At 38.8% G+C, this 72,089-nt stretch overlaps 1 protein-coding gene across 8 annotated transcripts; it reads left to right on the top strand.

The window, feature by feature from the left end:
- The first annotated feature begins 18,475 nt into the window (after window positions 1-18,475).
- On the top strand, window positions 18,476-58,160 carry ZNF782 (zinc finger protein 782). 8 transcript variants are annotated; one of them, XR_008668214.2, is made up of 6 exons: window positions 18,485-18,906; window positions 20,989-21,047; window positions 27,993-28,119; window positions 47,451-47,552; window positions 54,859-57,272; window positions 57,484-58,160. XR_008668214.2 is itself a non-coding variant. In XM_063696595.1 (6 exons), exons 3-6 carry the CDS (start codon window positions 21,033-21,035, stop codon window positions 56,712-56,714), a joined length of 2,100 nt encoding a protein of 699 aa, XP_063552665.1. In that variant the 5' UTR covers window positions 18,776-18,906; window positions 19,927-20,143; window positions 20,989-21,032; the 3' UTR covers window positions 56,715-58,160. The 8 variants fall into 8 exon arrangements, 6 of the variants coding, with proteins under 6 accessions (XP_018889571.1, XP_018889572.1, XP_063552664.1 ...); XM_063696595.1 differs by adding an exon at window positions 19,927-20,143 and having other exon boundaries at window positions 18,776-18,906; window positions 54,859-58,160; XM_019034027.4 differs by having other exon boundaries at window positions 18,482-18,906; window positions 54,859-58,160.
- The last annotated feature ends 13,929 nt before the right edge of the window (window positions 58,161-72,089 follow it).

Genomic DNA, 72,089 nt, shown 5'->3' with positions numbered 1-72,089 from the left:
TAATTCTACTTTCTGTACTTCCATTTTTTTTCTGTGTAACTGTTTGAAAACCTCAAACACCCTTGTTCTAATTCTACACCATTCCTGGGAATCCTTTCTCTTTGGTGTATTGACCTAATTTTATATTCTAACGTGCTTTTTCCTCTCAGACACAATAACCAACTATTCAAAGATGCCATCTAATACACTATGCCACTAAGTATTGTGGCCAGAGAGAGATTTTAAGTGTAATAAATTATCTTAAAATTGAAAAGCACTTACGCCAGAAAAAACAAATATTATGTCTTACATAGAGGCATGGATTAAACCAATTTGTGAATAGTCCAGGCAACTTATAAAAATGCTTTAAGACATATCAAGACTGACTTGAATCATTTACGTTACGCAGAGATGTAACACTATGTGAATAGAAGAGTTAAAAACACACTAGTCACAATTTTTTTTTTTTTTTTTTTTTGAGACGGAGTCTCACTCTGTCACCCAGGCTGGAGTGCAGTGGCACGATCTTGGCTCACTGCAACCTCCGCCGACCAGGTTCTAGCTATTCTCCTGCCTCAGCCTCCAAAGTAGCTGGGATTACAGGTGCGTGCCACCACACCCAGCTAATTTCTGTATTTTTAGTAGAGATGAGGTTTCGCCATGTTGACCAGGCTGGTCTTGAACTCCCGACCTTCTGATCTACCTGCCTTGGCCTCCCAAAGTGCTAGGATTACAGGTGTGAGCCACTGTGCCCGGCCCACTAGTCACATTTTAATTAAAAGTTTATTAGGTTTTCTTTTAATGTAAACATGAGAAATAAAAACCACATAAATTGTAGCATTTACCTTTTGAAAATAAAACTGCAGTCAATACTTCAATCTCTAAGCTCTGCACTCCATAAATGATAATTTTTTTAGGAGGTAAGGTTCCTAAGGTTTATGGACATAAAATATGATACCTGCCTCCAGGTTAACATGCGGGATAATAAAATGTATTAGATCATCTACTACTATTAAGGTCCAATTCCTTCAAATTTGTTACATGTGCATTAAAACTGATCCTATTCTGTATCACATCTAGAGAAAATAATTTTGGGTGATCAATGCAGATGAAAGCCCTGCAAAGAACTACTTTAAAAGAGAAAAGGGCACTTTATAAAAATACAACAATTCCAAAAGGCTTAGTGTAATTTTAAGCTTTGATACTTGTAGAAGTATCAATGCTACAAACATTTACAAAGCATCACTGAAAGGTTTGTTATATTTCTTTCACATTTATTTAGTTTTGCCATTTTTTAGAATGACAGGGTCTCAGTATGTTGCCAAGGCTGGAGTGCAATGGCTATTTCCAGGCACAATCACAGCACACTGCAGCCTCCAATGCTAGGCCTCAAGTGATCCTGCCATTTAAGCCTTATGAGTAGCTGGGACTACAGGCATGCCTAGCTCCTGAATATTAACCTTTTTTCTTTTCAGTCTTTCTTGAAGATAGCAGATATTGATGAGACAAAAAGTTAAATGCTTAATATTCAAATTCTGCAAAATGAAGCCAGAGGTGGTGGTACACACCTATAGTCCCAGCTGCTTGGTAGGCTGACATGGGAGGATTGCTTGAGGCCAGGATTTCCAGGCTGTGGTATGCTATGACTGTGCCTCTGAATAATCATTGCACTGTACATTGGGTAACATACTGAGACAACAGCTATTTAAAAAAAAAAGAAGAAATACAATTAAAATTTCTAATGATATTTTGTAAAGGTTTATACCCTGCATATGTATGCTGCAGTGCTCTGGAGGGCACAAGCGTACTATGTTAAAGCTAAAAACTGTCCTGAAACTTTCAGGACACCTCATGTTTTATCATTTTTTATTACCACTGGATCACCATGTTGCTTGGCACTATGAAAACATCTTTTAATACCTTTATTTAAAAAATAAGAAAATTTATCAGTAAATGAGAACCATTATAGTTCACAAGAAATACACCACAGACCCTAATAAAAGTAGATAACCAATAACCAATATTTTCTCTTTTTATGACCCCAAACATGCTAACTGCTAATAAGAAGTGCTTACAGAGGATATGAATGGCAAATGTTATCCAGAAGCTTTTGCTTAAAATGATTGCCGGTAACTAGTAGCTTCGATTCTAAGAGTAGGAAGGAAGAGCCCCTTCAGTACCTGACAATGCTGCATCTGCTCCTAGTGGCTTTATGAGTTGTTAAGAGTCCTATGTTTTAATGGTAATATGATGCTAAATGCATATGCAGCAATATTGGGGGAAAGAAAAATATAAAAGAAACAGAAAAGTTATCTTTAAAATCTAAAAATTTAAACCATTGTTTTAAAACCCTTACATAGTTCACTGCTATCAGCTCACATAGGAGCCTTCACTTTGGAGTGGTTTTTATAACTCTCTTTACATTAAAAGGGACAGAAAAGTGTAAGAGTGTGTTGTTGTATTGACAAGGTCCCATTCTTTTTTATGAAGTGCAATCCTAGTTGTCCTTGAGTTAACTTGAATTGTAGGTGTTTCTTCTTTTGAAAGTACTTTTCTAGTTCTTCAGCAGGAAAGGTGATATTTTCCTGTCTTTTTTGATGAGGGGTTCAGATGTTACATAACCCCTCACTTCTTCTTTCAGGAGAGGATGGCCTTAAGGCACTGAAGATCAATTAAATCATCAGAACTCAAAGACCTTTTCCTTTTGTTGGCAGTACCATAGAAGTCTTTGCCTTCCAACCTTGAAACAACCTAAGAAAGACAATCAAATAGAAAAGGGGTACAATTTCAAAAAGGGTTCCAACCTGTAACAATCACCATTGATGATAAGCCACACGTGCAGACTCCCTTAGATAGTTCAGTAACAGCTACTTTGGCTGAGGTTTACAATGCCAAGTTCTGTCAACTCTCTAATGTAGTCTCCTTTAAGGGCTATAATTAGATTGCTGGAGCAAAGGGGGAACTTGTTTTATTAAGTTATTTAAAAATTGGGCTCCCAAAGATGTCACAGTATTGTGACAGGCTTCTAACAGCAGTATCATCTGTTACCTGTGCACTTGTTCCTTAAACATAATGAATGCACACTTTTGCAAAAGTTAGTTTATGAATGTATTCAAATTCTACTCAATCTGTAGTAGTTATTATATACTCAAAGCAAATTTTAATGAAGCAGGTATGTGCTGGACTGCATTGGAATGTCAAATAAGTCTAATGACTAAAGCATCAAAAGGTGTTCACTTGGACATTAATTATGGTAGAAAATGTATTATTTCAAAATACTTCCCAGGTACTACCAAAAATGCGCATTTTAAATGTTCATCCATGTCAGTTGTGAGTAATTTTGCTGTGTACTTACCGAAAGTCACAAACCATAAATATTACTTTGCCCCATAAAAGTTATCATTTCCGGTAGAATCCCATGTACTTCCTGCATCCAGTACTTGAGACACACATACCTTATACAGTCTAAGTGCAGGTCTCTTGGCTTAGGCACTAATGCTTTGTCTAACAAACTCATGGGACTCACTGCACTGTGGTATATACAGTAGAAAATGATATAAATTTGCAAACTAAATGATAAAAAATAGTCAAGAATGTTAAGTGCATTATATATGTAGATATTAGGAATACAACTGCAAGAAATCACTTATGTATGATTATAGGGTAGCAGTTCAAAAGGAAAACCATTAAGGATGACTTAAACTTGATTAAAATATTCTGAATTATGGTTACAGAAGAGATGATATCTATAACTTTTAAATAATGTGAATCTTTGTATAAACCATAAAACACATGTCGAAAAGGTTAATAAGCTCTTCAGTATGTTAATTTTGAAGCTTTTCATTTTTCTAATCACTTCTTAATATGATCTAGTTGCAGATGTTGGCATTGGTGTTTGACTGAAAGCCCACTTAGTACCTTCATAGCCTTACCTTCAGTTCCCATGCTCTTTCTATGTCAAGAAGACAAAATGGCAAATATAGGCTACTGTCGTGTGCCAAGGCGCAAAGGTCAAAGTAGCATTTGGTATAAACACTGCCAGGAACATCGACATCATTATTAATGAAGTGGGAGAATTGGTTTCCCAACTCAAGCCTGGGGAAGGAGAAACACAACAAAACCAGCACAGGACAATGTTAGTCAACTGGGCTGTCTTCAAAAACATTATTCTCATGTAAGAAATGTGGTAAAGCCATCATATGCTCTAGTTTATTAGAACACATAAAAGAACTCACACTGTACAGAACCCTATCGATGAAAGAAACACAAGAAAGCATTCAACTTTCCCAGTTCTCTTTGAAAACTTAGAAAAACTTGTATTGGAAAAAAACATGAATGTAAAAAACGTGTTAATGAACTTGATTTTCCCACATCTTTTCAAAGGCATATTTGAATTTTAATACGTAGAAAAACTACATAATCTTAAGAAACATAGTCAAGCCTTCAGCTTTTTCATTTCTTTGAAAACATGAAAGGATTCAAGGGAGAAAACCCTTATAAATACAAACATGTGGTAGGGTCGTCAGTTGTTCCAGTTCCACATGAAGACAAGAACTCGTTTCTGAAATAAAACCTATGAATGTATAGAATGCAGAAATGCCTTCATTTACGTGATATTTGCTCCAAGACCTATGATAACACACATTGTAGACTGGCCTTATAAATATAAGAAAGCACACTGGATTGGAACCCCAGTAGACTACAAAATACAGGAAAGTTTTCAGTTTTAACGATTTCTTCAAAATTTATGTGAAAACTCCTCCTACAGGGAAATCCTATCAGTATTCCTAAATTGGAAAGCCTGATGCAAATTGATTATTGTATAATCTTCAAAAATGCACATAAGTAAATCTTATACTACTTATGAATATTTTGTGTTTCTCAGCGATTCTTTGAGAGAGTCTCTCTACTTATTTCCACTTCTTTTGCAAGAAAACATCGAGGTTAGAATTTTGTAGATACTCTCTAAACAATACTATATGAGTTTAATAGGCAGTGTTTTTTTGTTAAGTGCGTTAACAAAATTTTTCTCCGTTTATTTAAAAATATCACAGTGAGCTATTAGAATGGCTCTAAATTCTGCTTTGAAACAAATGAAGGCTATGCAGTTGGATTCCTACACTAATGTCCAAACAGGACACAGCTGCTTGCAGTCCATTCTGCATCCAGCACCCCAAGTTTGGGACGAGCAGAAAGGTGACAGCCTCTAATGCACCCATGCTGCTGATATAGGGCTCATTCTTCAGAGTTCCCTTAGTGCAGCTGCACAACTCAGACTCCATGCTCACTCACAGAGCACCACAATAGTGATCAGATGACAGAAATGGTGGATGCCATTTACTAGTCGTCACTATTACAGGGCAGTAATACTCTTTAAACTTAGGAAAGCGGAAAGATCAAAGAGAGACATCTTGGCTAGACTAAACCCATTTTATGATATGCCTTTTGGTAGGGTGCTGGACTTACACAGTGTATTAGTCTGTTTTCATGCTGCTGATAAAGCATTTATGCTGATAAAGCATAAATACCCGAGACAGGGCAATTTACAAAAGAAAGAGGTTTACTGGATTCACAGTTCCACATGGCTGGGGAGGCCTCACAATCACGGCAGAAGGCAAGAAGGAGCAAGTCATGTCTTATGTGGATGGCAGCAGGCAGAGAAAAGCTTGTATAGGGAAACTCCTTATAATACTGTCAGATCTCATGAGACTTATTCACTATCACAAGAACAGTATGGGAAAGACCTGCCTCCATTATTCAATTACTTCCCACCAGGTCCCTCCCACAACACGTGGAAATTCAAGATGAGATTTGGGTGTGAACACAGCCAAACCATATCATTCTGTCCTGGTCCCTCCCAAATCTCATGTCCTCACATTTCAAAACCAATCATGCCTTCCCAACAGTTCCCTAAAGTCTTAACTCATTTCAGCATTAACTCACAAGTCCACAGTCCAAAGTCTCATCTGAGACAAGGCAAGTCCCTTCTGCCTATGAGCCTGTAAAATCCAAAGCAAATTAGTTACTTCCTAGATACAATGGGGGTACAGGCATTGGATAAATACAGCCATTCCAAATGGGAGAAATTGGCCAAAACAAAGGGGCTACAGGCCCCATGCAAGTCCAGAATCCAGCAGGGCAGTCAAATCTTAAAGCTCCAGAGTGACCTCCTTTGACTCCATGTCTCACATCCAGGTCTCACTGATGCAAGACATGGGTTCCCATGGTTTGGGCAGCTCTGCCCTTGTGGCTTTGCCCCCTCCTAGCTGCCTTCATGGGCTGGCATTGAGTGGGGTTTTTCCAGGCACATGGTGCAAGCTGTCAGTGGATCTACCATTCTGGGGTCTGAAGGATGGTGGCCCTCTTCTCATAGCTCCACAAGGCGGTGCCCAGGTAGCAACTCTGTATGGGGGCTCCGACCCCACATTTCCCTTCCACACTGCCCTAGCAGAGGTTCTCCATGAGGGCCCCACCCCAGCAGCAAACTTTTGCTTGGTCATCCAGGCCTTTCCATACATCTTCTGAAATCTAGGTGGAGGTTCCCAAACTTCAATTCTCGACTTCTGTGCACCTGCAGGCTCAACACCACATAAAAGCTGCCAAGGCTTGGGGCTTCCACCCTCTGAAGCAACAGCCCAAGCTGTATTTTGGCCCCTTTTAGTCATGGCAGGAGCAGCTGGGACACAGGGCACCAAGTTCCTAGACTGCACACAGCTGAGGAACCCCGGGCACAGCCCACAAAACAATTTTTCCTCTTAAACCTCCAGGCCTGTGATGGCAGGGGCTGCCACAAAGTTCTCTGACATGCCCTGGAGACATTTTCCCTGTTGTCTTGGTGACTCACATTTGGCTCCTCATTACTTATGCAAATTTCTGCAGGTGGCTTGAATTTCTCCTCAGAAAATGGGATTTTCTTTTCTATCACATTGTCAGGCTGCAAATTTTCCAAACTTTTATGCTCTGTGTCCCTTTTAAAACAGAATGCCTTTAGCAACACCCAAGACACATCTTGAATGCTTTGCTGCTTGGAAGTTTCTTCTGCCAGATACCCTAAATCATTTCTCTCAAGTTCAAAGTTCCAGAAATCTCTAGGGTGGGGCGAAAATACTGCCAGTCTCTTTGCTAAAACATAACAAGAGTCACTTTTGCTCCAGTTCCCAACAAGTTCCTCATCTCCATCTGAGACCACCTCAGCCTGGATTGTCCATATCATTGTCCATATCATTATCAACATTTTGGTCAAAGCTGTTAAAGAAGTCTCTAGAGAGTTCCAAACGTTCCCATATTTTCCTGTCTTCTTCTGAGTCCTCAAAACTGTTCCAACCTCTGCCTGTTACCCAGTTCCAAAGTTGCTTCCATATTTTCGGGTCTCTTTTCAGTAGCACCCCACTCTACTGGTATCAATTTACTGTATTAGTCTGTTTTCACACTGCTGATGAAGACATACCCAAGACTGGTCAATTTATAAAAGAAAGAGGTTTATTGGACTTACAGTTCCACATGGCTGGGGAGACCTCACAATCACTGCAAAAGGCAAGGAGGAGCAAGTCATGTCTTACATGGATGGCAGCAGGCAAACAGACGAGCTTGTGTAGGGAAACTCCCTCTTATAATACCATCAGATCTCATGAGACTTATTCACTATCATGAGAACAACACAGGAAAGACCTGTCTCCATTATTCAGTTAACTCCCACTGGCTCCCTCCCATAACATGTGGGAATTCAAGATGAGATTTGGGTGGGACACAGCCAAACCATACCACACAATGTTTCTCCCGAGTTGGAAATGAAACTCTAAGGTGTTCAGCATCTGTCACCCCGGTCAGAAGAGAATGTGGGGACGAGCCAAATGCACTGAGAGAAGAACAGGCTGGGAGCAGCCCTCTACCACATGATTATTCAGCTGCCCTGGCCAAAGGTGTTTTCTCATTTTTTTTTTTAATTTTAAGAGACAGGGTCTTGCTCTGTCACCCAGGCTAAAGTGCGGTGGCATGATCCTAGCTCACAGCAGACTCAAACTCCCAGCCTCAAGTGATCCATTCACCTAAGCCTTTCAAGTAGCTGGGACTACAGGCTCATGCCACTGAGCTGGGATTTTTTTTTTTTTTTAATTCTTTTTGTGGAGACAGGGTCTCACTTTTTGCCCAGGCTGGACTTAAACTCCTGTGATCAAGTGATACTCCCAGCTTGGTCTCCCAAAGTGCTAGTATTACAGACATGAGCCACTGTATCCAGCACTTTGTCAAATGTTTAAATAAATATAAAACTAGAGTAATCTTACCACTTTCACAGTAATTCCTGTAAAGACTTAATTGTATAAAAATAATTAATACCTGAACAACACATTTGGTTTCTTGGTTTTAAAGTTTTAATGTTTTATCCACTGGCTAAGTCAACAAATGCTTGATGTTCTCTGGTATGAAGAGTAGTTAAGATATAAGCAGATATGTTGTTTTCTTATTTGTTTAACTGAAAACCCAACTAAATCTCCTTCCAGCATTAATTTCCTATTCATATAACCATAAGGCTATAGAAATGTAAGTCAGATAATGTTTTAATAATCAGCTAATCAGGACCTAATTTACTATAGGAATATATGCACTTCATAAACTCTTTTATGTTTTTCCAAAAACATATTTTAATTGTGTAAACTATAGTATTTTATAGAATCATCATGTTTATTAATAAAGGCTTAGTTATTGAAGAAAACCATTATGCCTACGGGATATATCTTCTCAGTTTTTGTTGTTTTTTAAATGGCTGAATAGCATACCCTTTACAGGAACAGCAAATTTTCTGAATAGGAGCTGCTCAGTTTGAATTAAATGTGTATATATATATACAAATATATATATATGTTTTATATATTTATACATAAACAAATATATGTGTGTGTATGTATGTGTATATGTACATATGCATATATATATTTGTTTACCAATAATGGTTTTTAATTTTATTTCAATAGTTTTTGAGGTACAGGTGGTTTTTGGTTACATGGATAAGTTCTTTAGGGATGATTTAGGAGCTTCTGGTGCACCTACCACCTGAGCAGTGTACACTGTACCCAATATGTAATCTTTTATCCTTCACCCCCCTCCCAACCTTCCTCCCCAAGTCCCCAAAGTCCACTATATCATTCTTATGCCTTTGCATCCTCATAGCTTAGCTCCCACCTATAAGTGAGAACATATGATATTTGGTTTTCCATTCCTGAGTTACTTCACTTTGAATAATGGCCGCCAGCTCCATCCAAGTTGCTGCAAAGGCCATTATTTCATTCCATTTTATGGCTCAGCAGTATTCCATGGTGCATATATTCTATATTTTCTTTTGCTCACCATCAATTGATGGGCATTTAGGCTGACTCCATATTTTTGCAATTGCAAATTGTGCTGCTATCAGCATGCATGTGCATGTGTCTTTTTCATAACTTATTTTCCTTTGGGTAGATACCCAGTAGTGAGAGATTGCTGGGTTGAATAGCAGTTCTACTTTTAGTTCTTCAAAGAATCCCCACACTGTTTTCCATAGTGGTTGTACTAGTTCACATTCCCATCAGCAGTGTAAAAGTGTTCCCTTTTCACCAAATCCAAGCCAACATGTATTTTTTTTTTATTTTTAAATTATGGCCATTCCTGCAGGAGCAAGGTCGTATCACATTGTGGTTTTCATTTGCATTTCCCTGATAATTAGTAATGTTCCTGAAAGAAAATATATTCTAACAAGACAAATAGATGTCAAAACGTTTTAAGAAAAATCTGATAGACACTAATTTTTAAATGGTTCAATTTACAGTCAAAAAGAGACCATTATAAATAATCAACAGAGGGACAAGACAAATGTATGTTAAGTACTTTGTTGTAATGTTTTTCAATTTCCAAAGATCATGAACATTGCTACTGTTTGGAGCATAGTTCCTGGTGCTTCTGCGTTCACAAACAGCATTGTGTAGAACTGGGCATCTTGGAGCTGGCCTCTGCCACCACTGCTTCTGGAGCTCACATCTATGGAAACCTGCACATTTCCCTGTGTATTTTCTGACCTTGTAACTAGAGCTAGAGCCACCCACCACTGCCAGATTAGTTGCAGGTTTTGAGAACAATTTAGCTGCCATTATAGCAGAGCTAAGTGTTCATAATTATGAATTTTGCTTCCTTCAAGAAACCAGTTTATACAGTGATGACAACTGTAGTGATTAAAGGCACACTAGCCTGCGAGCAGAATGGCGCAGCGGAAGCGTGCTGGGCCCCTAAAGGCACACTAGCTTCTGCAACTTTCAAAGTACACCTATTTGTTTCAAATTCATTTGCTGTTATGTCCTTTGCTAAAATGGCTATTAGCAATATCACCATGACAACTCAGTTTATATACTATTAGCAAAGTGGTAATTTAGCAGCCATTTCAACAGAAACAAACCATCACTAGTCTCTTCTTAGTCACAAGAAGCCTCGCTTCACTTGTAAATATACAGTGTGGTAATTCTGAATGACAGTCTTCTAAAAAATTTGTTGGTACACTGTAGGTGTATATATTTATGGGGTATATAAAATATTTTGATACAGGCCTACAATGTGTAACTGTAGGGTAAATAAAGTATCCATCACACCTCAAGCATTTATCCTTTGTTTTACAAATAATTCAATTATACTATTTTAGGTACTATAAAATGTATGATTAAATAATTATTGACAGTAGTCAACCTGTTTTGCTATCAAATACTGGCCCTTATTTATTCTTTCTAACTATGTGTGTGTGCCTATTAACCATTACTCCTTACCCCCCATCCCCCATACTACCTTTACTAGCCTCTGCTAACAATTCTACTTTAGCTCCCACAAATAAGTGAAAACATGTGAAGTTTGTCTTTCTTGCTTCACTTATTTCACTTAACATTTCCATCCATGTTGCTGCAAATAACAGGATCTCATTCTCTTTTATGGTTGAATAGTAAGTACTCCATTGTGTATATGTACATTTTCTTTGGCTACTCATCTGTTGATGGACACTCGGGATGCTTCCAAATCTTGGCTGTTGTGAACAGTGCTGCAATATCCATGAGAGTGCAAGTATCTCTTTGATAATACTGATTTCCTTTCTCTTAGGTATATACCCAGCAGTGGGATTGCTGGATCATATGGTAGCTCTATTTTTAGTTTTGAGAACCTCCAAACTGTTCTCTATAGTGGTTGTACTAAATTACATTCCCACTAACAGTGTACGATGGTTACCTCTTCTCTATATCCTCACCAGCATTTGCTATTGCCTGTCTTTCGAATAAAAGCCGTTTTAAGTGGGGTGAGATGATCCCTCATTGTAATTTTGATTTGCATTTCTCTGACAATCAATAATGTTGATGTTGAGTATCTTTTCATCTACCTATTTCCCATGTGTATGCCTTTTTTATTTTTGAAACAGGATCTCACTTTGTCACTCAGGTTGGAGTGCAGTGGCACAATCACAGCTCACTACAGCCTCAACCTCCTGGGCTCAGGTAATTTTTGCACTTAATTCTCCCAAACAGCTGAAACTACAGGCACATGACCCCATGCCTTGCTAATGTGTCTTCTTTTGAGAAATGTGTATTCAGATATTTTGCCCATTTTAAAAATCAGATGATTAGATTTTTTCTACTGAGTTATTTAAGCTTCTTAAATATTCTGGTAATTAATCCCTTGTCAGATAGTTTTCAAATATCTTCCCCCATTCTGTGGGTTGTCTCTTCACTTTGCTGATTGTTTCTTTTGCTGTGCAGAAGCTTTTTAACTTGATGTGACCCAATTTGCCCATTTTTGCTTTGGCTGCCTGTGCTTATAAAATATTATTCAAGAAATATTTGCCTAGTCCAATATCCTGGAGAGTTTTCCCAATGTTTTATTTTAGTTTTATATTTGAGGTCTTTGATTTAAATCTTTTTTTAAAATTTTTTTTAAGAAATAGAGACAGAAACTCACTGCATTGCCCAGGCTGGTCTTGAACTTCTGGGCTCAAGCAATCCTCCTCTCTCAGCCTCCCAAAGTGCTGAGATTACAGGCGTGAGCCTCTGCACCAGCCGAGATTTAAATCTTTAATCCACTTTGATTTTATGTTTGCATAAGGTGAGAAATAGAGGCCTAGTTTCATTTTTCTGCATATGGATATCCAGTTTTCCCAGCACCGCTTATTGGCGAGACTGTCATTTCCCCATTGTATGTTCTCGGCACCTTTGTTGAAAATGAGTTCACTGCAGATGTATGAATCAGTTTCTGGGTTTTCTATTCTGTACCATTGGTCTATGTGTCTGTTTTTATGCCAGTGCCATGCTGTTCTGGTTACTATAGCTGTACGGTATAATTTGAAATAAGATAATGTGATTCCTCCAGTTTTGTTTGTTTTTTGCTCAGGGTAGCTTTGGATATTCTGAGTCTTTTGTAGTTGTATATACATTTTAGGATTCATTTTTAAATTTCTATTTCTGTGAAGAATGTCATTGGTTTTTGCAGACTTGTGGAGGCACCACATTGGTGGTCTTGGATCAGACCTGGAGGAATTGTCTGGATTAGCAGGCAGAGACTGACTTCTTCCCTTACTTTCCCACAAATGAAGTCTCTCTCTCTTTGTGCTAGGCTGCCTGGAGTTGGGAGAGGAGCAATACAAGCACCCCTGTAGCCACCACCACTGGGACAGCACTGGGTCAGACCTGAAGCTGGCACAGCGCTGTGACTGCCCAAGACCCCCACTGTAACAACAACCCAGCTGCCACCTATTTCACTCAAGGCCCCAGGGCTCTCCAATTAGCAGGTAGTGAAGCCAGCCAGGCTTCTGTCCTTCCCTTCAGTGCAGTAAGCTCCCCTGGTCCCTAGATGCATTCAAAGGTGCTGTCTGAGAGCCAGGGCTGGAGTCATAAACCTTATAAATCTACCTGGTGTTCTGTTCTACCATGGCAGAGCTGGCACTGAATCCACCCGGCAAATCCCTTCCCACTCTCCCCTCCCCTCTCCCCAGGCAGGGTAGTCTGTTCCCACCTACGACGTCATCACAGTCTCATGTGGATTACTGCTAGCTCACCACTGATGTTCACTTAATGCCTCAGGGCTCTCAGTCAGCTTGTGGTGAATGCTGTCTGGCCTGGAACTCGCTCTTCAGGACAGCGGGCTCCCCTCTGGCCCAGGCCAAGTCCAGAGATGCCATCTAAGAGCCAAGGCCTGAATCAGGGACTCCAGCAGTCCACTGGGTGCTCTTCTCCACTGTAGCTGAGCTGGTGTCTAAGCTCCAGAAAAATCCTCTTTACTCTGCCTTCAGCTTTTCTCAAGCAGAGGGAGTCTCTCCTCACAGCCACCACAGCTGGGAATGTGCCAGGTCACACCTGATGCCAGCACATCTCTGAGTCTCACTCGAGGCCCATGGCATGTACTACCTGGTTACCACTGCTGATTATTCAAGGCCCAAGGGCTCTTTAGTCAGATAGTGAAGAATCCTGCCATTACTGAGTCGTTCCCTTCAAGGAAGCAGGTTCCCTTTTAGCCCAGAGTTTGTCTAGAGATGTTATCCCAAAGCTGAGACCTGAAATGGGGGTCTCATGACTGACCAGTGCTCCCTCCTACTGTGAGCTAGTATCCAAGATGCAAGGCAAAGTCCTCTTTCCTCTCTCCTCTCCTCAAGCGGAAGAAAGAGGTCTCTGTCAGAGCTGCGAGCTGCACTGTCTAGGGTTGGAGGAGGGGTGGGCAAGCACTCCATAGCTGCCCTAGCTGCTGTCTCTCTAGGTCACATGCCCCCAAATACACTGGCTCCAAGCGCGGCACAGCACTAGGACTTGCCTAAGAGTTGCAGTCCTTGTGGCTTAGACAGCCTTTCAGGTTTATTAAGGACCCCGAGTACTTTATCCTGCAGTAGCCAGGCTTTCCACAACTCAAGTTCCAACCACTGGGATAAACAATTCCCTTCTGGCTAGCACTAGTGTAAATGTTTCCTCCGTGGGTGGGCACTACTGTAAATGTTCCCTCCGTGGGTGGACACTAGTGTAAATGTTCCCTCCGTGGGTGGGCACTAGTGTAAATGTTTCCTCCGTGGGTGGAGGCATCAGATGAGTGCAACCTTGTTTTGCTTTCTGCTACAACAAGGCAGCACTGAGTTCAGTGCAAAGTCCCACAGCTGCTGTGTTCTCCCTCCGCCAAGCACGGACTCTCTCCTCGCCACAGGTCCTCTGCTGAGGCTATTCCTGTGGGGAGCACAGGTGGCAGAGATTTCTACTTAGCCATCAGGCTCCACTTCTGTGGCTGCATACATTCTGAATGACAGTCTTACCTACAGGCAAATGTAAAACAAACAAACAAACAAAACCTCGCGCCACTGCCTGTCACGATCTTGATCTTCATATGAGGTGTTCCTTCATATTTTCCTAAGCGTCACCCACAAAGCCATTCTCACTGTCCAGTGGGCACTCTGAGAGCCTTTGCTAAAAATGCCTCCCTGGCTCACCCTGCCTACCAACTCCAAGGCCTTTCCCTTTACAGCAGTCATGAGGCCAGACTGGAAGAAAGACCCCATGAAGCTCATGTTTCTGTGTCCAGTTGGTGCCATCTGTGAGCAACCCCCTGACTCAGCAAGATTTATTGCACTCTCATAGGTAACTCAAGGACCCCAAAGTGCTGTTGTGGTTGTATGAGTGCCCTAGGAAGCTCTTGGGTGAGGTGAGCATTGGGTGATGTCCAGCAATGCAATGTTTCTCAGACTGCCTGAGGAGAGCTTCTAACTCATCAGCCCAATCTCTAAACACAGGCAACACTCCTGGGGGAGGGGATAGGGGCACAGGGATCTGTGGCTATTCTGTATGTCAGGGTTTCTATAAAACAGATCTTCAGATAAAGGCAGCGGAAACACCAGCAAGAGCAAATACACAATATATGACTCAGGGTGAAGCTACACATTTTTCAGTCTAGAGGCCCTAGACCTGTCAGCGGCCAATTATTTCAAAGGCCAGACATGTGCACCTTAAAGAGAGACTGGAACTTGCAGACGGCCTCTAGAAAGCCATAAAGATATTTACTGTACTATTATGTTCTGGTAGTATACTTGGAAGATAATTGCCAAAAATCACCAGAAAAATACTTTTCAATTTATGAGCAGATTATTACAAGAGCAATTTACCAAGACCTACCAATGAACAATGAAAACTATGAACTGTTATTCTAAAGCTAATAGAAAGATGTGGTTTTCATGTCCATTTCCATCATCTGCACAATGTAACCTTTAAAAATATTTCTTAAAGTGTTAAGTTTATGGGAGCAAAAAAAATATTGAAAAATTATCAGAAAGTTCACAAAAACCTTACAAACTCACATGTCATCAGATTAAATGTTCTCAGAGAGCCTGCAGTTTTTCACACTCCCTGCAACCTCATGGTCATCGCTCCACAGCAAGATAAATGGCTGACAAGACAATCCTCTTCTAGTTGGTTGGACAAATGTCAATATCAGCATAACTTTCAAGTCTTTCTATGTAAATCTGCAAAATAGAGCACTGGCCTTTGATTTAGCTTAGTTTGAGTGCTGTAATAAGAACTCTTAGGAATGACGGGTTTCTTCTGGTTTTGACCAGAAAGTAAGTGCCTTTTATTCTTATGTTCTACAGAGACTTTGCTTGATCAGGCAGAGCAAGAGGCCATATCACAATCATAGGTCAGATACTTCTGCTACCTACTGTGCCCATAGAAATGTACAGCCCAATTTTAGTCACAAGAATGATGGTCATCTCAGCCAAGGGCATCATGAAAAGAGGCAGTGTTGCCACCTTCACACTCATAAAAGGCAGCACACACACAGGCCCAGTGTGGATTTAAAGTCATTCAGTAAATCCTCAAGTGCCTACCACATGTAATGTCTGACACCTAGCTGGTAGGCAGATGGGAACTTTACAAGTACGTCAAGCCTGAATATGTAAAACCCATGTGATAGTGAGCAAATGTTAATCTTTTCACAAAAACTTACCCTTCTATATAGGGCACTAGCTTAAAAAACTGCGGTCAAGAGAGCCCCCGAGTGGCTGCTGTGCAGAGCAGCATGGCAGGCGCAGGTCTCTGGGGTTGTAAAACATTCCCCATAGTCAGTTGCTGGCTTGATAAGGAACGCACGTGTATAAAGAATGGTCCTTCTTACAGCCCCTATTTTTCACATCTTCATGATCACATCATAAAAACTGTTCTGTCTTACATCGTCTGCAACTTAGACAATTCTGTTGGTTTTAAGGTGGAAACAGCTGCCAGTCTATGTATCCCTGGGATTCCTCTAACCCTGCTAAGCAGTTTGTGAGATAATCTCATGAATTACTTTACATCTATCAATCATCTGTCCTACAAAGAACTGGGCAAACCTTCTTGGAAGGCCAGAAGGTTTTGCAAAAGCTTTAGGAAAGGGTTATGGCTGAAGGCAGCCTGATCCTCTTACCTTGAGTTAATAGTAAAAAGCAAATAACAAGGGAATGTAGAGGAGTTTATCTAAATAGCTTGTTTTCTCGTTGTCCTAAGACTGACCTTTGATCATTCGCATGCAGGACTGCTCTCTCTGGGGAGGGCGGAAGAAAGGGAGCAGAATCTCTGTAAAATGTGATGTTCAATAACCATTTGTTTTTGAAAACATTTTTAAGTTTGGTAGCTTAGATCTGGCAATGTTCTCCCATCTAATAACCATCAGACAAGAAATAAACTTGCTTAGAATAAACTTTTTTCCTTTTGTTTTGATTTAAAGAGTTCAAGTAGCTCATGGATATACTCTTCTGCAGAGCACCCTCTGAGGTAACAACACCTCGCAGCTCACCTTTAATCTTTACTCAGCTGTTCACTTTGCCCAGAGAGTGGGAGAAAATCTTCACAATCTATATATCTGACAAAGGACTAATATCCAGAATCTACAACGAACTCAAACAAATCAATCTCATCAAAGAAAAAAAACAAACAATCCCATCAAAAAGTGGGCTAAGGACATGAATAGACAATTCTCAAAAAAGATATACAAATGGCCAACAAACATACAAAAAAATGCTCAACATCACTAATGATAAGAGAAATCCAAATCAAAACCACCTTACTCCTGCAAGAATGGCCATAATCAAAAAATCAAAAAATAGTTGATGATGGCATGGCTGCAGCAAACAGGGAAAACTTCTACACTGCCGGTGGGAATGTAAACTAGTACAACCACAATGGAAAACAGTGTGGAGATTTTTTAAAGAACTAAAAGTAGAACTACCATTGGATCCAGCAATCCCACTACTGGGTATCTACCCAGAGGAAAAGAAGTCATTATTATGAAAAAGATACTTGCACATGCATGGTTATAGCAGCACAATTTGCGATTGCAAAAACGTGGAACCAACCCAAATACCCATCAATCAACAAGTGGATAAAGAAACTGTGGTATATATATGATGGTATACTACTTAGCCATAAAAAGGAATGAATTAATGGCATTTGCAGCGACCTGAATGAGATTGGAGACTATTATTCTAAGTGAAGTAACTCAGGAGTGGAAAAACCAAACATCGTAGTTCTCACCCATAAGTGGGAGCTAAGCTATGAGAATGCAAAGGCATAAGAATAACACAATGGGCTTTGGGCACTTGGGGGGAATGGCGGAGGGCAGGGGGGCAAGGGAGAAAAGACTACAAATGGGGTGCAGTGTATACTGCTCAGGTGATGGGTGCTCCAAAATCTCACAAATCACCACTAAAGAACTTACTCATATAACCAAACACCATCTGTTCCCCAATAACCTATGGAAATAAAAAAAAATCAGCAAAAAGCAAGAAAATTCGTTATGCGCATGGAAACCTAAGATAATTAACATTAAATTTAAATATGTTGAATCAGTAAGAGAATTCGGCAAGAAGCAATGTTAAGGGATAAAAACCAAAAGCTTTTCTCTAACACCTGCAGCACCGGGCTCGACCCGCCTTAGAACCCTCACGCCTGGGGGCGCCAGGACAGGGCTCACAGGTCAATGGGTCGGGTAGGCTGTAAAGAGACAAGGTGGAGGTTCCAGGTTGAAAATGTATAAAATTGTAAAGTAAATTCAAAGTTATATCATTTCAATGCTAAATACTTCAGTAGTGATCCCTTTTTAAAAAAAATTTTTTCTACAAAATTCTTAATTTTTTTTCACAGTTCACAAAAGTAATGGTACTTTTTTTCAATATTTGCAATTCCCAATCCATATTCAGCTTCCCAATTGTCTCCGAAAGTCTTATGGGAAAAAAAATGTTGGTTCAACCAGGAACCAATGGAGGGCTACTCTTTGTATTTGTCAGTAGCGTTCAAGTTTTAACCTTTAACTTCTCCCTGTTCTTAGAGAGCCTGAGCGGGAGACTCCATAAAAACTTCATCCCCGCCAATTCTGAATCGCCGAAACGTGAGGAGTCACGTCGAAGGCGGACGCAAGAGCTTATGGGAAATGTAGTCCTGAATGAGTCTGGTTCGCCGCGCAGCATTCTGGGATGGGGCTACTGGGCTCCTTCTGCGCCTGTGCAGCCAGAGCCCCGCCTCCTCCTTTGGGTTCTCGAGACTCCCGGGAAGCGGTTTGGGAAGCTCGGGGGTCGGCTCGGAAAGTAGAGGGGGCGCAGCTGGGGCGGGAGGACAGCGTTTGTGCCCGGAAGCGGGAGAGGAAGCGGGAAGTCTGTGGGATCCCCGCCCCCTGTGTCAGTGGATGCGACCGGGCGGGCCCTCGGCCTTCCCGGCCGGTGGAGAGGGACTTCAGCCGCTGGCTCCCGGGGCGGCTGAGGCTGAGCGCTGGTCCGGAGCAGGTGCCGGGTGCGGGCCGCGGTGTGCGGGACGGGAGCCTGGCGCGAACGGCGGCGGGGCGGGAAGGCGCATTTGTAACGCGGGCGACGACGTGCCCGAAATCCCCGGATGGTGGGTCTGCATCGAGACCCCGAGCTCTGGAGCTGGAAAAACCCGGGTAAGTTCCAGCTCTGTCAACTGGAAGCCGAGGCGAATGCAGGGACCTGGATAAGAGTCAGGTTTCTCATCTGAAAGTGAGGGTATTAATAATGACTGCTTCATGGCGTTGGTTTAAAACTTGAAGTCACCACCTGTAAAGCAAACAGCCGACTGTAGGCTACTAAGCCATGAGCGGACTGCTGCTGTTATATTTAGAAGACACTTTGTTCCATTCGTTGGGTGCCTATGTATACCTCACAACCACATCTGCATTAAATATAACTGAGGCTCAGGTCACATAAGCTAGCAGTGAGGGAGCTGGGGTTCAAAGGCAGGTGTGATTTATTTCCCGTTTCAGGCGCTAATATCACACCTGCCTAAAACCAGCATTGCAGCCTTCACAGCACTTAGCAGAATGGCATGTCCCCAAATACTCAGGGAGTGGATGTAGATGGAATCTTACCATGTGTCAAATGTAGTCTGGATTTCTGGTGTGTCTTCAGATCTCTTGGGTCAGACACGTTCCTGACCACTTCTGCATTGTCAGGGTGTCTCTCTTTTAAGTCTGATGTAAAGAATTCTAAGAGTCAGATTTTTGCCACTAACATGGTTTCTCAGGTCAGGTCGCAGGCTCCTTGAACAGAGCAGCTCTTGCGAGGTGGGAAGCAGGGGTATCTGTGAACAGTTTTACCTGGAAGAGAACACCTCTCAGACCTAGAGCTCCCTCCCGAGCTTCAGAGCAGAGGCAGAAGAGCCCACAGAGGAGCAGATCCTAGATGTGTATGGTCAGAAGCAGTTCTTGATCCTCCTTCCCAGAATGAGCCAGACTTGGTGAAGCCTCCAGAAGCCACCACACAATGGGTGACAGTGGGTGGTTTGGGCCAGCTTTGAGAAGAGCAAAATGGGCTAGGTGGTGGCCAGGGACAGGCTGCTCAGGAAAGGCCACATCATTGCATAGGTCTGAGGGTAGGGGTAACCGGAGATTCTGTCCCCAGATCCCAAAGTAGCCCCCAGTCCCTTTGTTCTCCACTCTTTACAGATGCCATACTGCTGTTAACATATGTGACACTGGAGACTTTGTCCCTACCTCATAGAATCCCATGCATGATGATACATGAAGGGTTTTCCGTGGCTATCTACTTCTGATTCTTTTGAAAGCTTTAAAGACATTGGGCATGAAAGGTTCAGTGAGTTTCCGGGGATCCCTCGTTTGTGGTAGAGCCAGGAGGAAAACAGTTCCGTTCATTCTTTCACAGGTGAGTCACCAAAAGCATCTTATCCAAAGGGCCTTTTGAGAAATACATCCCAGTTAAAACATCTAAAACTGTTTGCCTTAAAGTATCTCATCTCTTTTATAAGACTTTCTGTGGATTGTCTATACCAAGGGTAAATAATATTACTAAGAAAAATAGTTAAATGATGCACACTGAATATTTTTCTGCTAAGTTAATTTTGTATTTTGGAGACAGAGTCTCATCCTGTTGTCCAGGCAGGAGTGCAGTGGCACAAACACGGCTCACTGCAGCCTCTACCTCCTGGGCTCAAGTGATCCTCCTGCCTCAGCCTCCCAAATAGCAGGGACCACAGGCGCGTGCCACCACACCTGGCTAATTTTTTAAGTTTTTATTTTCTGTAGAGACAAGGTCATGCCATGTTGCCCAGGTTGGTCTTGAACTCCTGAGCTCAAGCTGTCCTCCCTCTTTGGCCTCCCGAAGTGCTGGGGTTACAGGCGTGAACCACAGTACCTGCTAGGTTAATTTTAATGAAAGAATAGTGTCTTACCCTGTGGTGTACTTTAATTCAACTAATCCTGTATTGTCTTTATTTTTGTGTGTGTTAGAAGCACATGTGCATTGTTAAATCAATTGGGAAAAGTTTATGTTCACTCAGTAAAAAACAGCAGTTTAAGCCCCATAATTATTTCAGAGTTGTCATAGACAGTGCCACCTCTACGTGGTGCTTCTCATGCCTTTTCAAGGCCTGAAGGGCCCTGTTACCTTAGGAAGGCTGCTCTCCAACTGGGTTGCTGAGATTTGGGGAGGCGAATCTAGGAGCTATGAGGTAGGCGAGACCGTGTGACATCCTCTTTCTGTCCCCCCAGCTGAGGCTTTACAGTTCTCTATACTCTCCCAAGATCCACAGAAAATGAACACATTTCAGGTAAGCTTTTTATTCATTCCCCACTTTGTATTGTAATGGATTTATGAGGTTTAGATAGGCCCTTGCATTAAATGGAAAAGGAGAAATAGATCAAGTAAATCTTGAGGGAAAATATGTACAGTTTTACCATGAACTCTGCTGTCAGCTTTCTCAGGGTTAGTAGGTTCCCTCCAGTTACCAGTTTGCCAAGATGTCATGTTAGTCATGAATGCACATGAATTATATTAAATACTTTTTATGTATCAATAAATCTATAGATGTGTTCTTGAGTCTGTAAATATTGTGAATAATATAATGGATTTTCTAAAAGTAACTTGAATTGCTGTATAGACCCTAGTTGCTAATGAGTGTAGTAAGTTGCTTCTTACATGTTTTCCTAGCACTTTATGGTAATAATTTAGGATTTTTATTTCTGTGTTCACAAATTGGATTAAACTATACTTTCCTGTTTCCCTGTTCAGTTAGGGTATCATGGTTGTCTCATGAAAGGAAATGGGGCACTTTTTCTTGTTTCGTCTTTTCTAATAATTTAGAAAAATGAGAACATTGTGTTATATGTAGATTTTATGAAACTCACCTATGAATTTGGACCTTGCGAAGACTTTTTGTGTGAAGATTTTGATTATTGAATAAATGTATTAGTTCATTAGTCAGCTTCTTATAAGCTTATACTGGAGTTGTACTTTTTCAATATAATTTTTGTCATTACATTTTCATAGAAAATTGTAATCATTTACTTTTTTTATTGTTTTAGATTTAGTAAATGTTTCTTGTTGGTTAACCATTATCAAACAAGATTTTTCTTTGTCAGTATGCATTAAGTTATAGATGTACAGAGAGACAAGGTATAAACCAAGAGAAAAATAAAATGAGATACTAAGATATTTTATTTTAAAAACCACCTTGCATACACAAATTATAAAAATTTATAATTTTCACACCGCTTTACCATCCTTGTGCTAATAATATACTTTAACACTGAAGATGCCACTTGCCTACTTACTTAGCACTTTACTTAGATATATTTATTAAGATGCAAAAGTTTTCATAATACTGTATGTTTACTAAAACTGGAAAGATTTTCAATTTTAATACAAAACGTATTTGAAATTTTCGACTAAGATTCTGAACATTTTACTTTTACATTTTATTTTATGTATTTTACTACCCAGGGTCTAAAAGAAGTCAAGACAGGCCTTAACTAAAATGAAAGAGCAAGACTAAAATAATCGTAATAAATGCTGTCTTTTCTTTATACTTAAAAACATTTCTTTAAAATGTTTTATTTCAATAGCTTTTGGGGTACAAGTGGTTTCTTGTTACATGGATGAATTATATAGTGGTGAATTCTGAGATTTTAGTGCACCCGTGGTCTGACAAGTAGTGTACATTGTGCCTTATAGGTAGTTTTTTATCCCTAGCACCTTTCCCTAGCCTCCCACCCTCCCCTTCTTGGTCTCTAAAGTCCATTATGTCACTCTGTATGCCTTTGCATACTCATAACTTAGCTCCCACTTATAAGTGAGAACATACAGTTTGGTTTTCTACTCCTGTGATACTTAGAATAACAGCCTCCAGCTCCATCCAAGTTGCTGCAAAAGACATTATTTCATTCCTTTTTATGGCTGAGTAGTATTCCATGGTGTATAGGTACCACATTTTCTTTATCCACTCAGTTGATGGGCACTTAGGTTGGTTCCACATCTTTGCAATTGTGAATTGTGCTGCTACAAACGTGTGCTGGTTTCTTTTTCATTTATGATGACTTCTTTTCCTTTGGGTAGATACCCAGTAGTGGGATTGCTAGATCGAATGGTAGATCTACTTTTAGTTCCTTAAGGAATCTCCGTACTTTTTCCATAGAGGTTGTCCTAATTTACATTCCTACCAGCAGTGTATAAGCATTCCCTTTTCTTCACATCCATGCAAATATCCATTGTGTTTTGACTTTTTAATAAGGGCCATTCTTGCAGGAGTAAAGTGGTATCTCATGGTGGTTTCAATTTGCGTTTCCCTGATGATTAGCGATGTTGAGCATTTTTTTTTCATGTGTTTATTGGACATTTGTATATCTTCTTCTGAGAAATGACAATTCATGTCCTTTGTCCACTTTTTTGTGGGATTTTTTTTTCTTGCTGGTTTATTTGAGTTCTTTGTAAATTCTGGATACTTTGTCAGATGTCTAGTTTGTAAATATTTTCTCCCATTCTGTGGGTTGGCTGTTTACTCTGGTAATTATTTCTTTTGCTGTGTAGAAGCTTTTTAATTTAGTTAGGTCCAGTTAATTTATTTTTGTTTTTGTAGCGTTTGCTTTTGGGGTATTAGTCATGAGTTCTTGGCCTAGGCTGATGTCTAAAAGAGTTTTTCAAATGTTGTCTTCTAGAATTTCTATGGTTTCAGGTCACAGATTTAAGTCTTTGATCCATCTTGAGTTGATATTTGTATAAAGTGAGAGATAGGGATCCAGTTTCATTATTCTGCATGTGGCTTGCCACTTTTACCAGCACCATTTATTAAATAGGACAGGAGTCCCCAATCCACAGGGCCACGTGGTCTATTAGGAATGGAACAGCACAGCAGGAGGTAAGCAGCAGGCTAGTAAGCATTACCACCTGAGCTCTACCTCCTGTCAGATCAGCAGCATCAGATTCTCATAGGCGAGGGAACCCTATTGTGAACTGCACATGCAAGGGATCTAGATTGGGTGCTTCTTATGAGAATCTAACTAATGCCTGATGATCTGAAGTGGATCAGTTTAATCTTGAAACCATCCCCACCCCACTACCGCTGGTCCATGGAAAAATTGTCTTCCAGGAAACCAGTTCCTGGTGCCAAAAAGGTTGGGGATTGCTGAAATAGGATGTCCATTCCCCCGTTTATGTTTTTGTATGCTTTGTCGAAGATCAGTTGTTGACTGTACATATTTGGCTTTATATTTCTGGGTTCTCTATTCTGTTCCATTGGTCTGTGTGCCTGCCTTTATACCAGTACCATACTGTTTTGGGAATTATAGCCTTGTAGTATAATTTGAAGTCTGGTATTGTGGTGCCTCCAGATTTGTTCTTTTTGCTCAGGATTGCTTTGACTGTTTGGGCTCTTTTTTATTCCGTATGAATTTTAGGATTGTTTTTTCTAATTATGTAAAAGATGTTGGTATTTTGATGAGAATTGCATTGAACCTGTAGATTGCTTTGGGCAGAATGGTCATTTTCACAATATTGATTCTTCCAATCCATGAGCATGGGATGTGTTCCATTTGTTTGTGTCACCTGTGATTTCTTTCAGCAGTGTTATGTAGTTCTTGTAGAGATTTTTCACCTCCTTGGTTAAGTATATTATTAGGTTTTTTTTTTTTGTGGTGGTGGTGTTGTTTTGTTTTTGCAGCTGTTGTAAAAGAAATTGAGTTCTTGATTTGATTCTTAGCTTGGTTGTTGTTGGTATAGCATTGCTGCTGATTTGTTTACATTGATTTTGTACCCTGAGACTTTACTGAATTCATTTATCAAATCTAGGAGTCTTTTGGAGGAGTCTTGGATTTTCTAGGTATATGATCATATCATCTACAAACAGCAGTAGTTTGACTTTTTCTTTTCCAATTTGGATGCCCTTTATTTCTTTCTCTTGACTAATTGCTCTGGCTAGGACTTCCAGAACTATGTTGAACAGGAGTGGTGAAAGCGGGCATCCTTGTCTTGTTTCTGTTCTCAGGGGGAGTACTTTCAACTTTCCCCATTCAATATGGTGTTGGCTGTGGGCTTGTCACATATGGCTTTTATTATTTTGAGGTAAGTCCCCTCTATGCCTAGTTTATTGAGAGCTTTTATAAAGGTACACTAGATTTTGTCAAATGTTTTTTCTGCATCTACTGAGATGATTATATGATTTTTGTTTTTAGTTATGTTTACATGATGTATCACATTTATTTACTTGCATATGTTAAACCATCCCTGCATCCCTGAGGTGAAACCTACCTAATCATGATGTGATTTTTAATGTGCTATTGTATTCAGTTAGCTAGTGTTTTGTTGAGGATTTTTGCATCTATGTTCATCAGGGATATTGGTCTGTTGTTTCCTTTTTTGTTGTGTCCTTTCCTGGTTTTGGTATCAGGGTGATACTGGCTTCATAGAATGATTTAGGGAGGATTCCCTCTTTTGCAATCTTGTGGAATAGTTTCTGCAGGATTGGGACCAGTTCTTCTTTAAATATCTGGTGGAATTCAGCTGTGAATCCATCTGGTCCCAGGCTTTTTGTTGTTGTTGGCAATTTTCAAATTTTTAAATTACTGATTTAATCTCTCTACTTGTAGTCTATTCAGGGTTTCAATTTCTTCCTGATTTAATCTAGGAGTGTTGTATGTTTGCAAGAATTTATCCATTTCCTCCAGGTTTTCTAGTTTGTGCACAGAAAGGCGTTCATAGTAGTCTTGAAAGATCTTTTGTATTTCTGTGGTGTCGGTTGTAATGTTTCCAGTTTCATTTCTAATTGAACTTATTTGGATCTTCTTTCTTTTCTTGGTCAATCTAGCTGAAGGTCTATCAGTTTTAGTTTTTCAGGAACCAGCTTTTTTGTTTCATTGATATTTTGGGGTTTTTTTGTTTGAATTTCATTTAGTTCTACTTTGATCTTTATTTATTTTGTCCTGCTAGCTTTGGGTTTAGTTCCTGTTTCTCTGGTGCCTTGAGGTATGGCAATAGGTTGTCAATTTGTGTTCTTTCAGGCTTTTTGATATAGGCATTTAACACTATAAACTTTTCTCTTAGCACTGCTTTGCTGTATCCCAGAGGTTTTGATAATTTGTGTAATTATCATTCATTGAATTTGTAAATTTCTATCTTGATTTTATTGTTAACCCAGAAATCATTCAGGAGCAGATTATTTCATTTCCATGTATTTTTATAGTTTTAAAGGTTCCTTTTAGAGTTCATCCCTAGTTTTATTCTGCTGTGATCTGAGTAGATACTTGATATGATTTCGATTTTTAAAAATGTATTGAGACTTGTTTTGTGGCCTATCATATGATCTGTCTTTGAGAATGTCCCATGTGCTGATGAGAAGAATGTATATTCTGCAGTTCTTGGAGAGCATTTTGTAAATATCTGTTAAGTTCGTTTGTTCTAGTGTGTTGTTTAAGTCGATTGTTTCTTTGTTGGCTTTCTGTCTTGATCTGTCTAGTACTGTCAGTGGTCTATTGAAGTTTCCCACTATTATTGTATTGCTGTCTATCTCATTTCTTAGGTTGGTAGTAATTGTTTTGTGAAACTGGGACCTCCAGTGTTAAGTGCATATAAATTTGGGATTGTAATATCTTCTTGTTGGATTGATCCTTTTATCATCATATGGTGACCTTCTTTGTCTTTTTTTTACTGATTTTCTTTGAAGTCCATTTTGTCTGATATAAGAATAGCTACTCCTGCTTGCTTTTGGTTTCCATTTGCATGGAATATTATTTTCCTTCCCTTTACCTTGAGTTTATATGAATCCTTCTATGTTTGGTGAGTCTGTTGAAGACAGCAGATATTTGGTTTGTGATTTTTTTAAAATCTGTTTTGCCATTCTGTATCTTTTAAGTGGAGCATTTAGGCCATTTACATTCAATGTTAGTATTGAGATGTGAGATACAGTTCTCTTCATCACATTGCTACCTAGTTTGCTTTTTTCATTGAATTATTGGTTTATAGGTCCTGTGAGTTTTAAGCTTTCAAGAGGTTCTGTTTTGGTGCATATCAAACTTTTGTTTCAAGGTTTAGAACTCTTTTTAGCATTTCTCATAGTGCTGGTTTGGTAACGACAAAGTCCCTCAGCATGCATTTGTCTGAAATAACTTTACTTCTCCTTCATTGATGAAACTTAGTTTTGCTGGATGCAGAATCCTTAGCTGACAGGTACTCTGTTTAAAGAGGTTGGAGATATGACCCCCAATCCCTTCTTTCTTGTGAGGTTTCTGCTGAGAAGTCTGCTGTTAGTCTGTTACGTTTTCCTTTATAGGTTACCTGATGCTTTTATCTTAGTGCTCTTAGAATTTTGTCCTTCATGTTGGCTTTAGACAGCCTGATGACTATATGCTTTGGTGAAGATCTTTTTGCAGTGGATTTTCCAAGAGTTCTTTGACCTTCTTGGATTGGGATATGTAAATATCTAGCCAGGTCAGTGAAGTTTTCCTCAGTTATTTCCTCAAATAAGTTTTCTAGACTTTTTGTTTTCTTTTCTCCCTCAGAAACATCAATTATTCTTAGGTTTGGCCATTTTACTTAATTTCATATTTCTTGGAGACTTTGTTCGTTTCTTTTTATTCTTTTTTCTGAGCTTTTTGAGCTTTTTGTGTTATGTATCATGCCGCACCTCTGTGTACAGCTGCACGAGATAATAATGAACAGATTTTCATTCCTGTAAAGATTCACTTCCCAGCTGGGCACTGTGGCCCACGCCTGTAATCCCAGCACTTTGGGAGGCCAAGGTGGGCGGATCATGAGGTAAGGAGATCGAGACCGTCCTGGCCAACATGGTGAAACCCCATCTCTACTAAAATACAAAAAACTAGGTGTGGTGGCATGCACCTGTAATTCCAGCTACTCGGGAGGCTGAGGCAGGGGAATTGCTTGAACCCAGGAATGCGGAGGTTGCAGTGAGCCGAGATCGCACCATGGGAAACGTATGCAGGAATCCTATTTATAATAATTTTACCTAAAAGGGTACTAAGCTTCCTCAGTATATTAAGTAACAATGTATGTGTATGATTGTAAAATAAATACAAATAAGAGCATGAGAACAAATATTTGTGCTAATTATGCATTTCAAAAGTAAGGCAGAATTAGGGCCATAATAAGAATCCCTTATAGCATTTTGTTTTAAATTCTCAGCAGTAACATAATGAGTTAGTTTCCGAAAACGTTTTCCTTTCCTTGATTCTGAACACTCAGATTAATTAGAAATGCGCTGTTACAGGCATCAGTGTCATTCCAGGACGTGACTGTGGAATTCACCCAGGAGGAGTGGCAGCACATGGGCCCTGTTGAGAGGACCCTGTACAGAGATGTGATGCTGGAGAACTACAGCCACCTCGTCTCAGTGGGTGAGCACAGCTTACCATGGGGTTCCCTCCAGAGTGCAGTTCTGTTTCTCCTCTCTTTCTCTCTCTCCATACCGTACCATGTGACTGCCTCTACAGTGCAATTCTGGTTTTCCTTTTTTATATTAGTCACTTTTATTGAGGTGTATTTAACAGAAAATAAAATTCAGCACCTTTCAGTGTACAAATCAATGAGTTTTGAAAAATGTATACATTGATTACCACAATCCAAATCATGGTTTGGAATATTTTTATCACCCCCAGAAGATTCTTTGTAGCCCTTTGCAGTGAGTCCCCTCCCTCCATCCCTTCCTCCACAACCCCTGGCAACTACTAGTCTGCTTTCTATTGCAATAATTTTGCCTTTTCTCAAATTTCATAAAAATGGAATCATAAATTATATACTCCCTTTTGTCTGGCTTTTCTTTAGTATAATGCTTTTGAAACTCATGCACATGTGTGTATAAGTGGTTAATTATTTTATCCTAAGTAGTGCCGCTTTGTGGGTATATACTGCAATTTATTATCCTTTATCAGTTGGTCAACATACAGAATTTTTTCCCAGTTGGTGCTTTTCTGAGTAAAGCTGCTATGAACTTTCACATACAAGTCTTTGTGTCAACATATGTTTTCATTTCTCTTGTGTAAGTACCTAGGAGTGAGCTTGCCAGGTCTTTGATAAGTTTATCTGTCTGTAACTTTATGAGAAACTGCCAAATGTTTTCAAACTGGCTCCATAGTTTTTCATTTTCATGAACAGTGTCTGAGTTCTCATTACTCTTTGGTTACCATTATTTGGAAAATTTTGCTGTTTTTAACAGTTCTAGTTGGGTTTTAATTTGCATTTTCCTGATGACTAACAACATTGAACCTCTTTTTATGTGCTTTTTAGCGATTCATAAATCTTCTTTAAGTGACCAGTCAAATCTTTAGCTCATTTTTGTTTCGTTTAGTTTTTAGTATTTTGTTTGTTTAGTTGAAGAAGTTCAGACCTTTATTAGATATATGTTTTACAGACTTTTTCTTGCCATCTCTTGCTTCTCTTTTTAAAGAGAAAATGTTTTCAGTTTTTAATTTTTTGCATATATTTTAAGAAACCTTTTTTATATTGAAATAATTATAGATTTATGGGAATTAGCAAAAATTGTGTCCTCACTTTAGCTTGCCCCAAAGGTTACATGTTTTATAACTATAATACACTATCAACACCAGTAAATAGACACTGGTGCAATGTGTGTGAATAGCTCTGTGCCATTTTATCACATGTGGAGATTGATGTAACCACCACAGTTACAATTCAGAACTGCTCTATCACCACAAAGATCTCTTTGGTGCTACTCATTCATAGTCACACCCATGCCGTCTCTCACATTGTTCCTGATCTCTGCTGACTACTAATCTGCTAGCTCTATAATTTTGTCATTTTGAGACTGTTATATAAGTGGAATCATACAGTATTTGATGTGTTGAGACTGGCTTTTTCACTCAGCGTAATGCTCTTGAGATCCAAGTTGTAGTGTATCCATAGTTCATTCCTTTTATAGCTACGTAGTATTTCACTATATGAATGTCATTGTTTAGCTATTCACCTATTAAAGGACATTTTGGTTGTTTCCAGTTTGGGGCTATTATAAAGTTGATGTGAACATTCATGTTCAGATTTTTTGTGAACATAAGTTTTTCTGGGATAAGTGCCATGGAGTGTGATTGTTGGATTGTATGATAAGTTATGTTTTATTCTTTAAGAATGTGCCAAACTATTTCCCAGAGTTGCTGTACCATTTTTCATTTCCACCAGCAATGTATGAGGGATCCAGTTATTCCCTATCCTTTCTGGTACTAGGCATTGTTGCTATTTTATGTATTAGTCGTTGAACAGGTGTATAGCGATATCTCATAGTGATCCTAATTTGCATTTCCCTAATGGCTACTGATAATCAAATATCTTTTCATGTGTTCACATGCCATCTGTGTATCCTTAGTAAAATGTCTGTTCATGGCTTTTGTCCATTTTTTAATTGGAAGTTTGTGTGTTTTACCATTGACTTTTGAGAATTTAGATAGTCTAGACATGAGTTTCTTTGTCACATGTGTGGTTTGCACATTTTTATACCAGTCTGTAACTTGTCTTTTCATCCTCTTCATGGGATGTTTTGTAGAGCATAAGTTTTTAATTTTGATGAAGTCCAGTTTATCAGTTTGGTAAAAATGTTGTCCTATCTAAGAACTCTTCACTAAGTCTTTGGACCAAAGGTTTTCTCCTATTTTTAAAAATTGTGTAATATATTTTACATTTTAATTATGGTGCATTTTGAGTAAATTTTTGTATAGGGCATGAAGTGTAAGTTGAGATCTTTTTTTTTTTGTTTTTGCCTATGGATATCCATTTGCTCCATGCAGCACCATTACCCTTCATTGAATAGCTTTTTCACCTGTGTCAAAAATCAGTTGGCTGTACTTGTATGAGACTATTATATTCCCACATTATATTTCTTTTTCAATATTGTTTTAACTATTCTAGTTACTTCGCCTTTGCATATACATATTGTAATAATTTCATTATGTTAAAATCTTACTGGGTGTTTGATAGGAATTAAAGCTATAAATTATCAATTTTGTGACAGTTAACATCTTTACTGTTTTGAGTCTTGAGGCTTATAATCCATAAACACAATATATTTCTCCATTTACTTAGATCTTGATTTCTTGCTTCAGTGTTTTGTGGTTTTCAGTATAAAAGTCCTGTACATGTTATATTTATACCTCAGTATTTCATTTGGTTGAGTAATTGTTAATGGCATTGTGTTTTAAATTTCTGTTTGCTTACAAAGGTTGCTAGTTTATAGAAATGTAATTGATTTTTGTATGTTTGTTCTTTTATGCTGAGATCTTGCTGAACTTTCTAGGAAGGCTTTTTGTAGATTCCTTGGCATTTTTTTACATAAGTTATCATGTCATCTATGTATAGGGTCAGTTTACTACCTTCCTTTCTAATCTGTATGCTTTTTATTTCCTTTTCTTGTTGTATTACACTGGATAGGACTTCTAGTACTGTGTAGAATAAGAGTGGTAAGAGTAGTTATCCTTGCCTTGTTCCCAACCTTAAGGGGAAAACATCTAGTCTTTCACCAAATGATCTTTTGTAGATATTCTTCATCAAATGGTGGAACTTCTACTGTATTCCTAGTTTTCTGAGAATATTGATTATGAATGGATATTGAATCTTGTCAAATACTTTTTATGTATATACTGCTGTGATTACATGGTTTTTCTTCATTACTCCATTAATGTAATAGACTTTGTTGACTAGTTTTCAAATATTGAACCAGCCTTATATACTTGGAATAAACCTTACTTGGTAATGTCATAGAATTCTTTTTATTTATTGTTTGATTCTATTTGCTAATATTTTGTTAAGTAGTTTTGCATTTATGAGAGAAATCGATCTGTAGTTTTGTACTACCTTTGTCTGTTTTTCATATCAGCATAAGTCTGGCCTCATAAAATTAGTTGGAAAGTGTTCCTTCCAATTTTCTGGAAGAGGTTGTATAGAAGTGGTGTTTATTCTTCATTAAATGTTTGATAGAGTTATCTAGTGAAACCATCTGGGCCTAGAGACTTCTTTTTGGGAAGTTTTACAAATCAATTTATTTAAGTCATATATATGGATATTCAAATTATTTCTATTAGGTGAATTGTGGTATTTTTGCTTTTCTAACAATGAGTCCATTTTATCTCAGTTGTCACGTTTATATGTGTAAAGATGTTCAGACCATTCCATTATTATCATTTTGATGTCTTCAGGATCTGTATTTATAGACCTGTTTTATTCTTTATATTGGTCATTTCTGTCTTCTTGCTCTTATTTTTTTGTTCACTCTTCCTAGAGGTTTTACAAGGTTACTGCTCTTTTCAGCCAACCAGCTTTTTCTCTCATTGATCTTTCTGTTTTGTTTTTTTGGTTTTAATTTAGTTGATTTCTACTCTTAACTTTTTACTTTTGCTTATGTTAGGATTATTGTGCTCTTTGTCTAGCTTTTTAATGTGAGATCATGCACTATTAATTTGAGACTTTTTCTCTTTTCTAACGTACACATTTAGTGCCATAAAAAATTCAGCACTGCTTTAGCTGCAACATGCAAATTGCATATTGGGTTACTAAGACGTGTCTCTTATTTATGTCTAGAAGACATATTTCTTCTTTGATTGAACACTCATTCATACAGTATGAGACTGTATGAAGAAATGCAATTAAAACTTAACAACTGTTTAATTAATATCCACTTTTTGTTAGACACCAGTGCAGTTCTCAAGTTATTCAGTAGCACAGCCTTAATTTTCATAGGGTGATTTGAAGAGTTTCTGAGGTTAAGAAAACCTTCCTATTTAAAAAAATTGTAATTTTTTTGAAGCTGGGTGAAGGATACATGAGGGGAGGGTTTCACTGAACTCTCTTTTTTACTTTTTCAAAGAAAATTTTCAAATTCAAAGGAAAAGATAAGTGTTGCTTGAGAAAAACTCTAAGGATGTCTAGGAATAAGCTAAATAAGGAAATATAAACACTCCAAGCAGAGAAAAGAACAAGCACAAAGACCTCTAGTAGAAGAAAAGATAGTGAGTACAGAGACCTGAAAAAGAACGAGTACACCTGGAACAAAGAAAGCAAGAAGGAATATGATACAAGATGTGGAAGTTGACCAAGTGAATATATATTATTGAGGCCATATTCTGGGTTTAAAGCAATAAGTAGTCATTGAGGGCTTTAAGTAAAATAGTAATCAACCATATCTGCTAAGAAATGTAATTTTTTGGCACTAAAAGAAATTACAGGTGCATTAATTTTTACTCAGCAACATATACAGTACTCAGCAACAATACCTGCATAAACACAAAATGATATATACACAAGGTTATTCATTGCAGCATTGTTTGTAAGAGCAATAGAATATCAACAACCCAAATGTACATCATTGACTAATTGGCTAAAAGTGTGTTACTTCTACACACAAATGAAGACTATGCAACTATAAAATGGACAAGAGCCTGTATACAAATAAGGAGTGATACTCAGTAAATATTAAGTCAAAAGAAGCAGTAGAATGGTGTGCATAGGAAGCCATCTTTGAGTAAGGAAAGAGAGAAGAATATACGTAACTGTTGATATTTGCAAAAATGAAACACTGGGAGAAAAATCAGAAAGTAATAAAATTTAGCAGGTGGGGGGTGAGTGATTAGAACAGGAATGGAAGTGAGACTTTTAATATACCTTTTTATACAATTTGGATTTTTGAACTACATACATGTTTTGCATATTGAAAGATTACACTAAATTTAAAAGGCAGTTCTTAAATGTGAAAGTTTTAGAGACTGATCGTTCCGGATAAGATTGATTACAGATACTTCTTCTGGTTCCTGTCTTTAAGTACAGCTAAAACCACTAGGCATTATATACAAAACACATAAGAAGACTTTGAACAGTGAGAGAAGGACACAGACAAGCTAGGGACATTGGAACCCAAGAAATGACACCTCTTTCTCAGTTTTATTTTTGCCTAATATATCAGCCTGAAACACCAATTGGTACAGACAAAAAAAAAAAAAAAGTCCCAAGTAAAGCCTGCTTCCTCTAGACAAAAGAACAGCAAAGCAACCACCCAGAAAGACAGAAAATTTTAGACAACTGCCCTACCCTAGCTAAACACTACGGAAAAAAACTGCAGCTCTCTCCCATCACCAAAAACTGACTTCCACCCTGGTTCTAGAGTATCAGAGTACTCCTCTAGCTCTCTAATGGGGTGATTTCAGATGAGGCCTAGTGGTAAGCCAGGACTCTTCCTACCAACTGACAGTAAAAAGTTGCCTGGATAGGCCAGGCGCTGTGGCTCACGACTGTAATCCCAGCACTTTGGGAGGCCGAGGTGGGTGGATCACGAGGTCAGGATTTCAAGACCAGCCTGGCCAACATGGTGAAACCCCGTCTCTACTAAAAATACAAAAATTAGCCAGGTGTGGTGGTGGGCGCCTGTAATTCCAGCTACTTGGGAGGCTGAGGCAGGAGAATCACTTGAACCCCGGAGCTGGAGGTTGCAGTGAGCCAAGATCACTCCACTGCACTCCAGCCTAGGCAACAAGAGCAAGACTCTGTCTCAAAAAAAAAAAAAAAAGGAAAAATACATCAGGCTAACACTAATCAAAATTGAAATAACTATTAACTTCAGACAAAGCAGACTTCAGAACATGGAAGATCATCAAGGATGGAAGAATATTACATAGGAATAAATGGCTCAATTCTCTAAGAAAACATAACAGCCCTAGACATTTATGCAGTTAACAACAGCTTCAAATTATATGAGGTAAAAAACTGATAGAACTAAAAAGAGAAATACACAAATCTACAATTAAAATAGGGAGATTTAAACATTGCTCTGTCAGTATTGGTAGATCAAGCAGGCAGAAAATTGCTGAGGATATAAATGACCTGAACAGTAGTGTCAGCCAACTTGGATCTACTGACATTTTTAGACTACAGCAATAGAAAAATATACATTCTTCTCAAGTGCATGTGAAACATTCATCAAAAGAGACATTCTAGGCCATAAAGCACACTTTAACAAATGAAAAAGTACAGAAATCATAAAAAGTGTGCTTTCAAACCATACCGGAAATCAAATACAGAAAGATAGCAGGAGCATTTCCAAATATTTGGAAATAACCAACACACTTGTCAACACATGAGTCAAAGAAAAATTCTCAGTATAATTTTTTGAAAACGAAAGTACAAGAAATTTGTGAAATGCAGCTAAAGCAATAATCAGAGGTTAATTTAAGTGTTAAGTGCACATAAAAGAAAAAGGCAGGGCACAGAGGCTAACACCTATAATCCCAACACTTTGAAAGGCCAAGGTGGACGGATCACTTGAACCCAGGAGCTCAAGACCAACCTGGGCAACATAGGGAGATTCTGTCTCTACAAAAAAATATAAAAATGAGCCAGGCATGGTGGCATGTGCCAGTAGTTCCAGCTATGTGAAAATGAATAACAGAAGGAAGACTAGAAATGTTACAAATATGTGAAAAATTAACAAACTCTTAAACTACCAAGGGGTCAAAAAATCATAAGACAAATTAGAAAATACCTTGAGAGAGATGAAAATACAACATAGCATACCTTCTGGATGCAGTAAAACCAACAATAAGATGGAAATGTATAGCTATAAACGCATACATTAAGGAAGAAGAAAGATCTCAAATCAATAACCTAACTTCACGTCTTAAGAAACTAAAGAAAGAGCAAACTAAACTTAAACCTAGCAAAAGGAAACAATACTAGAGATTAGAAGAGAGATAATGAAAGAATAGAAAAACAATAGAGAAAATCAATGAAACCAAAGTTCTTTTTTAAAAAACCAACAAAATTGATAAATTTTTAACTAGATCAGTTCAGAAAAAAAGGGAAGACTCAAATTACTAAACTCAGTAATGAAAATGGGTACAGTATTAGCAATTCTACAGAAATAAAACTGATTATAAAGGAATGCTGTGAACAACAAATTAACCTAAATGAAAGAGACAAATTACTTGAAGTACATAATCTACCAAAACTGAATCATGAAGAGATAGAAAGCTCAAATAGACCTGTAAGTAGTGTCTAGTACCATTCACCAAGTAAAGGAACCAAGATTCCTTGGGAAAATGGTTGATTCTAAGGGCTAGGCAAGAAATGTACAAGATGAGTGTGGGGCATCTTGTAGAACCAGAAAGTAAGGAAATTGCTCAAAAAACAAAACTATGGGAGTGTGTCAGTCCATTTTGTGTTGCTAGAACAGAATACCTGAGACTGGGTAATTTATAAAGAAAAGTTTGTTTCGCTCACAATTCTGGTGGCTGGAAAATCCAGGATTGGGCAGCTGCATCTAATGAGGGCATCATACTGCTTCAACTTATGGTGGGAAGTGGAAGGGGATTGGCCATGTGCAAAGAGATCACATGGCAAAAGAGGAAGCAAGAGAGAAACCAGGCTCTTTAACAACCCGTTCTCACAAGAAATAATCTATTCCTGTGAGAGTGAGAACTCAACCCTTTGAGAGGGCATTAATCTGTTCATGAGGGATCTACTCCCATGACCCAAACATCTCCCACTAAGCCCCACCTCCCAACACTGCTACATTGGGGATCAAATTTCACCTTGAGTTTTTGCAGGGATGAACCACACCCAAACCATACCATTCTGCCCCTAGCTCCCCAAAACTCATGTCCTTCTCATATACAAAATATAATATTCCATCCCACTAGTCCCAAAAGCCTTAAGTTTTTCCAGCATCACCTTAAAAGTCCAAAATCCAGCTACAAACCTGTAAAATCAAAAATAAGTTATTGGGCAGGCATGGTGGCTCACACCTATAATCCCAGCACTTTGGGAGGCCAAGGCGGGTGGATCACCTGAGGTCAGGAGTTCAAGACCAACATGGTGAAACCCCATCTCTACTAAAAATACAAAAATTAGCCAGATGTGGCACGCGCCTATAGTCTCAGCTACGCGGGAGGCTGAGGCAGGAGAAGCGCTTGAATCCGGGAGGTGGAGGTTGCAGTGAGCTGAGATCAGACCATTGCACTCCAGCCTGGGCAACAGAGCAAGACTTGGTCTCAAAAAAAAAAAAAAAAAAAAAAAAACAAGTTATTTACTTCCAAGATACAATGGTGGAATAGGCATAAGGTCTGAAACCCAGCAGGGCAGACATTAAATTTGAAAGCTCCAGAATAGTCTCCTTTGACTCTATGTCCCACATCCTCAGCACACTGGTGTGAGGAGTAGCCTTCCAAGCCCTTGGATAGCTCCACTCTCTTGGCTTTTCTCTGCCCAGCTTACATTGCTGCTCTCACAGGCTGAAGGCAAATGCCTGCAGCTTTTCCAGACTGAGATTGCATGCTACTGGTGGCTCTACAATTTTGGGGTCCTAGCAGTGGCCCTAATCCTGAAGCTCCACTAGGCATTGCCTTAGTGGAGACTCTGTAGTAGACCTAACCCAAATTTTTGCTTGGCCTTGCCCTAGCAGAGGGTCTCTGCAGTGGCTCTGCCCCTGCAACAAGTCTCTGCCTGGGCCTATAGGGTTTTTCATACATACGTTGAAATCTCAGTGGAGTAACACACACCTCCATGGCTCTAGCATTCTGCAAGCCTGCAAAATTAACACTACACGGACTCCAAGGCTTACTGCTCATGCCCTCTAGACATAAGCCAGGGGATGTAAGGCTTATGCAGCACAAGCCTTACCTGGAGCCACTTGACCCCATGGCTGCTTCAGCTGAAGCAGCTAGGATGCAGGAAGCTGTGTCTCAAGGTGTCCCAAGTGCAGCAGCCTGGCCCTTTCCCCTGAAACTATTCTGCCTTCTTAGGCTTCTGGGCCTGGAATGGGAGAAGCGACTTGAAGATATTCAGAATGACTTCAGGGTCCTTTTCCCATTGTTTTGACCTTTTGCTTATTCTAATCTCTTTAGCAAGCAGTTGCTCAGCCACATCAATGGATATCTTTTCTAAAAATTCTCCTTCATTCTCTTCCACATGGCCAGGCTGCAAATTTTCCAAATCCTTCTACTTTGCTTCCTTTTAAATTATAAATTCCATCTTTAGATTATCCCTTTGGTAGTATAACTCCAGCCTAAGCTGTTAAAAGTAACCATGCAGCTTCTTGAGCACTTTGCTGCCTAGAAAGTTCTTCCACCAGTTATACTAGTTCACCACTCTTAAGTTCTGCCTTCCATAAAGCCCTGAGGCATGGAGACAATGCAGCCACCTTCTTTGCTACTGTGTAAAAAGGATGGCCTTTTTTCCAGTTCCTAATACATGCTTCCTCATTTCCATCTGAGATCTTAGCAGAATGGTCTCTACTGTCATATTTCTAGCAGCATTTTGTTCACAACCATTTAACCAATTTGTGAGAAGTCTGAAAGTTTCCTTTGTTTTCCTGTCTTCATCTGAGCCTCAGTAGAATCACCCTTAATGCTCCATTCATGGCAATACTGGCCTGCCCCTCCAAATTTTTCCAGCCACTACCCATTACCCAGTTCCAAAGCTACTTCCGCATTTTCAGGTGTTTGTAAAGTAACAACCCACTCCTTGGTACCAATTTTCTATCTTAGTCTGTTTTGTGTTGCCGTAACATAACAAGTGAGACTAGGTGATTTCTAAAGAAAAAACATTTATTTAGCTCACAATTCTGGTGGCTGGGAAGTCCCAAATTGGACAGCTTCATCTGGTGAGGAAGTCATGCTGCTTCAACTCATGGCAGAAAGTGGAAGGGGAGCAAGCATGTGCAAAGAAATTGCATGGAAGCAAGAGTGTGAAACTGAGGAAGCCAGACTCTCTAAATAACTCACTGTCACAGGAACTAATACATTCCTGTGAGAGCAAGAACTCACGCCCATTGAATGGTGTATTAGTCCATTCTTATGCTGCTATGAAGAAATACCTGAGACTGGGTAATATATAAAGGAAAGAAGTTTAATTGACTCACAGTTTCACATAGTTGGGGAGGCCTTAGGAAACTTGCAATTATAGTGGAAGGCACCTCTTCACAGGGCAGCAGGAGAGAGAATGAGTGCCCAGTGAAGGGGGAAGCCCATTATAAAACCATCAGCTCGCATGAGAACTAACTGACTATCACGAGAATAGGATGGGGGAAACCATCCCTATGATTCAATTTTCTCCACCTGGTCCATCCCATGACGTGGGGATTATGGGAACTACAATTCAAGATGAGATTTGGGTGGGGACACAGCCAAACCATGTCAGAGGGCATTAATCTTTTCATGAGGGATCCAGCCCCATGACCGAACACCTCCCACTACGCCCTACCTCCCAACACTGCATTAAGGATCAGATTTTAACATGTATTTTGATGGGGACAAACCATACCCAAACCATAGCAGGGGATACGTCAAAGAACAGGGGAGCCAACTGAAAGATCTCCCAGTAGCCAAAATTGCAACAGTTTGAGTAATAAAATAAACAACATAGTATTGGTTTATAACCCAAAGTATGGAAAACTCATGAGTCCATATTGATATAAATAATTGAATAAATAAGAGAGAATAGAAAATCTCCCAAATAGAAAAATTCCTAATAATTTATGTAGTTACTCCTCTTCAAGGAAGTGGAGCATAATTCTCCACTGCTGTAGTGGACTGTGCCTGGTGACAGTCTTCTAAAAAGTATAATATTCACACTGGAGAAAAGGAATAACTATAATGGAAAACCCTGGCATCCATTACCCCCACCAGGTGATCAAAGTTATCGTCAGTGATAAGTCTGTTGATGGCATATTCCCTTGATGAGATGTGATGAGAATGGTAGACACTCTACCTCTGTGGTCTTTCTCTGAGGAATACATAACCCCACTTTAGTTATGAGGAAAACATCAGATAAACCAAAACTGAAGAACATTCTACAATGTCCTTTAAACTGTCAAGGTGATCCAAAATACCACAAAACACTTATAGTTTACAGGAGCCTACAGAGACAGGATGACTGAATGTAATGTGGGATCTTGGATGAAGCTGTAGAACAGGAAAAAGACATTAGGTAAAAAGGAGCTGTGAATAAAGTGTGGACTTTATTTCATAATGTATCAGTATTATTAGTTATGAAAAAATTGCCATCGGAATTTCTGATGTTATATGAGAAAACTGGTAGTTTCAGTTGTTAATAGTGAGGGAAATTGGTTGCTAGGTATACAAGAATTCTTTCCATCCTTGCAACTTTTCTGTAAATCTAAAGTTACTCTAAAACTTTTTAAAAAATCATTACATGTGCACAGCAGCAGAATAGAGAAGACAGAGAGAAGAATTGCTGAACTTTATGACAGAACAATAGAAATGAGTCACTTTACAGAGAAAAAACTAGACTGAATAAAAATGAACAGAACCCCAGAAACTACAAGAAAATCTCTAACGTTTGTGTAATTTGAATCCCATAAGAAAAGGCTAAAAAAAAAAATTCAAAGAAATAATGGCTAAAATTTTCCCAAGTGTGGCAAAGGACATAATCCTAGAGATTCAAGAAGGTGAGTAAATTCTTTTTTTTTTTTTTTTTGGAGGCTGCCATTTAACTTTATTAGCCTTGAATACTTTCTAACTTTAAAAATTATGGGTAGGTAGTACTTTGTTGTTTTTTTTTTTTCCTGCGCTTTTTTTTTTTTTTTTTTTTAGTATTTATTGATCATTCTTGGGTGTTTCTCGGAGAGGGGGATTTGGCAGGGTCATAGGACAACAGTGGAGGGAAGGTCAGCAGATAAACATATGAACAAGGGTCTCTGGTTTTCCTAGGCAGAGGATCCTGTGGCCTTCCACAGTGTTTGTGTCCCTGGGTACTTGAGATTAGGGAGTGGTGATGACTCTTAACGAGCATGCTGCCTTCAAGCATCTGTTTAACAAAGCGCATCTTGCACCGCCCTTAATCCATTTAACCCTGAGTTTGACACAGCACATGTTTCAGAGAGGACCGGGTTGGGGGTAAGGTTATAGATTAACAGCATCCCAAGGCAGAAGAATTTTTCTTAGTACAGAACAAAATGGAGTCTCCCATGTCTACTTCTTTCTACACAGACACAGTAACAATCTGATCTCTCTCTCTTTTCCCCACATTTCCCCCTTTTGTATTCGACAAAACCACCATCGTCATCATGGCCTGTTCCCAATGAGCTGTCGGGTACACCTCCCAGACGGGGTGGCGGCCGGGCAGAGGGGCTCCTCGCTTCCCAGACGGGGCGGCCGGGCGGAGGCGCCCACCACCTCCCTCCTGGATGGGGCAGCTGGCTGGGCGGGGGGCTGCCTTCCACCTCCCTCCCAGACGGGGCGGCTGCTGGGCGGAGATGCTCCTCACTTCCCAGACGGGGCGGCTGCCGGGCGGAGGGGCTCCTGACTTCCCAGACGGGGCGGCTGCCGGGCGGAGGGGCTCCTCACTTCTCAGACGGGGCGGCGGGGCAGAGATGCTCCTCACCTCCCAGACTGGGTGGCGGTTGGGCAGAGACACTACTCAGTTCCCAGACGGGGTCGCCGCCGGGCAGAGGCGCTCCCCACATCTCAGACGATGGGCGGCCGGGCAGAGGCGCTCCTCACTTCCTAGACGGGATGGCGGCCGGGAAGAGGCGCTCCTCACTTCCCAGACTGGGCGGCCGGGCAGAGGGGCTCCTCACATCCCAGACGATGGGCGGCCAGGCAGAGACACTCCTCACTTCCCAGACGGGGGGGCGGCCGGGCAGAGGCTGCAATCTCGGCACTTTGGGAGGCCAAGGCAGGTGGCTGGGAGGTGGAGGATGTAGCGAGCCGAGATCACACCACTGCACTCCAGCCTGGGCAACATTGAGCACTGAGTGAGCGAGACTCCGTCTGCAATCCCGGCACCTCAGGAGGCCGAGGCAGGCAGATCACTTGCGGTCAGGAGCTGGAGACCAGCCTGGCCAACACGGCGAAACCCCGTCTCCACCAAAAAATGCAAAAACCAGTCATGCGTGGCGGCGCACGCCTGCAATCCCAGGCACTCTGCAGGCTGAGGCAGGAGAATCAGGCAGGGAGGTTGCAGTGAGCCGAGATGGCGGCACTACAGTCCAGCCTCGGCTTTCACAACTTTGGTGGCATCAGAGGGAGACCGGGGAGAGGGGGAGGGGGAGGGGGACGGAAGCTGAGTAAATTCTATGCAGGATAAACCCAAAGGAATTCATGCCAAGAAGCATAATTATGAAACTTCTGACAACTAAAGATAAAGAAAAAAATCTGACAAGCAACCAAAGGGAAACAATATATTACTTCTGGGGAAAAAGAATTTGAATACAAGTGGATTTCTTATTAGAAACCACAGAGAACATATTTTTCAAGTGCTGAAAGAAAAGAATTGTTAACACAACTCTTTATCCAGCGTAAATATCTCTTGGAAATGAAGGGAAAATTGAGACATTCTCAGATGAGGGGAAACTAAGAGTTTATTGCCAGCATACCTACCCCGAAAGAATGGAAGGAAGGAAGTTCTTGGAACAGAAATCATAAAAGGAATCTTTCAAGCATCAGGAAGGAAGAAAGAACAATGGAAAGAGTAAAAATGCTGGTAGATACAATATGCCTGCCTTCCCTCTTGAGTTTTCTAATTTTGTTTGATGGTTGAAGGGAAAAATTGAACATTCTCTGATGTGGTTCTCAATGTATATAGACGAAATAGTTAAGGTTATCATATTATAAACAGGAAGCAGATAAGGGACTTAGAGTCCCTTCATCTTTACACTCCACCTGAACTAGCAAAATATTGATACTTGTCACAGTGAACTGTGGTAATATGTGTATAATTTAATATATAGAGTAACCACTAAAAAAACTACATTAAATGGTATACTCAAAAATATTACAGAAAAATACATAAGTAAAAAATGGAATTCTAAAAAAAAATGTTCAAGAGAGAAGATCAGGGAAAAATGAATAAAAATTCAAGGGAACAAACAAAACAAATAAAATGGCAGCTTATCAAAAATTACGTTAAATGGTCTAAATATGCTAATTAAAAGACAGATTGAAGGAGTTGGTTTTTAAAATTCACCTAAATATATGCCATCTACAAGAAATTCACTTAAAAAATAATAGGTAGATTGAAAGTAAAAGAATAGAAGAAGGTATACCATGGAACATTAATCATAAAAAAGCAGGATTGGCTATGTTAATATCAGATAAAACAGACTTCAGAGCACAGAAAATTATTGGTAACAGAGTGATGTTACATGTCAGTCTGCCAAGAAGACAGCAATTTTTTAATTTTTTTTTTGAGACAGAGTCTCGCTCTGTCGTCCAGGCTGGAGTGCTGTGGCACTATCTCAGCTCACTGCAACCTCCACCTCCTGGGTTCATGCCATTCTCCTGCCTCAGCCTCCTGAGTAGCTGGGACTACAGGCGCCTGCCACCATGTCCAGCTAATTTTTTTTTTGTATTTTTAGTAGAGACAGAGTTTCACCGTGTTAGCCAGGATGGTCTCAATCTCCAGACCTCGTGATCCGCCCGTCTCAGCCTCCCAAAGTGCTGGGATTACAGGTGTGAGCCACGGCGCCCGGCCTAAAGACAGCAATTTTTAAATCCTAAATGTTTCAACATTCTGAGAGAAACATCTTATGCAACTGTAGTACAATGTCAGTATCAGGAAGTTGACATTGGCACAACAAGTGTATAGTTCTGTGTTATTTATCACATATATAGATTGGTGTAACCACCACTACAGTCAAGTCAACAGAACTATTCAGTCACCACAAAGAGCTTTGTCCTACCCCTTTATATAAAGTCAGCCCAACTCCTTTTACTATCCCTTAACTCATGGCAATCACTAACTTAGTAAGCTATCATTTCTTCTTAGACTTTTCAGCCCCTCCCTTTCTCCCTTTTCTCCCCTCCTTCTGAAACTTCTATGACACAATTGTTAGATATTATGTTATAGTCTCACAGGTCCCTGTGGCGTTAGTCTGTTTTCTGTCTGTTGTTCAGATTGGGTAATTTCTGCTCTTCTATATTAAAATTCATGGATTATTTCCTCTGTCTTCTTCATTCTGCTGTTGAACCCATCCACTGAGTATTTAGTTATTTTTCAACTCTAAAATATCTACTTCATATATCTTCTCTTTCTTTGCTGAGACTTTCTATTTTTGTTTCATGTTTCTTATTGTTTGTTTAAACATTTATATGATGGCTTATTTAAAGTCTTTATCAGATATTTTTAACTTCCATGCCATCTCAGTGTTGGCATCTATTGATTGTCTTTGCTCAATCAAGTTGAAGTTGTCTTAGATCTTGGTATGACAAGTGATTTTAGATTTAACCTATTTGGAAATTATAAGATCTGTGTCTGATTTAAATCTTCTCATGTAGCAGGCATTCTCTGACACCACTGTGGCAGGGGAGGTTGGGGGGTGCTGCCTTATTATTAAAAGGTGGGCTGAAAGTCCAGGTTTCCTACTCAGCCTCTGTCGGCACCTAGAGGAGGAGGGATTGTCATTACTGCTGAATGGTAGTGGTGGTTCAGCATCCCCATTATGCCTTCACTGATAACACCCTGCATGGTAGGATCCGGAGTGCCTCATTACTGTTCCCCATGGGGCTTCTACTGACACTGGGGGGCAGGGGACCTTGTCACTGCCTGGCTTGGAGACATGTCTCAGCCCCCAGTCAGCCCTCTCTCACATTACCCTGGTGGAACAGTAAGGGAGCCTTCTTACAGCCTGGTGAGCACAGACATTTGAGTTCCCCACTTGTCCTTTCATGGCAGCAGTAGAAGTGGAGAACATATTTTTTATTTTGTGTTTGGCTGAATTAAGAACAGTCGTTGTCTAAAAGTTTTCAATCTTGTTAGGCTGCCTCTTTCCTGAACCTCTGGCTTGAGAGCACAAGCTTTGGGTTTTATGTTTTGTCTTGTTTTTCCATCTCCACATTCATGTTGTTTGTTGCCAGCTTCTCCAGCTTCTAATTTGGAATATATGAGGCCAAAGAGAAGTGCAGGGAACTCATCATTGTCATTCCTTGAGTCCTGAGGTCCTTGAACAATCTGCTGTCTTCTCTCTACCTTTCAGCATCTTATGTTTTTAAATGTATAATATCCATAGTTTTTAGATATACATGCCAGAAAAGATAGGAGAAAGTAACTCTACTCCATATTTCTAATAGAATATGGCTTTTTTATTTTAAATTTTTGGCTCTTTGAAATTTTTTTTTACTATTATTGCTTTCTCACTTAATTCCTATTTGGAGAGCAAGATTTTTTAATCCTTTTAAAGTTTATTTAAACTTGTTTCAGGGCCCATGATATGATTTATCCTGGTTAAATGTTTCATATGTATTTGAAAATAATGTGTTTTCCTTTTGGATTGGTGTTCTGTAAGTGGAGGTCATGTTGGTTGATAATATTCTTCAAGTCTTCTGTACTCCTTCTTATTTACTTGTAATCTACTTCTATAAATTATTGAGAAAGGAGTTTTACTGTCCAGCTACAATTGTGGATTTGGTTATTCTTCCAGTTTCATCAGGATTTGCTTTATGTATTTTGAAGTAGTGTTATAAGATGGAAAAACATTTGTGATTGTTATATCCTCTTGATTAATTATTCCCTTTATCATTATGCAGAATTTCTCTTTATGTGTGCTATTTATATATTATAAAACCCATAATAAATAATATTGTCTAAAAAGATAACTTGAAAGATAATGTTCTATTTAAAGAAAAGAATTCCAAGAATGAGAAAAGTATATTTTGTTTTCATCCTCTTTTTTCCAGTTTATGGTGCTCTTTATCTCTATAAATTTTTTTATATAAATCAGAAATTTTCATAGTACCATTTTTCTTCTGTCTGGAAAATTTAACATTTCTTGTAATACACATCAGTTGCTGATAAATTGTTTCAGCTTTTTTTTTCGGTCTGAAACATCTTATCTTTGCTAAGTATAAAATTTTAGGTTGATTTTTTTTTTCTTTAAGTACTTTAAAAGTATCACTTCACTGTCTTCCAGACTGTAAAATTTCTAACAAGAAGTCAGCTTTAATTCTCTTTGTTCTTCTGCACATATTATGTCTTTTTCTGTCTACATAAAATTTTCTTTTTTTCAGCAGGTTTTAGCAATTTGATCATAATGTACATTGGTGTGATTTTATGTTTCCTCTTGGCATTTATTTAGCTTCTTGGATCTGAGGGTTTATATAGGTCATTAAAATTAGGAAATTTTGGCCACTGTTGCATCAGAATTTTCTCTCCCTTTCCTTTTTTTCTTCTGGAATGCTGATTACATATATGTTAGACTACAAATTTATTTAACCACAGGTCACAGATAACTCTGTTTATTATTTTCCAGTCTCTGTTTGTGTTGCCCAGGCCGGTCTTGAACTCCCAGCTTCAGGCAGTCCTCCTGCCCCACCCTCCCAAAAAACTGGGATTACAGGTATCACTGTGCCTGGCCATATGGGCCATTTCTTATTTGGTTGTTACTGATTGATTTTTCTCCTTGATAAGAGTCTTGTATCACTGCTTCTGTTCATACCTAGTAATTTTGTATTGGGTGTTAGATATTGTGAATTTTACATTGTGAGTTGCTAGATTTCGTTGTATTCTTTTATATATTTCTGAGCCTTTTCTGGGATGTAGTTAAGTTACTTGGAATTAGTTCGATCATTTCAAGGTACACTTTAAGCTTTGTTGTGTTGGATTCAGAGCTCACTTTAGAACTAATTTGGCCCCTCTACTAAAGCAGTACCGTTCTGGTTATTCTACCCTGTTGGTCATTAATTAGAAGGTTTTTCTACCCTGGTTGGTGATGATATAAACTTCCTGCCTTTGTGTATGCTGTAGTGATTTTTCAGCCTATTCTTTTTCACTGGTCTTTTCCTAACCTTGAATGATTCTCTTATATGCTTATACAAGTCAGTACTCAGGAGACCCTTCTGCAGATCTCCAACATTTTATATCAGTATAGCTCTTTCTTCACTGGCATTTACTCCCGCAAATTCTAGTTGCCAGGGCTTCCTTAAACATCCAATTTTGTCACATCAGCTTACCAAGTCTGCCAGGCTCTGTTTTGGTGTTCTTTTTCCGCTCTGGTTTGGGAACTCTCTCACAAGTAGCCTGTGATAATCATAGGGCTCACCTCATTGTTTCTCTACTTTCAAGGATCCCTGTCTGCACTGCCTCTTGGCTAAAACCTAATTACCATTTTTTATATTTTGTTTGGTTTTTTAGTTGTCTGTTATGGAAATCAGTTCCTTTTACCCTGTTACAGCCAGATATGGAAGTCCTTATGAAATCTCTTCCTCGATAACCAAGACATTGGCCATTTTAGAATTTTATGTTACTTAGGTGTGCAGTTCAGGGGTTCAAGGAGATTGATCATTTATGAGAATAAGAAAATGTTTTTTGGCCAGGTACAGTGGCTTATGCCATCGTACTTTGGGAGGCCAGGGTGAGACGATTGCTTGAAGCCGGGAATTCGACTCTATCTTTGCAAAAAAACTTTAAAAAATTAGCCGGGTATGGTGGTGCACACCTGTAGTCCCAACTACTCAGGAGGCTGAGGCAGAAGGATTACCTGAGCCCAGGAGTTTGAGGCTGCAGTGAGCCATGGTGGCACCACTGCACTTCAGCCTGAGTGACATAGGGACCCTGTCTCTAAAAAAAAAAGTAAGAAAAGAAAGAAAATGTTTTTTGTGGTTACTTCCCCAAGGAAGGTCGAGTGAGCACCCTGAATATGCCCCTTCTGAAGCTGTACCTTCTTCACATTCAGAAACAGTAGAACCTATGCAACTAATGCAAATGCTAAATTGTTTCCCATTTATAGGGTACTGCTTTACAAAACCAGAACTGATCTTCACATTGGAACAAGGAGAAGATCCATGGTTATTAGAGAAAGAGAAAGGATTTCTAAGCAGGAACTCCCCAGGTGAGTTACTGAATTCAACAAGAAGAATTGGTTCTCTGATTCACTAGGAGTACTCACACAACTCAGCATATAGTCATAATAATGGTTAAAATTTATACACTGAAAAAATACAAACAAAAATCAGCAAAGATAAAAGGTGCATGGGGCAAAGTTCGTAGGAAACAAGCTACAAGCTTCTGAGAGTTCACATAGTTCCCCAAGCACAGTTTCCTAAGCAATGAATTTTGAAAACATATGTAAAATGTTATCTACCCAGAACTGGTGCCCAGGGTTTTTATTGTGGGCTAATCATGTAGACACCCTCTGTCTAGCATCTGCCAAAATTACAGACTGTGAGATGGAAAACTGGTGTTCCCTATCATATTGTTTGTGCAGGGCTGGCACGGTGAGCCCCTCGGCAGTTATGAGAATCTTGTTTCTAGATGCCAGCCAAGGGCAAACCTTACAAGAAAGCCTTTCTAAGAGTAGCAGTCTCAGGCCTGCTGAATCAACTCTTTTATTTATTTATTTACTTATTTATTTTATTATTATTATACTTTAAGTTTTAGGGTACATGTGCACAATGTGCAGGTTAGTACATATGTATACATGTGCCATGCTGGTGCGCTGCACCCACTAACTCATCATCTAGCATTAGGTATATCTCCCAGTGCTATCCCTCCCCCCTCCCCCAACCCCACAACAGTCCCCAGAGTGTGATGTTCCCCTTCCTGTGTCCATGTGTTCTCATTGTTCAATTCCCACCTATGAGTGAGAATATGCGGTGTTTGGTTTTTTGTTCTTGCGATAGTTTACTGAGAATGATGATTTCCAATTTCATCCATGTCCCTACAAAGGACATGAACTCATCATTTTTAATGGCTGCATAGTATTCCATGGTGTATATGTGCCACATTTTCTTAATCCAGTCTATCATTGTTGGACATTTGGGTTGGTTCCAAGTCTTTGCTATTGTGAATAATGCCGCAGTAAACATACATGTGCATGTGTCTTTATAGCAGCATGATTTATAGTCCTTTGGGTATATACCCAGTAATGGGATGGCTGGCTCAAATGGTATTTCTAGTTCTAGATCCCTAAGGAATCGCCACACTGACTTCCACAATGGTTGAACTAGTTTACAGTCCCACTAACAGTGTAAAAGTGTTCCTATTTCTCCACATCCTCTCCAGCACCTGTTGTTTCCTGACTTTTTAATGATTGCCATTCTGACTGGTGTGAGATGGTATCTCATAGTGGTTTTGATTTGCATTTCTCTGATGGCCAATGATGGTGAGCATTTTTTCATGTGTCTTTTGGCTGCATAAATGTCTTCTTTTGAGAAGTGTCTGTTCATGTCCTTCACCCCACTTTTTGATGGGGTTGTTTTTTTCTTGTAAATTTGAGTTCATTGTAGATTCTGGATATTAGCCCTTTGTCAGATGAGTAGGTTGCAAAAATTTTCTCCCATTTTGTAGGTTGCCTGTTCACTCTGATGGTAGTTTCTTTTGCTGTGCAGAAGCTCTTTAGTTTAATTAGATCCCATTTGTCAATTTTGGCTTTTGTTGCCATTGCTTTTGGTGTTTTAGACATGAAGTCCTTGCCCATGCCTATGTCCTGAATGGTAATGCCTAGGTTTTCTTCTAGGGTTTTTATGGTTTTAGGTCTAATGTTTAAATCTTTAATCCATCTTGAATTGATTTTTGTATAAGGTGTAAGGAAGGTATCCAGTTTCAGCTTTCTACATATGGCTAGCCAGTTTTCCCAGCACCATTTATTAAATAGGGAATGCTTTCCCCATTGCTTGTTTTTCTCAGGTTTGTCAAAGATCAGATAGTTGTAGATATGCGGCGTTATTTCTGAGGGCTCTGTTCTGTTCCATTGATCTATATCTCTGTTTTGGTACCAGTACCATGCTGTTTTGGTTACTGTAGCCTTGTAGTATAGTTTGAAGTCAGGTAGTGTGATGCCTCCAGCTTTGTTCTTTTGGCTTAGGATTGACTTGGCGATGCGGGCTCTTTTTTGGTTCCATATGAACTTTAAAGTAGTTTTTTCCAATTCTGTGAAGAAAGTCATTGGTAGCTTGATGGGGATGGCATTGAATCTATAAATTACCTTGGGCAGTATGGCCATTTTCACGATATTGATTCTTCCTACCCATGAGCATGGAATGTTCTTCCATTTGTTTGTATCCTCTTTTATTTCCTTGAGCAGTGGTTTGTAGTTCTCCTTGAAGACGTCCTTCACATCCCTTGTAAGTTGGATTCCTAGGTATTTTATTCTCTTTGAAGCAATTGTGAATGGGAGTTCACTCATGATTTCGCTCTCTGTTTGTCTGTTATTGGTGTATAAGAATGCTTCTGATTTTTGTACATTGATTTTGTATCCTGAGACTTTGCTGAAGTTGCTTATGAGCTTAAGGAGATTTTGGGCTGAGACAATGGGGTTTTCTAGATATACAATCATGTCGTCTGCAAACAGGGACAATTTGACTTCCTCTTTTCCTAATTGAATACCCTTTATTTCCTTCTCCTGCCTAATTGCCCTGGCCAGAACTTCCAACACTATGTTGAATAGGAGTGGTGAGAGAGGTCATCCCTGTCTTGTGCCAGTTTTCAAAGGGAATGCTTCCAGTTTTTGCCCATTCAGTATGATATTGGCTGTGGGTTTGTCATACGTAGCTCTTATTATTTTGAGATATGTCCCATCAATACCTAATTTATTGAGAGTTTTTAGCATGAAGGGTTGTTGAATTTTGTCAAAGGCCTTTTCTGCATCTATTGAAATAATCATGTGGTTTTTGTCTTTGGTTCTGTTTATATGCTGGATTACATATATTGATTTGTATATATTGAACCAGCCTTGCATCCCAGGGATGAAGCCCACTTGATCATGGTGGAGAAGCTTTTTGATGTGCTGCTGGATTCGGTTTGCCAGTATTTTATTGAGGATTTTTGCATCAATGTTCATCAAGGATATTGGTCTAAAATTCTCTTTTTTGGTTGTGTCTCTGCCCGGCTTTGGTATCAGAATGATGCTGGCCTCATAAAATGAGTTAGGGAGGATTCCCTCGTTTTCTATTGATTGGAATAGTTTCAGAAGGAATGGTACCAGTTCCTCCTTGTATCTCTGGTAGAATTCGGCTGTGAATCCATCTGGTCCTGGACTCTTTTTGGTTGGTAAGCTATTGATTATTGCCACAATTTCAGCTCCTGTTATTGGTCTATGAATCAACTCTTATCTACACAAAAGCTATGCAGATCCCTGGCATAACGTAGAGTAAGACAAACATATTTGCCATATCAACTAATGTTAAGTGGATTAAATTCACCTATTAAGAGAAAACACTATTAGATTTTGTTAAAGAGGTATATTTTAAAAATAATTTGAGAAGTTCAAAATACGGTTATGAATTGCTAAGGCAATAAACTAAAATAATTCAGTGTTTATTTGCTTTAAATTCCTACCTCTATAGCATAATCTTGGAATACTTTATCCTATACTTTATCTCTTCTGTTTGTAAACTCAATAACACTAAAGTTATATTCAGGTCAAAAAACAGAGAAGAGAAAGGGCATTTTGATAATGCTAAAATAGACAGTTCTAAAAGGATATTTTAAAAGTAGACAACTTTAAAATATATTTATGAGTTTTGAATATTTGTGCACTAAATTTTCATCAGGTTTCATAAAACAAAAAACTGCAAGTGTTCTGAGGAAAAATGGAAACATATTAGGTCACATAGACTTTAATTTACCTCTTTGATTTCATACCAGAGCCAGTGGATCACAACTGAGTTCCTAGACTAGTGCTCAGCAAATGAGGACACAGGTGAAATTCTACCTGTTGCCTATTTTGGTCAGGAAAGATTTTTCTAGAACACAGCCATAGCTATTCATTTATGTGCTCATGCTACGAGGTAGAATTGAGTAGTTACAACAGAGACCACATGATCAGCCCAGTGGAAAACATTTACTTTCTGGCCTTTTACAGAAAAAGTTTACTGACTCCTGCTCTAGAAGTTATAAATAACATATTTTATAGAAATGAATCTGATGTGTCTTTCAAAACTCTACTCTGGAAACAGAATGAACCCTTTTTAAAATGACCATGGGACCCTCACAAAATATAAAAGTATTTTGTGCAAAAATGAATAAATCCACAAAGATATTATTGTCCAGTAAAACTGCAAATTGCAAACAATGTAAGAAGAATTAAAGTCTATCTTAAACTCAATAAGGAATATATATCTTTAAAAACATATTTAATCAAAGAGTAAATGAAAATCAAAATTGTCTAATATCCGGAAAATTTCAAAGGTAAAAAACATGCATATTAGAACCTTTGGGATATAGATAAAGCAGTGCTTAGAAAAACTTTTAGTCTTATATTAGTCTTATGTACTTGTTTTTAAAAGTGAGAAGGTTTTCAAAGAAAACTAAGCAAAGCAAAAGATGTAATAAAAATAAGACTATATTAGTATAAATTTTAAAGCCAAAAGTGGTTCTTGCAATAAAAATAACTGAATTAAAATAGTCTCAATTCAAAAAAGGGGGAAAGCACTATTACTCAAAGTTTTGATTTAAATTCCTACTTCTGTGGTATAGTTTGAAATACTTTAGTGTATGCCTTATCTCTTCTTTTTGTAAACTCACAATCTACTTGATAGATGTGTTAAAAGAAAATGAAACACTGTGCCAGAGAGCACATAGCTATGAATGTGGTCCATTCCCACCTGGATTATAACCCACTAAAAAGAATAGTCTCTGCTTTACTCTTCTATTTATTGAGTCCATGCAATATAACATGTAAGTATTTTTAATAATATTGTGTATTAACTTCAAAGCCACTCGGGAGGGGTGTTTCATATTGATTCATTCAAAAAACATGATCCCTAAATGCAAACACCCCAGTCAAATTTCTGAGACTTTTGAATAATCAGGTGTAGGTTAGCATTGAGTCTGAGCACTTGTGTAGGAAAGAGGAGGTAATTTTGAGGCACACTGCTTTTTAACAGTCACTGTCTTCATATAAATTACAGTGAGATATAAAGTATATCAGAATGAAGGTTATATTTTGGAAAGGAGAACAAAGCTGCATAAAATAATTAATGCTATTGATTAAAAAGTGAACTATTGGCCAGGCGCGGTGGCTTACGCCTGTAATCCCAGCACTTTGGAAGACTAAGGTGGGCAGATCACGAGGTCAGAAGATCGAGACCATCCTGGCTAACATGGTGAAACCCCATCTCTACTAAAAACACAAAAAATTAGCCGGGTGTGGTGGTGGGCACCTGTAGTCCCAGCTACTCAGGAGGCTGAGAATGGCGTGAACCCGGGAGGCGAAGCTTGCAGTGAGCCGAGATCGCACCACTGCACTCCAGCCTGGGTGACAGAGCAAGGACTCTGTCTCAAAAAAAAAAAAAAAAAAAAAAAGTGAACTATTATTTTACGTACAACTAAGAAAGAGAAAATGCCATTTAACCATGCACGTGCCGTAAGTTTTAAAATACTTTGAATTTGAATGATGATAATTTTTTCTTAAAAAATCATAAGTGTCAGATATATGAGTACTATCCATATATTCCTTGTTAAAATGAATACTATAGACAGTAACTACTTTCAGATTTTAAATAAATGTTCCTTATATTTGTGGGAAGACACAAGAAGCCTTTTGTGTGTGTGTGTAATTGGGGAAATGCTTTGCATTGCCTGAAGGACATCTAGAGTCTACATAGGTCTAAGGCTAAAAAGCAGAGTGATTCAGAGAAAGAATATAAGATTATTGCTGAAAATATACTATTTACTGGTGATATCCTGTCAAGACTAGAGCAGAAAAAAAGACTGGGCTGTTGCAGTGAGAGCTACAACATGTAATGAGCCTACAGTTAGTGTAAAACCTTCTTTTCCTGAATATCTCTTAGGGCACTAAGGCAGTATATTTAAGGCCTTGTAATATTTTTAGCACAAGGCTGACATTTTTGCATGGAATGTGGGTAGCAGTAGGGCAATAGCAGTCAAATATACACAGGAAATCTACGATAAATAAATATAAAGGATACGTGTAAAGTTTCTAAGTCCAGGTTAAAATATATGATCCGTACGGTTCTCACAGTCAATAAAAACTAGCAATGTTAAAAAGTAGATTGAAAGCAGAATTAAGGATTGGACAAAGGCAAAGCTGGTTTTAGGGAAATGAGTGAGCAAACCGAAAAGACAAAAGTTAAGATTTGATGATCTAAAAAGATTCACTATTGGCCGGATGTGGTGGCTCATGCCTGTAATCCTAGCACTTTGGGAGGCCGAGACAGGTGGATCACCTGAGATCAGGAGTTCGAGACCAGCCTGGCCAACATGGCAAAACCCTGTATCTACTAAAAATACAAAAATTAGCCGGGCGTGGTGGCGCATGCCTGTAATCCCAGCTACTCAGGAGGCTGAGACAGGAGAATCACTTGAACCCAGGAGGCAGAAGTTGCAGTGAGCCGAGATCACGCCACTATACTCCAGCCTGGGCGACAGAGCAAGACTCCATCTCAAAAAAAAGAAAAAAGAAAAAAAAAAGATTCACTATTGAACAACCCTGACATAATAAACCAAGTCACCAGAGCTAGGGCAGAGCAGTGAATCCAGTCTAGGTGGAAAAATGACTTTAACTCCCATCAATTTTACATTTCCACTTACACATGTGTGTTCCTTTGATGATAATGCAGACAGAATTAAAATGTTGTCTATAGTAGTATTTCTTTTAACATGAGGAAATTGGTGTCATTATAAATTTCTTTTGTGATGTGTAGAATGGAAATGGAGCTCCAACTGAACTATTGCAGGCCAATGATTATCCTACCATTGTAATTTATATTTGTATAAGAATCTAGACTAGCGTTACTCCCTACGGCAAACCCTGTCTCAGATAAAACCGCTAATCCATTGATTTTTGTTGTTGTTATCTACTTCATGTTGGTAATCTTTTTTTATTCATCCCATTCTCTGATTTTCCTGTTCCCAGGATCCAATGCTCTTACGTATACACCATTCTCAGTCATTTCGTTGATTTATATCCTCTTCTCTATTCAGTTTTGAAAATTCTATTTTAAGATGCCAAATACGTATGTATATTCATTTCCCATTTCTTTTTCTACTACAAAAAAAAATTTAAGCTAAAAAGGGAATATAGGGAATATGTACTTGAAATTACTTTATTGTTGAGAAACTGAGCTAGAAACTAAGGAATCAAATACATAATAGGGCATATATATACATATATGTCCCATTCCATAAGAAATGTGTTAAATATCATAAAGTTTGTTTAATTTTATCGTTTTTAGAAGACTCCCAACCTGATGAAATCTCAGAGAAGAGCCCAGAAAATCAAGGCAAACATTTGTGGCAAGTTTTATTCACCAATAAATTATTGACTACAGAGCAAGAAATTTCAGGAAAACCACACAATCGAGACATAACCATTTTTCCTGCAAGAATGATGCCTTGTAAATGTGACATTGCAGGGTCTGCTTGCCAGGGGCTCAGCCTGATGGCCCCACACTGTCAGTATTCAAAAGAAAAGGCTCATGAGCATAATGTTTGTGACAAATGGCTCATCAGTATTAAGGATGGCAGAACTAACACTCAAGAGAAATCTTTTGCTTATAGTAAAATTGTGAAAACCCTCCATCATAAGGAGGAAGTTATTCAACATCAGACAATTCAGACTCTGGGGCAAGATTTTGAATATAATGAAAGTAGAAAAGCTTTTCTTGAAAAGGCTGCCCTTGTTACATCTAACAGTACCCACCCAAAAGGAAAATCTTACAATTTCAATAAATTTGGGGAAAACAAATATGATAAATCAACCTTTATTATTCCTCAGAACATTCATCCAGAGAAGAGTCACTATGAGTTTAATGATACTGGAAATTGTTTCTGTAGAATCACTCACAAAACTCTCACAGGAGGGAAATCCTTCAGCCAAAAGTCACACATTAGAGAACGTCATAGAGTTCATATAGGGGTGAAACCCTTTGAATATGGAAAAAGTTTCAACCGTAATTCAACCCTCCCAGTGCATCAGAGAACTCATACAACAGATAAATACTCTGATTATCACCCATGTACAGAGACATTCAGCTACCAGTCAACTTTCAGTGTACATCAGAAGGTTCACATAAGGGCAAAACCCTGTGAGTATAATGAATGTGGGAAATCCTGCTCTATGAATTCACACTTGATTTGGCCTCAGAAAAGTCACACAGGGGAGAAACCCTATGAATGTCGTGAGTGCGGGAAAGCCTTCAGTGAGAAGTCACGCCTAAGAAAACATCAGAGAACTCACACGGGAGAGAAACCATACAAATGTGATGGATGTGATAAAGCTTTCAGTGCAAAGTCAGGCCTAAGAATACACCAGAGAACACACACAGGGGAGAAACCATTCGAATGTCATGAATGTGGGAAATCTTTTAACTATAAGTCAATCCTCATAGTGCATCAGAGAACTCACACAGGAGAGAAACCTTTTGAATGTAATGAATGCGGGAAATCTTTCAGCCATATGTCAGGCCTAAGGAATCACCGAAGAACTCACACAGGGGAAAGACCATATAAATGTGATGAATGTGGGAAAGCTTTCAAACTGAAGTCAGGCCTGAGGAAACATCATAGAACACACACAGGGGAGAAGCCCTACAAATGTAATCAGTGTGGAAAAGCTTTCGGTCAGAAATCACAACTCAGAGGACATCATAGAATTCACACAGGGGAAAAACCCTATAAATGTAATCATTGTGGGGAAGCTTTCAGTCAGAAATCAAACCTCAGAGTACATCACAGAACTCATACTGGGGAGAAACCCTATCAATGTGAGGAGTGTGGAAAAACTTTCAGGCAGAAATCAAATCTCAGAGGGCATCGGAGAACTCACACTGGGGAGAAGCCCTATGAATGTAATGAATGTGGAAAAGCTTTCAGTGAGAAGTCAGTCCTAAGAAAACATCAGCGAACTCACACCGGGGAGAAACCATATAATTGTAATCAGTGTGGGGAAGCTTTCAGTCAGAAATCCAATCTCAGAGTACATCAGAGGACTCACACAGGGGAGAAACCTTATAAATGTGATAAATGTGGGAAAACTTTCAGTCAAAAATCAAGCCTTAGAGAACATCAGAAAGCCCACCCAGGCGATTAAACGTATGCATATAAAGAATATGAAAAAACTCTGAGCTGGAAATCAAACCTCACAATACATAAATGAACACACAGGAGAGAACTGTTAACATAGTGAGCACTGGAATTTCCTCTACAATTTCAGCCTCCACCATATATCAAAGAATAGAAGATAAATTGTTGAAATCTATTTTATATGGGCATTCTTTCAGCCAGAGCGCAGTCTTCTATGGATATTACAGAACTCATACAGCAAAGAAACCCTATAAACATAATGAATATGGAAAATACTCTTGCGAACTCACTCCTCAGAAAACTCACGCTGCAGAAAAGCTCTGAGAAAGTAATAAAAATGTGAAAACTGTGCCAACAATCAAAACTCATTCACCATCAGAGAAATCACACAATGACAAAAGCTAGAATATAATAAGTGTGTGATAAACTTTAACGAAAAGTCAGTACAGCAGAAAATACATTCAAGATAGAGACCTCATAGTATATTAAAACAAACAAGAAATGAAGTTAATGGATGTTGGGAAATTCTTCTGCCATGTCAACCCTCATTTTAACTTACACAGAGGTAATCCCTATATGTCGTATAATAACTATTGAAATGTTCACTAGTAATCATTTTCACTTCTCCCTCATGCCACACCTGGCCTAAATTTCTCAACCACTCTCTCATCTAAACGGGGTCATATTGTTACCCTCTAGCTAGTGGAATATGGGGTCAGTGACAGGTCTTAAATACATCAGTCAAATTCTCAATATTTTCTTCTATCCCTCATTAGAATGGAATGGAGGAAAACCTTGGGACTCAGCCTCTGATGATGGAAAGTACAAGATGGTAGGAACCCGGGTCAGAGAAGGATCCTGTGGCATGGAGTTTTCTCCTCCCTGTACACAGTTGGACTTTTTGCAGTGAGGAAGTAAATGTGTTCTCTGCTGAACTTCTAAAGGCTTGGGTATACTTGATACTGACAGAAACTCAACAACCCTCACATAATAAAACTTACGAGTATGATTTTTCAGGACATCTGAACTCAGTGTATGTCAGAAAAGTCACATAGGACAAATCTCGGACAGCATCCTGAATGACCATGGCTTTTATCCCCAAAGTCTTCCTCATCAGACAGGTAAAATCATAAGAAATCTGACATTTTAACAAATATAGGAAATTCTTCACACACACAGACACACACACATACACACCCAAAATCTCATTAAATATATGATAATTTAGTTTTGAATGTGTAAAAGTTTTCAACAAATTATCATATTTTATATCAGAGCTTGTTACAAGGAGAAAATTATCAATTTGAGAAAGGTAAGTAATAGCCTTTATCTAGATATTGCTTTATCAGAACTGTTTCACATATAATATCAAAACTTTTAATGAAATATAAGACATTCACTATAATAAAAAGCTTAAAAAGAACAAAAAATAAACTGCATAAATTGAAAAGCAGTGTTGCAAATATGTGAATGTTTTGTGAGTTATTGATTGTTTATGTATGTATATATGCATGGTACTTACCAGGTACTTGTTTTATGTTTCTTAGACCTCAACATTGCTGTAAGAGAATTGTGTTCCCCTTGCTTTATAACTACTTTGACATCAGCTACAATTTGCCACATGAATATTAATAACAAACCTTTTACAGAAAATATCTGATACCACATTCCCTTTCTCCTGCTGCCTTCTAACATGTTTGTCTAGTAAAGGCCATTGTTACTAAACTGCCTTTTTTCAAAGAAGCCAGTGTCAACCAATACATTTCTCTCTCTCTTTTTTTCTATGTGTGTCTCTCACACACAAATACACAAGCAAATATATATATATATATCTTCAACATCACTGATTCTTTCCTAGCAGTGTTGAGTATAATAATGGACCCTTGGAAGGCATTCTTCATTTATGGTACTGTTTTTCATTTTTAGCATTTTAATTTTATTATAGTTTTTATCTCTCTGCCACAGTTACCTACCTGATACTGCATGTTGTCTAGTTTTCCCACTGGAGTCACTTTATATGGCATTTGGCATTCTTTCTCTCAGTTAAAAAACTGGTTGGATCTTTGTTTCTCTCTACAACCACCTAGTTTTCCAGATAGCTTTTTGCTCTGTGGCTTCAGATATCTGGTGCATTGAAGAAAAGTTAAAGTCTTCCCAATTATTTTCTTGTTTTATGAATAGAAGCAATGCTCTTGCCTGCTCTCTATTTCTCTGAGTTGTAACTGAACATCATCAGTTGTTTTTTGACAAATGTTCCAGGGTAATTTGATGGGAAAATGATGATTGTTTTCAAAAATGATGCTGCTGGGCGCGGTGGCTCACGCCTGTAATCACAGCACTTTGGGAGGCTGAGGCAGGCGGATCACAAGTTCAGGAGATCAAGACCATCCTGGCTAACACGGTGAAAACCCATCTCTACTAAAAATACAAAAAATTAGCCGGGCGTGGTGGCGGGCGCCTGTAGTCCCAGCTGCTCAGGAGGCAGAGGCAAGAGAATGGCGTGAACCCGGGAGGCAGAGCTTGCAGTGAGCCAAGATCACACCACTGCACTCCAGCCTGGGTGACAGAGCAAGACTCTGTCTCAAAAAAAAAAAAAAAAAAAAAAAATGATGCTGAGATAATTGTATTACTCCATTCTCACACTGGTATGAAGAAATCCCCAAGACTGGGTAATTTGTAAAGGAAAGAGGTTTAATTGACTCACAGTTCTGCATGGCTGGGGAGGCCTCAGGAAACTTATGATCATGGCAGAAGGCAAAGAAGCAGGCACCTTTTTTACAGGGCAGCGGAGTGAGTGCAGCAGGGCAAATGCCAGATGCTATAAAACCATCAGATCTCATGAGACTCAGTCACTATCACAAGAACAGCATGGGGAAAACTGTCCCCCATGATCCAGTTACCTCCAGCTGGTCCTACCCTTAACACGTGGGGATTATGGGGATTACAATTCAAGATGAGATTTTGGGTGGGGACACAGGCAAACTGTATCAATAATGATACTTGGATATTGTAAATGCAACTTGATCTTTACAACATGATTTAAAACTTACTCAAAATAAATCACAGATCCAAACAAAATCGCTAAAAGTACAAAATTTATGATAGAAAACAAAAGAAACTGACCAGATATGGTGGCTCACCTGTGTAATCCCAGCACTTTGGGAGGCCAAGGCAGGAGGATTGCTTGAAGCCAGGAGTTCAGGACCATCCTGCACAACATAATGAGAGCCTATCTCTACAAAAAATAAAGTTAACCAGCATAGTGGCACATGCCTGTAGTCCTAGTCATAGCTACTTGGGAGGCTGAGGTGGGAGGATTGCTTGTGCCCAGGAATTTGAGGCTGTGGTGAGCTGTGATCATGCCACTGTACTCCATCCTGGGTGACCGAGCAAGACTTTCTGTCTCTTAAAGGAAAAAAATACAATGTTTATAATACAGAAAATGCAGTTATAATGGACCAAAAAAAAAGGAAAACATTAAAATAGATATTTCACTGAAGATATATAGTTAGCCAATAAATACTAGAAACAATGTCCAAAGCTTTGGTCAGCAAGAAAGTGCATGTTCGTGTGACAGCAATACAAATCCATTTAATAGTTCCTTATAAAGATAACAGTACCTTACCTACAACCAGCAATTTTCATTCTAGGCATTTTCCCCAGAGAAAGACAAAGAATTATATGCAAATGTTCATAGAATCTTTACTCGTAATAACCCCAAATTGTAAATAATTGGGTTCTTTATCAACAGAAAAATATATAAACAGTAATATTACCATATAATGGAATACAGCTGTACAAGGAAGAAACTGCAAATGCATGCAGCAACATTGATAAATCTTCAGATTGTACGGAGCAAAAGAAGCCAGGCACAAGAGGGTAGAGCTGTATTATATCCTATTTGTATAAAGTTCTAGGAAAGACATCAAGTCTAGAGGGATAGAAAGAAGGTGGACCATTCATTGCCTAAGGCTGGGGGCAGCGGGGTGTGAGGATACACTGGTTAGAGGAATAAGGGAATTTTTTTATTATGATGGAATGTTCCATATATAAATGGTGGTGATCTTTACAGAGCTGTATAAGTTTTTAGAACCCATCAAAATATACTAAAAATTTGTCTACTTTGCATAAAGTATACCTCTATACAGTTAACTTGTAAAATAATAAAAGTGAGTTTAGGGTCCCCAGTATGTTATGAGACCCAGCAGATTCTCAGTTTACTAAATGGCTTATTGACATCACTAGATTATTCATTCTCTTTCTTCCCATATGGCTGTGACCTTGGAAAGTCAGTTCTTTAATATGTCTCAGTCTCCTCATTACCATAATAATGGTAATTACCTACAATCCTTTCTGAAAGAGTTGTCTGAGTTCATCTGTGTCCGTTCCTTAATACGTGGCACAGAATAAGTGAGCAGTAGGTAATAATTATTACCATTATATATTTTACCAGTATTATTAAAAATCAAAGACCTGTGTTCCTTAAAAGAGCCTCAAGAAAGATTATAACTCATAAAACAAAAAGATAAATTAGGCCTATAGGAGATTCAGCCATGATGTGATGGGGGTGTGTGAGTTCCTCATACTATAGTAACATCAATTTTTCTTTAACTCTCTGGTGAGACCGTTTCTGAAAATTTTAAAACCTTGAGCCTTTTATTCTTCTGTCAACTGGCTGACATGACTTAGTCCAGTTTGTTGAGTTCCCAATAAATTGCTTTTCCACAAAAAGCTCCTGCATGACTTCATGCACCCCCAGCCTTCCTCTCCTGGAAGTTTTAAGAATCCAGAACTAAGCTGGAGTACTGTCAAGCTTGGGTTTTTTTGTTACATTCCAGGATAGAAGTTACACACCAGATATCTAAATACTCTAGAGAACAATCATTTCAGGTATTGAGGGATAGCACACACCCACCGCTTAGCTTTTTTCAGCATATAATGGCCACTCTTGCCCTGAGTTCTGTTTCCCGGCTACACTCGAGGTGATTTCAGTTGTGTCCCGTGATGCGTTTTACACAGGAACTGCATTCTGAGTTATCTAGGCAGTAGAATCACATCACAACAACTTCTAAAAGAAAAGAGAATTCAGAGACTGGCAGTTGAGTTGGCCCCATCATGGGCAAAAAGAGTGAAGTTTCACATTAGCTATGGTTTGAATGTGTCCCCCCAAAGTTCGTATGTTGGAAACTTAATTCCTATTGCAACAGCGCTCAGATGTGGAACCTTAAAGAGGCAATTAGGTCATGAGTGCTCTGCCATCATGAATGGATTAATTTCTCTATCACATGAGTGGGTTCATTATCAAGCCAGTGACTTTGTTATAAAAGCAAGTTCAGCCCTCTCATGCTCTCTCATGGGCACTCTCACATGTGATGCCTTCTGCCATGTTATGACATAGCAAGAAGTCTCTCACCACATGTGGCCCCTTGATCTTGGATTTTCCAGCCTCCAAAAGTGTTTAAAAAAAAAAAAACTTTTATTCTTTATAAGCTACCCAGTTTCTGGTGTTCTGTTAAAACAACACAAAATGGACTAAAACAGCAATCTTCACACATGTGAGGACCTGAAAAAAAAAAAAAACATCATTTCAAGTAGTAAAGGGAACCCTGCCAGTGTGTAGAGTTCATGGGGGCATGACTTGGGCCAGGTTTTGAGAACTCATCTTCCGGGTTAGTGTAGAATTTTAACAAGGATTCTGAGAGGAGACTGAACTCATAAAGGCCATTCCATATTCCGAAGGGGAACATTTTTATCAGTGATACGGATATGACAGTACTGGTGAGGTGAGGTGAAGTTGAGCTGAGTGATGACACATAGGCAATATTTCATTTGGTAGTATAAGTTCTTTTTATATCAAAATTACTGGAACAGGACAGAAGACAGACAATAGTCACAACGTATAGGAAAACAAATACTGAAGTTTATATATAAGTATAAAACAAAACCATTAAGTTGCCATCAGTTTAAACTGCCAAACCTTTTTCCCTCACTAATACTTTATATACACATCTTTTTAATGGGGAGTAGGGGGCTCAGCTCATTTTTCCATTTGCATCATATGCTTTGGTAATGTCCTTGGAAAAAGCAAAATTGAGTGTTCACATCACCATAAGAGGATGAATAATGTGTGATGCTGGGACTGCAGGCCAAGTGCTTGTCTTCCAGAAGCACCATGCCAGCCAAAAGTCCTGGGCAAGATGTGCTTGGTACGGATAACATAAAGATTGATGTCTTCAAACAAACCAACCAGGTAGCAAGCAAAGCCCCAATAGCCAGGATCTAAAGAGGCAGGTCAGATTACAGTGTTTGAGCAACTTCCTGAACCCATATTTGGAAAGGGCTCTTGAGGCTCCTGGGATTTCTGGTACCACCTGATTTCTTGGAGACGGTCTAGGGCAGGGAAGGATGTGGCATCTATGTAACCCCTCAGGGGGGCTCCATCTTGCAGGTGGTTGTGGTAGTCAGGGACTTGCATTGGCCTGAGATCATGGCAGGTGCTTTTGCTGGTGGGCTTGATACACCACTGAAGTTGCTAAGTTTGAAGTTGCACCTGCCTTCCCTTCTGTGTTGTGTCCAAGAGCAAGAGTGGCCTCAGTGCCTAAAAGAGAGTAAATGTGGCTGCAGCTGCAGACACGAAGTATGACTTTAGCTCTGGACCACATCCAATTGTACCCTGCATTAAGCTCAGGCATATCACACCTGCTCAATAGAGGTTGGTCAAACAAAGGAGTCAGCAAATGACATTTCTAATGAACACACTGGTAATTTGTTTTTATATTATTCTATTTTTTCTGGAAAGAAATGAATACAGCTTTTTAAATTAAGTCTAGCTTAGCCAGACTCCTTGGCATGTTTTTCCAATCTTTTTGTATTATTTAGCTTTAAATTTTCCCCCTTACTCCTACTTTTTCTGTATCCCATGAGTGTTTATATTTTTATTTTTCATCTTCATTTGTTGCTTTTTTTTTTTTTTTTTTTGAGACAGGGTCTCGTCTCTCATCTTGTCACCCAGGCTGGAGTGTGGTGGTACAATCAGCTCATTGCAGCCTTGACCTCCTAGGCTCAAGTGATCCTCCCACCTCAGCTTCACGAGTAGCTAGAACTACAGATGTGCGCCACTGTGCCTGGCTCATTTTTGTATTTTTTATAGAGACTGGGACTCTGTCTGTTTCCCAGGCTGGTATTGAACTCCTGTGCTCAAGCAATCCTCCTGCCTCAGCCTCCCAACATGCTGGGATTACAGGCATGAGCTACCATGCCTGGCCTATTTGTCTCAAGTATTTTCTATTTTTCCTTGTAATTTCATCTTTGACCTGTTTCTTGCTTGAGGACATCTGCTTAATTTCCACAAATTTGTGAATATTCCCATTTTTCCTCTGTTATTCACTTCTAACTTGTATTAGAAGAGGTTTTGTATGATTTTTTTTTCAATCTATTGAGGCTTCATTTGGGTACTAACACATAGTCCATCCTGGAGAATATCCCATGTGCACTTGAGATTAATATGTATTCTGTTATTGTTGGGTAGAGTGTTCTGTATATGTCAGCTCTAGTTGGCTTATCATGATGTTCAGGTCCTTCCTTATTTGTCTTCTACCTGGTTGTACTATTCATTACTGACAGTAAGGTACTAAAGTCTCCAACTATTATTATACAACTGTATTTCTCCCTTCAATTCTGTCCATTTTTGCTTTATGTATTTTGATGGTTTGTTATTAGGTACATAAATGTTTATAATTTTTATTTCATCTTGCTCTACTGAATCTTTTTATTAATATATAATCTCCTTTGTCTCATGTAAACATCTGATTTAAACTTTATTTTGTCTGATAATATAGCTACTTGCTATCTTTCAGTTACCACTTGCATGAAATATATTTTTCTATCCTCTCACTTTCAACCAATTTGTGACTTGGAGTTAACATGAGTTTCTCATAGGCAACATAGAGTTGGATCTTGTTTTTTTGTTTTTTTTTTTTTTTTTGAGACGGAGTCTCGCTCTGCCGCCCAGGCTGGAGTGCAGTGGCGCCATCTTGGCTCACTGCAAGCTCCCCCTCCCGGGTTCATGCCATTCTCCCGTCTCAGCCTCCCCAGTAGCTGGGACTACAGGTGCCCGCCACCTCGCCCAGCTAATTTTTTGTATTTTTAGTAGAGACATGGTTTCACAGTGTTAGCCAGGATGGTCTCGATCTGCTGACCTCGTGATCCACCCGCTTTGGTTTCCCAAAGTGCTGGGATTACAGGCGTGAGCCACCGCGCCTGGCCGGATCTTGTTTTTTCAATCCATTCTGTGAGTCTCTTGATTGGAGGATTTGATACATTTATATTTAAGGTAACTACAAATAGGCTGGCGGAGTGGCTCACACCTGTAATCCTAACACTTTGGGAGGCAAAGGCAGGCAGATCATTTGAGGTCAGGAGTTCGAGACTAGCCTGGCCAACATGGTGAAACCCCATCTCTACTCAAAGTACAAAAATTAGGCAGGCGTGGTGGTGGGCGCCTATAATCCCAGCTACTCAGAGGCTGAGGCAGGAGAATTGCTTGAACCCAGGAGGCAGAGGTTACAGTGAGCCGAGATTGCACCATTGCATTCCAGCCTGAGCAACAGAGTGAGACTTCATCTCAATAATAATAAAAAATAATAAATAATAAAGTAACTACTAATAAAGAGAAACTTCTATTATTTTGGTACTTGTTATCTATATACCTTATAGCTTTTTGTTCCTCATTTCCTACGTTAGTCATCTTTTGGGTTTAGTTAATTTTTTTGTAGTGAGACATTTAAATTCCCTTCTCATTCCCTTTGTGGACATTCTGTACCTACTTTCTGGTTACCATGGGCATTACAATTACCTTCCTTAACTTATAACACTCTATAGAATGTTATAACTTGTAAATTAGCATACATATAAAACAGCTTAACAACATACAAAAAACTTGCCCCTATAAAGCTTTATTTTCACTACTTTTCAGTTGTTGATGTCACAAAATTACATATTAATGCATTTTGTATCTAAAAACAGGCTAGTAATTTTTTAAATATTAGTCTCATAAGTCATGTAGAAAACAAAAAGTTACAAACCAAAGTTACAGTAACACTTTTATGATCGTATATTTCCCTTTTTCAGAGATCTTTATTTCTTCATATGGCTTTGAGTTACTATGTTTCATTTAAGCCTGAAAGAGTCCCGTTAGCATTTCTTGTAGGGAGGCCTATTTGTAATAAATGCCCATAGTTTTTGTGTATGTGTATGTGTGTGTGTGTGTATGATAAAGAACCTGGTTTTTTATATACAGTGAAATGTTTACTACAGTCAAGCAAATTAAAAGACCCATCATCTTAACATACTCTCTTTTTGTGGGAATAGAACCTAAAATATACTCTCTCAGCAAAAATTCCAAATACATTAAAATATTATTGACTATACTCCTCATGCTGTACATTAAATCTCTAGACTTATTCTACATACCTGCAAACTTGGTGTCCTTTGACTCACCTCCTCTCATTTGCTCCTCACTCCTATTAACCCCCTGGTAATGACCATTTTATTCTCTGTCTCTATTCTACTTTTTTTTTTTTTTTTTACATTCTACGTATAAGTGAGTGAGATCATGCTGTATTTTTCTTTCTGTGTGTGGCTTATATCACTTAGCATAATGTTCTCCAGGTTCATTCATGTGTGGCAATTGGCAGCATCTTGGGCTAATATTCCATTGTATGTATGTGTATACACATGCCACAATTTATCCATTTACCCATTGACATTTGGGTTGTTTCTATATTATGGCTATTGTGAATAATGCTGCATTGAGCACGGGCGTGCAGATATCTCTACAAAGTGCTGATTTTGGGTTCTTCAGGTATATACCAAGCAGAGGGATTTCTGAGTCAAATGGTAATTCTATTTTTAATGAAACCTCCAATACTTGTTTTCTGTAATGGCTACACTAGTTTTCATTCCCACTAACAGTATACAAAAGTTCCCTTTTATCTATACCCTTCCCAACACTTGCTATCTCATCTTTTTTTGTTATAACCATCCCAACAGGTGTGAGGCGATATCTCATTGGGGTTTTGATTTTCATTTCCCTGATGATTGGAGATGTTGAGCACATTTTTGTATCCTTGTTAGCCGTTTGTATGTCTTTGGAGAAATGTCTATTCAGATTCTTTGCCCAGTTTTTAATTGGGTTCTTTATATTATTTTCATTTTGAGTTTGCAAGTTCTTGATATATTTTGAATATTAACCCCTTATCAAATGTATGGTTTGCAATTTTTTTTTTTTTGTAGTCTGTAGGCTGCCTTTTTTTTTTGCTGGGTTTTTGTTTTGGTTTGGTTTTTGTTTTGTTTTGTTTAGCTATGCAGAAGCTTGGGCTTATTTTTGCTTTTATAGACTGAGCTTTTGATGTGATATCCAAAGAACAATTTCCAAGGCCATTGTCAAGAATCTTTCCCCCTTTGTTTTCTTCTGGGACTTTTATGGTTTCGGGTATCCCATTTAGGTCTTTTATCCATTTTGCATTGAGTTTGTGTATGGTATATGATAAGGGTTTGATTTAATTCTTTTGCATGTGAATATCCAGGTTTCCTGCCACCATTTATTGAGACTATCCTTTCCCCATTGTGTATTCTTGGGCCTTTGTTGAAAATTAGTTGATCACATATATCTGGGTTTCTTTCTGGGCTCTGTATTTTGTTCCATTGGTCAGTGTTTCTGTTTTTATGTGGTTTTGCTTGCGATACTTTTGTAAAGAATTTGAAATCAGGAAGTATGATGCCTCCAACTTTGTCTTTCTTTCCCAGAATTTTTTGACTATTCAGGGTCTTTCTAGCTGGCAATCATGTTCAACATATGTAAATCAATCAATGTGATACATCACAATAACAAAACCACATAGTCATCTCTATTGATACAGAAAATGTATCTGACAGGGTCCAACATACTTTCTTAGTAAAAACTCTCAACAGTTAGGTATAGAAGAAAAGTTGCTCAACATAATGAAGGCCATTCATGAAAAACCCAGAGCTAACATAATAATCCATGGGAAAAACCTGAAATCTTTTCCACTAAGATCTGGTACAAGGATCTGTTTTTCTTCTCAATTGCTGTGGGGGTCTTTTGTGGTTCCAAATGAATTTTAGAATTGTTTTTACCATGTCTCTGAAAAATTACATTGGAATTTTGGTAAGGATTATGTCAAAACTGTATATTGCTTTGAGTAGTACAGACACTCTAAACAGTATTAATTGTTCCAACTTGGTACCCTTTGACTTACCTCCTCTTATTTGCTCCTTACCCCGAGAAACCCCCTGGTAACCATTTTATTCTCTGTCTCTATGTACTCAACTTTTTTTTTTTTACATTCCACATATAAGCGAGATCATGCTGTATTTTTCTTACTGTGTGTGGTTTATTTCACTTAGCATAATGTCCTCCAGGTTTATTCATGTGTGGCTAATGACAAGATCTTTTTTAAGGCTGAATAATATTCCATTGTATGTATGTGTACCAGGAACATAATACATCTTCCATTTATTTGGGTGTTCAATTTCTTTATTAATGTTTTATACTTTTCAGTGTACAAATCTTTCACTTTCTTGGTTAAATTTATTCCTAAGTATTTTTTTCTTTTTTATGTGATCATGTGTTCTCAAATTTTTTTTGGATAGGTCATTATTGGTATACAAAAATGCAACCCATTTTTGTATGTTGATTTTATATTCTGCAACTTTACTGAATTCCTTTATTAGTTCTAACAGTTTTTTGGTGGAATCTTTGGAGTTTTCTTCTTATAGGATCATGTTAACTGCAAATAGAAATAATTTTACTTCTGCCTTTCTGACTTATATCTCTGATAAGCATAGATGCAAAACTTCTTAATAAAATACTCACACACTGAATTCGACAATATTCAGTTGCCTTTTATTTATTTTTCTTGCCTGATTGCTCTTGTTGTTACTTCCAGTACTACTTGAATACAAGTGGTGAGAATGGGCATCCTTGCCTCGTCTTAGAGGAAATCTTTCTTAAATCTTAGAGGAAGGCTATCTGTTTTCCCCCATAGATTATGATGTTGGCTATGGGCTTTTCCTAAATTTCCCTTATCATATTGAGGAAATTTCCTTCTATACTTACATTGTTGAGAGCTTATAATCAAGAAATTATATTGAACTTTGTCACATGCTTTTTCTGCATCAATTGAGATGATCATGTGGTTTTTATTTTTTTATCGTTTTAATGTGATGTGTCACATCGATTGATTTGCATGTGTTAAATCAGCCTTGCATGCCACAGATAAATCCAACTTGGTCATGCTGTGTAATCATTTGATCTATTGTTGAATTCAGTATGTGAGTATTTTATTGAGAATTTTTGCATCTATGCCCATCAGAGATATAGGCCTATAGTTTTCTTGCACTGTATTTTGTGTCATTATCAAGGTAATGCTGGCAACATAAAAATGTATTTGGTAGTATTGCTTCTGGTTATATTTTTGGAAGAGTTTAAAAAGGATTGGTATTAATTCTTCTTTGAATGTTTGGTAAAATTCAGCCATGATGGCATCTGGTCCTGGGCTTTTCTTTGTCAGGAGGTTTTTAATGTCTCCTTCAGTCTCTATATTTGTTATCAGTCTGTTCAGACTTTTCATTTCTTTCTGATTCAATGTTGGTAGGTTGTATTTTTCTAGGATTCATCCATTTTCCCTAGTTTATCCAGTTGGGTGGCATGTAATTGCTCATAATAATACCTTGTGATCCTTTTTATTTCTGAGGCATTCGTTGTAATATCTTCATTTTATTTATTTGAGTCTTTCTGGCTATGAATTTATTGGTTTTATTTTTTAGAGAAACCAACTATTAGTTTTTTTTAATTTTTTTTCTATACTTTCTCTGTTTCCTATTTGATTTATTTCTGCTCTGATCTTTATTATTTCTTTCCTTCTGCTAACTTTGGTTTTAGTTATTCTTTTTCTAGCTCCTCAAGGTGTAATGTTAGGCTATTTCTGTGAGATCTTTCTTTTTAAATGTAGCCGTTTATGGCTATAAACTTCCTGCTTAGAACTGCTTTTGTGGTATTCTGTAAGTTTTAATATGTTGTATTTCCATTTTTGTTTGTCTCAAGATATATTTAACTTCCCTTTTGATTTATTCTGTGACCCATTGATTTTTGGGAGTGTGTTGTTTAATTTCCACATATTTATTAATTTTCCAGTTTTCTTCCTGTTATTTCCAGTTTCATAATGTGGTAGTTAGAAATGATACTTGATATAATTTCAGTCTTCTTAAATTTTTTCAGATATGTTTTGTGTCCTAACATATGATCTATCCTGGAGACTGTTTCAGTTCATTTGAGAAGAGTGTGTGTTCTGCTACTGTTGGATGGAATGTTCTGTGTATGTCTGTTCGGTCTATTTGGTCTAATGTGTAGTTCAGGTTCAATATTACCTTGTTAATCATCTGTCTGATTGATCTCTCCAGTTTTGAAAGTAGGGTATTCAAGTCCCTACTATTATTATATTGCTGTCTATTTTTCTGTTTATGTCCACTAATATTTGATTTACATAGTTTGGTGTTCCAATATTAGGTACATATATATTTACAATTATTATGTCCTCTTGATCCCTTTATCATTATGTTATGAACTTCTTTGTCTCTTGTGACAGTTTTTGACTTGAAGTCTACTTTGTCTGATGTTAGTATAGCAACTCTTGCTCTTTTTTGGTTGTTATTTGCATGGAATATCTTTTTCCATCCCTTCATTTTTGGCCTATGTATGTCTTTCTAGGGAATTCTTATAATTTTATGTTTCTTTGGCATTTATTCTAAATCTAGGTTGGACTTCCTCATACTAGAAGCAGGGGTCAGTCACCCCTGCAACAGTTTCTAGTTATCTACCTCTTTATTGTTCCTCATCATGGTTGATACAGGTATCTGCCTTATACAACCACCTCCTGGTGACCACCTCCCTATGGGACAGTAGATACAATGTTCTTGCTTTGTACCACTGACCCCTACACGCCACATGGATCATACAGATATGCAGTGACCACCTCTAAGTGATAACCTGCCTCCATGGAACTCATGCCTGATTGCTCTAAACTTACCAGTTAGAAGTCTCTGTGGGAAAACTTCTTGGGTAACACCCTGGGTCCCAATAAATGCCTCAAACCACAGGTCCATGTCTCTCTCTTTTGCTCCCCACCCACTGGTTGTGTATGCATCTCCCAGATGGCTCCCCAGTTCCCATTGTCCTATGAAGCATGCTTTCCTCTTCTCTCTGGGATCAGGAAGTAATAAACTACTTCTGTTACTTCCTGTGTTTTTGTTGCATTGCCTCCTCTCTGTCTCACCTAACCAACACACAGTAAAATAAATTCTGTCCTGGTCAGGGCTCTCCTAGAGAGTGGCTGTCTTGGCAGGAATAAGCTGAACACAGGATAGACAACAGCATCTGCCAGTATAAACAAGTTTCCTGTGAGAGGGACACGTAACCACAGGTCAAACACTTAGGCATTAGACTGTCTGCCAGAATAAAGAAGTATCCTAAGAAAGGTACAATGTAAACATCCATCACCAAATCCTTTGGAGTTCCATCATTAAAGAGCTAGAGTCTGTATAAACTCTCTTGAGAGAGATCTCAAGAGCAAATTAGAAAGAAAACACACACACACAATAGTTCTTAAAGCTAAAGTGAGTTTCTTATAGGCAGCATATAGTTTGATCTTTTTTTTTTTTTTTTTACTTTAAGTTTTAGGGTACATGTGCACAATGTGCAGGTTAGTTAAATATGTATACATGTGCCATGCTGGTGTGCTGTACCCATTAACTCGTCATTTAGCATTAGGCATATCTCCTAATGCTATCCCTCCCCCCTCCCCCAACCCCACAACAGTCCCCAGAGTGTGATGTTCCCCTTCCTGTGTCCATGTGTTCTCATTGTTCAATTCCCACCTATGAGTAGAGAACATGCGGTGTTTCGTTTTTTGTCCTTGAGATAGTTTACTGAGAATTATGATTTCCAATTTCATCCATGTCCCTACAAAGGACATGAACTCATCATTTTTAATGGCTGCATAGTATTCCATGGTGTATATGTGCCACATTTTCTTAACCCAGTCTATCATTGTTGGACATTTGGGTTGGTTCCAAGTCTTTGCTATTGTGAATAGTGCCGCAATAAACATACGTGTGCGTTTGTCTTTATAGCAGCATGATTTATACTCCTTTGGGTACATACCCAGTAATGGGATGGCTGGGTCAAATGGTATTTCTAGTTCCACATCCCTGAGGAATCGCCACACTGTCTTCCACAATGGTTGAACTAGTTTACAGTCCCACCAACAGTGTAAAAGTGTTCCTATTTCTCCACATCCTCTCC

Source organism: Gorilla gorilla, chromosome 13 (genome assembly GCF_029281585.2).
Source record: "Gorilla gorilla gorilla isolate KB3781 chromosome 13, NHGRI_mGorGor1-v2.1_pri, whole genome shotgun sequence".
NCBI lineage: Eukaryota > Metazoa > Chordata > Mammalia > Primates > Hominidae > Gorilla > Gorilla gorilla.
This window is presented reverse-complemented; position numbering and strand designations above follow the sequence as displayed.

Coding starts and splice junctions, on each gene's coding strand:
- ZNF782 (XM_019034026.4), top strand. CDS start 18,655: ATGCGACCGGGCGGGCCCTCGGCCTTCCCGGCCGGTGGAGAGGGACTT. Junction 28,120..47,450: donor CAGCCACCTCGTCTCAGTGG/GTGAGCACAGCT, acceptor TCCCATTTATAG/GGTACTGCTTTACAAAACCA. Junction 47,553..54,858: donor TCTAAGCAGGAACTCCCCAG/GTGAGTTACTGA, acceptor TATCGTTTTTAG/AAGACTCCCAACCTGATGAA.